General features: G+C 41.0%; 2 protein-coding genes across 3 annotated transcripts in view; both read left to right on the forward strand.

The window, feature by feature from the left end:
- The first annotated feature begins 7841 nt into the window (after window positions 1–7841).
- Window positions 7842–42209, forward strand: SAMSN1 (SAM domain, SH3 domain and nuclear localization signals 1). Of its 2 annotated transcripts, none has more exons than XM_041414779.1 (8): window positions 7842–7968; window positions 24084–24155; window positions 24724–24879; window positions 26849–26969; window positions 28345–28496; window positions 30527–30733; window positions 32261–32411; window positions 41002–42209. In XM_041414779.1, the coding sequence occupies exons 1-8, from the start codon at window positions 7912–7914 to the stop codon at window positions 41205–41207; spliced, it is 1122 nt and encodes a 373-aa protein (XP_041270713.1). In that variant the 5' UTR covers window positions 7842–7911; the 3' UTR covers window positions 41208–42209. The 2 variants fall into 2 exon arrangements, with proteins under 2 accessions (XP_041270713.1, XP_041270714.1); XM_041414780.1 differs by lacking the exon at window positions 7842–7968 and adding an exon at window positions 19109–19157.
- A 28225-nt stretch (window positions 42210–70434) lies between these two features.
- The window catches only part of HSPA13 (heat shock protein family A (Hsp70) member 13), an 8782-nt gene continuing 7127 nt past the window's right edge, over window positions 70435–72089 (forward strand). The window contains exons 1-2 of the mRNA XM_041414790.1: window positions 70435–70489; window positions 71990–72089. The exon at window positions 71990–72089 is cut by the window's right edge and continues 241 nt beyond it. Of these exons, the coding sequence (XP_041270724.1) occupies window positions 70465–70489; window positions 71990–72089 (125 nt within the window). The 5' untranslated portion in view covers window positions 70435–70464. The remainder of the gene's footprint in view (window positions 70490–71989) is intronic.

The following is a 72089-nucleotide window of genomic DNA, read 5'->3' on the forward strand; positions in this document are numbered from 1 at the left end:
GTAGGAAAATCAGGAGTTCAGATAGTTTAAGATCATGAGACAGAAACTTTTTGCAGCTATCTTGAGGGTTTCTATATTTAGTTCTAGATTGTGTAAGTGGTTTAATACCTAGATTTCCTTCTTCACATTTATGCTTCTACATAATTCCCCTAAGAATTATGGCAGGATAGTATTCAGATTTTCCATTCTGAAAGACTGAAATCAAACTCCCCAAACTTTGCTTGCAGCTATATTTGCTCAAATTTTCTGCACACCTAACCACAGGGTCACACCCTGAGAATTACATGCAGTCAATGATTAATTGCAAAGTAAATAACTTTTAACACAAATTTCTTAGTCCTCCCGTGAACTAGAAGACCAAAATAAATTCTTACTCCACCTCCTTATAGCAGCATAGGTTATTTAAACTAATGAATCATGATCCAGTGATTAAGGCTGTAGATAATGCAGATTCAACTCCCTGCACTACTACAGACCTCTTGTGTGAAATTAGACAAATCTCTTCACTTGTCTGCCTCAGGCTTCATTTGCAAAATGAGGATGGTGTGTTCTTGTAGACATCACTTGGTTGTTGCATGAGCAAGGATATACATTCCAGCCTCTGCCCCAGCAGGGCAGCAATTCAAACAGTTTATTTGCAGGTCCTGACACCATCATTCAGATTCACAGTTTACACTAAATTAGATAGACATTCAGTAGTAGCACTAATTCTGCCCTTCCTTGCCTTCAAAAGTTTGTTTTCTTCCTCTAATGAGTTTGAGTGTGTATTGTGCATAAGGGTGCTGATTTTTTAGGGGTTTAGGTATTATTGTTTCCACCTCTAGGGGTGTTTGAACCCAAAGATATTTCAAAGGTTCTTGTGAAATATCTACACATAATTAAAAAAAAAAAAAAAAAAAATCTGTAAACTAGGAGGCCTAAATCCAGCTTTCAGTTTCCTCCTGGAGTGAGGATCCTCTCCAGCTTGCTGTCTGTAGCTTAGTAAAACATTTAGCAGATCATGGAGCTGTTTGCAGGAAAGGTTTTGCTGCCTTTTTGTCAGCTTTTGCTTTCTGTAGCAGCAGTAAGGCAAAGGAAACAGAAACCATACAAAATAATACATGTGATAGAACAAAGTATCCCATAAATGAGAAGAGATGGTGAAAAAAGGTTCTCTATAGGAGAGGTGTGCAAGGTGTGAGTCAAAAGCTCATATATCGTGGGAAGTGAGAGGGGAAGGAGTTGGATGATAGAATGGAAAAGGGTAAAGATTGGTGGAAGGAATATGGAAGGGGGGTGTTTGTGAAGAGGCAAAGCATTACTCTCTTTCTAAAAAGCACAGCTTTAGAGACAGCTTTCCATTTCCATTCCCTTGTCTCCCCAAAGACAAGTTACTGACACATAAGTAATTGCCTTAAACATACTGAGCACTGTGACTGTTCCTTTGAGTGCCTTTAGCCTACAGCCCAAGATAAAGCATGTTATCTAAAACCCTTAATGAAATAAATTTATGTGACTGTGCTTCACTTCATCTCATTGATGGGCTAAGAGCAAGTCCCCACCCTGTTAGTGAGGCTCAGCTGACCTGGGGCAGCTTAGTCAGTTGTGACCATGCAGCCACAGCCTGAAGCATCCCATGAAATCCTGAGTGAGGCAAGAGGAGCACTGGCCATGACCAGCACAGGGTGCAGCAATCACCTTGCCAGTTCTCAGTGCCAAAATCCAGCAGGAAAAGCATCTCCTCTCATTTGTCAGGGGGCTCAGCATGGCTGTAGCTTACCCACCCTCCCTCACTCCTGGCCTGGAGCAGGCAGCTGAGGGATCCAGGTAACCTCCTACCCCTGCCAGACCAGCAGAGAGCATGAGCCAAGCCGCTTTACACTGAGGTTCAGACATGGAAGTAAGAGAAAATCAGCCTCTCAAGCCTCATTCCCAGTGTGTGTGATTTGGCAGGTCTGCTGATGGAGCTATTTGGACCTACTTCCCATCAGATTTTGAAGGTATTGCCATTAATGTTAGCACCTGAATTAAATTTTGCTATGGTAAGCCCACAGCTCTGGTACAGAGTGTGAGGAGGAGAGGAGGGAAGGGATGATGAAGGTTGCAAATGATCAGCTTTTCTCAATGATGAAGACTCTGTCTCTGCTGGCTATCAGTCAGGTATCACATCATTTAAATAGGCAGAAATAGATTTTTAAAACCAATTACAAATAAAACTGTCTTGTCCCTCTCTGTCACTTCCAAATTAGGATTTTCACCCACTTTTAAACCATGTTAAAGGAGGAAGGGAGAACATAATTTTTCTCTAGAATCAGTATGAAATCCAAGCCTTGTAATGGATGTGCAGTGTGCTGTGTTATTCCTTTTCCTGTTAGCCTTTGCATAGCAGTCCCTAACACTGTGATGGCACAGCAATGTGACACTCTGACACCAGTGAAGAAATTCAGCAGGAGATGTTTACTGGGAAAAGATGGTTTCAACTGCAGAGTGTTCTGACAGCAGGCTGGCATTAGAGTTAATCAGAACTTACTTCTGTTGATCTTGATTCTAATCAGAGATAGGCCGGCAGACGTCATGTACATACCTTGAAAAAATCCCCTGCTGCACTGTCAGTGCTCCTGTGTTAAGCTGGTCTTCTAAATACCAAACGAAGCATGTCATGTTTTGTGTATGAGATTAAAACAGAGAGCCTAAATTTATTTTTATATCAGTTCAAAGTTTATATCAGTTTCCTTTATTGAAAATCTCATATCTGAGCTTTTTTAAATAGATCTACAAGGCAACCATCACTATTTATGTGTAAACGCGTTTCTGGGACGCTGAGGTTCAGCTGGATGACTATAAAACAAGTCATCCAAACCCACAAATTCCATGGGATAAAATGCCCTTGTAGCTGATTAGTAATCACAACGTTCACCAATGGAATCCACTGAGATGTTCTAGGTATGAACACTGCAGTGTATTTTAACATTGATTTTAACATTCACTCTGAGAAACAGTGTGGCTGCTTCCCTGCATGTCTGAACTCGCAGCAGCAGCATCCTGCCCATTGCTTTCTGCTGTTCATCACAAACTGGAAAGTGCACTCTGCTTGCAGAGTACAGGAATTGCACAGGAAAACCACCAGTGACGCACATTTCTGCAGCAGATTTTACACAGATGCTGGATAAGTCTGTGGCTTCTGCTTTACAAGACATCAACCTTGCTGACTTTGAATTTTCTCAATAGGAACACCTAGAAGATATAGACACAACTTTGGCTCTTACTCTTCAAGCTAATAAGAAAGGGATTTGTTCAATAGGTGAAAGGCGATCTCCTTGAGAATCCTTATGTCACAGTAGTATAGATTTTTATTAGTGTTAGGGCTAACCTGACATAGTGTAGGTATGACTGATCTGTTCATCTACTGCTAATGCAAGAGAATGTGTTGGGATTAAAGCTTGAGATAAGTTCCTGGTACTTCAATTTCCCTTTAGGCCAGGTGGTGTTGGGAACATGCCAAGGACACAGGACCTGGCAATGAGACACTTTTTCTTACTCACACAGCATCAACCACTCTTTTGGACCAGACACCTCTTTAAACTCTGGTAGTGGTGTTCTATAGTCTGTCCCTGCCATAATTCTTTATGACTCCATTGACCTTAAAGGCAAAGGGTTAGCATAAAAGAAGGAAAAATCACAGTAACACCTTTGTCAGAAAGAGAAGGAAGCCCAATAGTCTGGGAGGCTGAAATCCGATTTCCTGGGACCTGGCATGTTGAGGGTATTCCTGCTGTTCTGCACCCTGGAGGTCGTTCAAACAAGCTTTGACTCCCACTCTTTGTGGTGTCTTATGTCTTTTCATTTTATGTATGTTGTTAAAAAGCCACTCAATGTAAATTATTTAACAATAATTTTTTGAAGCAAAAATTAAAATTTTAAATTTAGGTGTTAGTTATTCCCTTGGCTGCATAGCCATGTTTTGTAAGTATCATACTTTGTATGGGATAGGAGTCTTCTTGATGTAGGGTCAACACAGCCACAAATCAAAACTGTAAGCTTAAAATATTCTTTAACCATGACCTGTCTCTCTAAGACTCTGAGGCTCTGTAGCTTCTTCATTTTCTATTCCTGATAAGAAAAGCACATGGGAGCCTATGCAATAGGAAATCATGCACCTTGTTGCGTGAAGTCCCTAAATATTTTGGACCAATTTTCAATACTAAGTTCTGGATGAGTTTTCAGAGCATGTGGGAATCTTAAAGATGGGGCTTTAAGTATCCAGTTCCATACCCCAGCAATCCAGTGGAAAATCACAGCCTCAATCTTTGGCATTAAAATTGAAGTATGTTGTTTAAAGCGTTACAGCCCAGGCCTCAACCTCTGTCTTCTTTCATGAGTTGCCAGTGGAGAGGGGGCTTGATTTCACTTTTCACACTTTTTCCTTTTAGTTTCTGAGGAGTCTTTGCTGTGGTAGTTTATGGAGAGAGCTCTGCTGAGGATTAGCAGCGACTGTAGCTGTGGATGGCTGAAATCAGACCAGGAGAGGGAAGTATCTAGCTAAATTCTGGCCCATAATTAATACATTTGAGGAAATTGTGTTCTGCTCACGAACATTCCTTGAGGAAATAAAGATTAAATTTGTTGAGTAAATTATTCACTGCAAATTATTCACTCAGCTTCGCTTGCTATTCTGAGATTCCTGCAATATCTAAGCAAGTTAGATAGCAGAGGGAGGTGCACGGCCATAAAATCACAGGCTGAAGGCAGGATTCCTTTCTTGTTCAAAGCATGTCTTTTAATTAAAATAAACAGACTAAGACACTCTGGGCTTGTTTAGTATTAGGGAAAGCAATGTAGAGCCCCATAGGTATCTTTGAGCCTCCAGTTAAACTTGGACCCGTTTTGTCTGACAGACAATGAAAAACGAGTTGCTAACACAGAGAAAGTCTCATTTCATTTGCATTTTGACAGGTGGCCAGAGTGCTAAACACTTCAACCTACTTCACACCCTACTTTCTGGTTTTATCAATATAATCAAGTATTGAAAGGATAAGTTTACTTTTGCAGTTTGGTCTGGAAGTGATCTCTCCTGTCAGGGAAGGTAACTGGATGGAGCCCCTGAGGGAATATGATACCATGTGGGAGGGAGGCACATAAAGCACTTGAACATCCAGGATCATTCATCACAGTCCATTCATTAAAAGTGAGTAATGATAATAATAAGCTGTAAGGGATGTTGCCTTTTATAAATATAATGACAGTGAGAATCATTCTCATGGGGTCATCTTAATTATTTTTAAGTGGATAGCCTTTTTGCCTGTAAGACTTTCCAGATAAAAGAGTGACATTGCCTGGTTGAGGATAGAGGAGTCAGTCCAAGCCCCATAAAATTACCTGAAAAACTTCTATTGATTTCACTGGGATTTGGATCAGATTCAAAGTCCAGCAAGGAAATGGAATAAGTTATATGCAGTCCTGTCCAACAGAATATTAAGTATAAGAATTTTTCTTTAAATTTTACACAGGTACTCATTCCCCTTTAAAAAATTAGCTTCAAATACAGAGGATATAAGCACTAAGCTTATTATTAATTTTTAATTCAAATGTGCTCCTTTTGAAACCTAATGGTTAACTAATTTAAATGAACTTAATGTTATATATATTTGATTTTCTTCACTTTGTTACTTTTTAAAAGTGGTGGGTCAACCTTCCAAGGGCAAGAACATAATCAGGTCAGCCTTCAAGCTGCTATAATTTTTCTGATATGTGGATGAGGAAAGGAAATAGATATGGGTGGGTACTATATCTCTTGAAATAGCCTCTTTCTTCCTGTTTAACAATAAATATTCTACAGAAAGGAAGCTCATATATTACTCTTCAGCTGAGTTCCCATTTTATTAATCATGAAGATTTTAACAGTGGCCTGAGACAGGAAATCACAGTCTAATGATCAGCAGAGTCTGATTTAATCCTCACATTTGGATCAAATGAAAAAGAAAACCAATATACTGCAATGTAAATCTATGGTGATCATAATCAAGTTGAATTACTATTAAACATACATGCAGCTTTTGTAACAACTTATGGCCCTACTGAATTACTGAGGCTGATTAAATATCCATGGTAAAACCTCCTTCTGCTTAGAAACTTAAACTGATGTTTCAGGTGGTCTTTTCAAATAAAGGGAAAAAAATATCTCTGAGTTCATAATTATTATAAATTAATTAATAATAATATCAATAATTAGGAACTCTAAGGGATATATTCTTTTCAATAATAAAACCCTCATATTTAACTTTGATTTAAATTAGTATTGTTCTGATTAAAATGTGAAGTGAAGCTTCATGGGCTGAGGTTCAAAACTTAGTCCACTGCAGCCCACTAACCGAGAGAGTTTTGGGTCTGTATTTGACAGAATTTTGGTATCTTAACCCCAGTTCCTCCTCCCCTTCTTACCAACCCAAATTTTAGAAAGCCTGGAAAGGAAAACCTCATAATACCATTAGTGTATAACAATTATTCCTTCATCAGTCAGTCTCAGTCCATCCAGCTGCCCATCCCTTAGAGCCCAAAAACCCTCCAAAACTTCTTTTAAACATTTAAAGAGAAGTCCAAATAGCAAGCCAAAATGGGAATTCATCTGATGAGTATGTCTTATCCCTCCTTGGAATGTTCATATGGTAGAAGAGAAAAAAGAGTATTTTAAAAAGAGCTTTTATTTATGCCAAAATTATGAGTTAAGGCTTAGAAAAGAATAATTTTGAAAAAATAACAAAATTTTGAAAAAAGAAGAAAAAATTGCCAAGTTTTTTTTTTTTTCTTGACAGTTAATCCTGAACCCTTTTCTTGCAACTTACTAAGATAATTCTTTTACATATGCAGTAATCTTAAATTAAGATTTAATTGAAGCTCTGTGAGGACCCTGAAAATTTGGGGTTTGAAACTGAGAATTTGGTTCCATTGTTCAGTAATATGTTGGGAATATTTCACAGTTTCAAGGTTTGTGGCCTATGATTCACAACAAATAAGGATGCTCAAGACTTTTGAGTTTTTGTCTAAGATAAAAAGTGTCAGGAAAAATGAAGCAGGATTTTCAGCTCTTTTAATAGTTTCACTTTCTTTTAGCTTTTGGGGTGCTTTTCAAGAGGTTGTAGAGGACCTCTGCCATTTCCCTCAGCCTTTGTTTAAAGTCTTCTGTAAGACTTGCCTTTTCTCCCAGTGACTTTTTCAGCAAATCAAGGAAAATGGAGGACTGAAAAAGGCTGGTTTAGGGAGTCACAGTTCTGTGATGAATGGTAAAAAAAATTATTCCGCCATGCAAAAGAAAAAGATGGCTTTACATAATTCCCTTCTCTACCAAACAGCAACCTTCAATCTCATTGCTTTTATTGCACTGCTGGAGAGCCAAGAGAGGAATGGAGGACTTAAGGGCCAATTACACCCACAGTGTAGCTCACATCTGATATCAATAATAGTTCTTGGTCCTCTGAATATCAGCACACCTTCTTCACACACAAGTTCCAGCACTGGTGGAAATAAAGATGCATTTAGTGCCATAAAACTAGGGAGAGAAAAATCGAGAGAGGAAAAGAGAATTATTTTCTTGAGGTTGTCCAAAATCTTACTAAGGGCTGATGGTAACATAGCAGCAGATAAGTTTTAAAGCATTTCTGCTTTGACCCCTGCCCTAATTTTCAACTCATCTCCTTGGTGCACCTCTCTCTTTCTTGTCCCCCGTCACTTCCTTCCTTCCTTCCTTCCTTCTTCACCCCCTCCCCAAAGGAAGAATTCAGTTTGCTCCCCCATGCCACAAAGCAGCCATGTGAAGTCACATCCTGGTAGAAAAAGGAACTGCATAACCAATGCACACATCCGGAGTGCCTTCCCTTGCACTTAGTTTGGTTACAAATTCATAGCAGTAGCACGTCCAGTGGATTAACTGAGTTAAACATGCTGAAGAGAAAACCATCTAATGCGTCTGATAAGGAGAAAAGCCAAAAGCCGAAGGTAAGAATGTCTTGTTTTTGTCGCCAATTAATAATAATAGCAGGAATTCTTAGCAATTTTTAATATGAGGGTTTCCTCTTAAATCCTAGCTTCAGGATTTTTTTATGTGCTTGGAAGTACCTCGGTTCTATATCTCAGGAATCTGTTTGCATATACTCACTTTATAATAGTAAAGATCCAGTTCAAGGGATCATCATTGTGAAGCTGGTATAGCTGTGCTAAAGAATTCTGGTGCTGGACTTTGTTGTTTTATACTCTGCATCAGTCTTTTAGCAGATGGGCACTTAAAATCCCCTTTCTCCATGTCATCTATGATAAACCAATGATGTCCCAGAAAGGAGTGTGAGAATCAGTGAAAAATTAGAAAAACTATTAAATTGGTTCCTTATTTTAATAAATTTGCTTTTGCATCACCAGAATCACAGGAGAAGAGGGTACTTTGCAATCAGTGCTTGTCGTCTTAATTTCTCCAGGAATCATTAAAATATCAGTCTGAAAGGAATACTCTAAGCAAAATGACTATGTGCTACACTGGACACTTTCCCCAATTTGGAATTGTAAGAAAGGAAGTGAGAGTTTTGCAAGATGCATAAGGATGTGTCTGATGCTCAAAATTTATTTTCAGTCCCTGCCCTGGATTGAGTGTAAAATGACCTCTGTGCATTGTATTGTACAAGTATTGTAGAGTATTGTAAGGCTGCAGTGCAACAGCTACTGCTCAACCTGAGTACTTCAGCCTCCATTTCTGCTTCAGTTTATCAGTGCTGAAAATTTAACAAAGAGATTAGAAAAGCCTTTTATTATTTTTCTGCTCTCAACAACTAGTGTTTCCCAATTTACAGATCCACCTTCTCATTGTTTGGGAATAGACCTCCTTTAGTGACTTCTGTGTCCTAAGAGATTACTGCAGACATTGTTTCAGCAAGGAGGTCTTCTGGTTTCACACAGCATTGGCTTTTGTAGACTGTGCTTGCAATTTTAGACCATGACTCATTAAAAGTTCAAATTAATGGCTTTTTCCATGGATTTGAAGTGATTTTGATACTATTTTCCCCCACATTTTAAATTTTTTTAAGCATTGCACTGGTTGGCTTGGTATGCATTTTTTTTTTTTTTGTGCTCATTCATAATACTGTGTTTTAATGGCAGGGAAGAATTATAATTAGTACCTAATTATATTATAGATTAAACAAGAAATGACCATGAAAGACTCTGGGAATGGGCTTTGTTTCCCTGTCTTTAAAATATTTTCAAAAGCCAGTTTTGGCTGCTCTCATCTTCCAAAATAAGGCATTCCTTAACAATAGTCTGATTTTTATTTTTAAAGGCCCACTTTTGTACAGAACTGTGTAAACTTTCCACAAGGGGAATGCCTTTGCTGAATGTGCTGCTCACAATCAGGGCAGGGGAACAGACAGCCCCACATTGCGTAGAACAGGAATCTTGGCTTGTTGTAGCACATTTCAAAACTTGTCCCAGGGAAGCAACGTAAATACTCAAGTTGCTTAATGCTGAGTTGGGTAAGATGGGACACAAGGCCTCACCTCTTGGAGAAGTTACAGGATTTCACAAGTGACCTCTGTAGGTCACGTCCTGGTTGGCCCTGCTCTGTGCCTGCCACATTTGGTACCTCCTCATGCTCACATGGCATGATACCTTCACCACTGGGCAGGTCTTGGGCTACCTCATTTTGCCTTTAGGCCTCTTAGACATCCCAGTGTCTCCAACGCATCCACACAGACCTGTGAGAGAGCCATAAGGCCTGTTTTTAATTTCAAATTAAAATAAAAATCAGTTTTGCAGCCTTAGACCCTCAAAGGGAACACTAAAAAGATCTTTTTAGGTAGTTGAATCTTAACCATGGTGACTACTTGTCTTTACCACAACTGTATGAATTTCTGTATGTTAATTAGAGTGTTTCACCAGTATTTTCTTTTTAATCCTTTTGGTTTTATTACTTTCTAATGTGAAGAATACTGGCATGAATTGATGTCTTTTGATAAAGATGAATGAATATTCCAGAAGGCTGGTGTTAAAGCCTTTCTCAAGGCAACTTGCTGTCCCTGTATAAAGCCCCTCATGGATGTGGGCGATTCAATGACCAATGCAAGAGTAATACAGGTTCAGTATCTCACTGTTCACTATGTGCAACGCATTTACCTTATTTATTATTGTGGTGCTTAAGGGACTTCTGCAGATGTGTTAGATGCTGCATAGACAAAAATCTATTTTAACACTCTCAGTGTACACTATGATAAAGTTAATTTATGCCACAAAATAGTTTTGCAGGGGTTTTTTTGTCATTCAGCAAGATTTCAGTGGTGCTGCAGCCATGCTAATAACTTCTTTCAATGTCTGGCAATTCTTGCGTATTCATGGATATGCATATAACTACTGAATGCATTTATATAAATAAATATTCATTGTTAGTCAAAAAGACATCTAAACCAGGTGTCATTCCAGAGAAAACTGGGAGAGAAATGATACAGAAATGCATTTGAAAGAGATACTGGAAGGATTCTTTGCAAATGTTTATCATCGTAGCTGTTCATACTATTGCACATTTACACCTTGTATAACAACTTAGGAAGCTGAATTTTAAAGGAAAAGTCTTAAGGGTTAAAAATACCCTGCTTAATGTTGAAGTAATTCAACCAATTGAAGGGTTGAAGCTCTCTATTCCAAGCCTATCTGATCTAACCTATCTATCTGTCCAGGACCTTAAATGACTTTGTACCACAGCAGAACATGTGCATCTCCCGTCCCTCCCTTTAGGGAGTCCTTACCTGCCCTCCTTTCATTTCTGCCAGATGAGACACAGCTTGGTTTACACGATGCAGCTGCTCAGAGCTGCAGAATTATTTGTGGGCAGGTGAGGTCAGACAAAGTAGGTCTTGCACAAAGCCCTGAGGTCCATGGTCACGCTGATGGCTGGAGTGGCTCACTGCAGGGACAGCATGTGGATCATGGCAGAGTGGGAAAGCAAGTGGGGAAAGGACACATATCCTAGATGTGCTTCAGCTATGGGTCTGTGCAGTCTGTCCCAGCACCCCTCAGAGAGCTGAGGAGGAGGAGAGCAGTGGACTTGGAGGATGAAGGATTTCAGCCTCTCTGAGCCTCTACGATGTTACAGATGTCAGTGCATCTGGGGAGTGGAATGAAGCAGATTTAGAATGACGGTAAGGAAAAAACAAACGAATTATACAGGTTCTAGTCTTCTCTTTTGTACACCCTTCAGGCAGCACCATACACATAAAACCCCATTAAAGCACTTCACAGCTATTCTGCATTCCACTTCACACTGTTTTGCACATGTATCCAGGTGCAAATAATCTGTAAAGCATCCCTGCATTGTCTTGCCCACTTGCCAGCACATGTAATGTGCTGGGCAGAACCTACTCCTTTCTCTCTCTCTTCCCTATTCCTCCGGACACAGCAAACTTGAGAACTGCCTGACGATTCTTGGCTTTACTTCAACGTGAAGCAAAGACGACTTTGTGCCATTTTTTCTGGCTTGACTGAAGAAAGTCTTGTGTCATTATTCTACATGACAGTTGATCTGTGTTTATGCTAAAGGTTTGAGACGTTTTTGTCTCCTTATTCTGCTTCCAAATGCACTTGGTGCTTTAAACTCAGCTTACTTCTGGGGTGTAAGACAATTCAGGGTCAATGCCTCTGCATTTTGTTTAGGCAAAAAGATATCCAAGCCTCTAATTAAATCAATAGTCGCTTACTTAGGTGACTAAACCATTATTTGTTTTCAGGGTTGTGAGAAAAGAGTGGCAAATCCAATGGGAGGAAACATTTTAATTTGCAAATTTGTTCCCTAGTACAATTTCATACCAGTAATTTTACTTTTTATAAGCTTAAAATGAAACCCTGACATTGCAGAAATCAATGCACATTTTTGCCATAGACTTGAGGCCAGAATTTCACCTTTTTATATTTTCTTCACAAAAGGCCTGATCCTGATTCTGACTTAAATGAATAAATTAGCTGTGATCCCATTGATTTCAGCAGGATTATCTGAGTAAAGTTTATTGCTTGCCTAAGTGTTTGGAGCCTGTAATGCAGACAGATGCTATAAGCAAGTCTTTTGGCGCTGCAGTTTTCTCGGACCATGGCTCGTGCCTCTCCAGTGGGGAATATTTATTAAAGAAAAGAAAATAGAAAATAGGTACAGCAAACCTAAACACCAAAAATAATTTGAGACATAATTAGAACTTCTGTAGGACAAGATCTGCAGTGAAGAGATTGCTCAGTGTTAATGAATATTAACTAGGATTTATCCTTGAGTGGGGAAAGCTGAAGGTTTTAATTTTATTTCAAAGGTAAAGACTGGTAGAGTTATGAAGTTTTATATTCTTTTCTTTCCCCCTGAAATTTTGAGTGCATAATAAATGAGCCACTGCTAATGTCACAGATGCTGATTTTCACAACCATGACTGAAGTGATGTTCGTTTCCATTTGCATTTCATTCTAACAATGATGAGAGGTGATGAGTTGATGATAAGCTGTTTTCACCATACTGCCCGCTGTGCAAATTTATGCTTATAGGCAGAGATGACACATAGTTCTGTCATTAAAGGGCTTTACTGCATTGCCTCTTGAGCAAAGACTGTTTGTCAACATCCATTTGAGCTCTGGTAAATAAGCAGGAACAGATGACAACATCTGGGAAGTATTTTTAAGAACCTAGTTTGTGGTGTAAATACCTGTGGGCCTTTAGTGGGGGGTTTAAGAGAAAAATAATGATACTTGTAAAAACCATGTGTGTGTGGATGGGGAAAGGAGGGATTGCAGGTGACATTTCAGAAGGTGTTTTCTGTCTCCCCTAGGCTTCATAAAATACTGGAACAAGGTTAGAGTGAACCTTGGGTTATTTCCTTTTTGTGAGTGGGTGGTTCTACAACCATATTACTGCTTCTCTTACTTCTGCTATTTTTTCTTTATTTATGTTATCATCATGCTTCTCGGTCATCAGCTAACTATTCTTTATTTTCATGAGCAGCTACAGAAAGTTGTGTCTTAACATATATATTAACATATCTCTTCTAGAAAGCTATTGAAATTTGAGGAATTTTGTTTGCTCAGCAGGAAGTAAAGGTCCAGAGTGTTTGTGGGGAAAGAACAGCCACCTGTCACCTGGCCCTTGGCGGGAGGCTGATTAGGACAACCAGACTCCCCATTTTGATGCTCACATCAAGACATAGTCTCATTAAGGACTCTCACAACTCTTGGCTAGCTTTTGCTACAAAGGAAAAAATTATATATGTGACCTGTTCCAGTACTGATGTATTTTGTGTTTTCCGTTGATTAAAGCATCTTTTGGCATTTTTGTCAACTTTGCACAATACTCATTTAGTTTCTTGTTTCTTCCCTGTCTTGGTTTCCTTCACTAGCCAGGCTTAAGTCCTTAAGAGCAAAATATTTTAAAACAAGTGAGTGCAACCTTCTGAAGGGAATATTTACACATTAATATTCATTTTGCTTACAGTAACAAATCCAGGGTTTTGTTTGTTTTCTTAAGCAAGTAGGAGCATTTCAAAAAGTCTGCCTGAACCACCTTATCCAGGCATTTTTAGAAACCAGACTATCAGCCACAGCATTTATAATTCTGCTCTCTGATACGTAACACAGCACAACTACCAAGGTGACATAAATCAGCATTAGCTGACTCCTAATTCTTTAAGAGTGGCTTAAGAGCAGTTGATTTACTTGCTGTGTTTCTAGGAAAACCAAAGTACCCCAAAGTAAACATTGGTCAGGATACCTGTCATTGCTGGTAAAAAAGTGACAATATATGGGCAGGACTGGCAGAGGATGTGGCCTACAGTTTCCTGTACTTCCATATTCATCTAGTAATCTATGTCAGCGTAAATTCAGACAAAAGCAGTCATAAAGCCATCACTTGGCAGCTGTAAAGGCATTTTCTGGGTGGCCACAAACACTTCCGCCAGAAGAATCAATCCCTTGCTATGTGGGTAGAACCTGCTGGGAATACCCACTCCTGAGAAGGGGAAAAAAAGTCTTCTGGGTCTCTGTAATCACAATATGCCTTAAGCTTTCTCTTCTGAAAGGCTGCAACAAAGACAGCAGAGTTACTCCAGTTGTTAGAAACAATTATATTCTGTTCCACAAATTGGCAGTGTCAGTGGTTTTGCTCAACATTTGCTGCTTGGCACCAGGCTACAGATTATATATGTTCTGAATATTTAGCATAACGTATATCCTTGAAACCATCCTAATGGAAAACTTTGTTTCATGAATCAGAGGTGTGTTGTATCCTTGTTGTTATTCCACAGGAAGATGAATGACCACTTATCTTTTTTTTTTTGTAACTGAAATCTCTTCTGTAGTATGCTTACTCTAACCCCTGTAGCTTTTTAAAAAATTTTATTCCACTTACAGTGCACCCAAGAGCATGTTCTTACTATTTTTCTTCTTAAACCTGAGAGTGAAATTCCAGCCTGTGGAAAAGTTTGGAGACTTCTTCAGGGAAGCTGCTTCTTTGACTATGCACAATATAAACCTTTCTGCCACTTTTCCTCTCCATACTTTCTTTAGTTTATTTCATGGATATACAGAAATTTGGATAAAGACTTCACCTGTACAGAGTCTTCAGGCTGCTTAATTGCCAGCCATAACATGTTCTGGAAAGCTGAAATTCAAGAGCAAAAGTTCTTCTATCTCATCACCCAGCACTGCAGCTGGCAAGTGTTCTCTGGCAAGAAGCTCTAGTGACCTGATGGTTTGCACCATTATGTTTTCTGGGAGGAGTTTTAGTCCTTTTCCTACCCTTCTTTGTTTTAATCTCTTTTGTCATCTTCACAAGAACAGCCATGTAACCTAACACTGCTGAACTTGATTTCCTTGAGGTGCTGAATGGTCACTTCCTTGAGAACTCTAGTAAGTGAGAGTTCCTTTACTTGTCCATGCTGGCCTCATCAGAAGTTGTGGTAGGTTTGCTGTTCTTCCAGGTATGTTGAAGGACAAGTGGGACATGAGTCCCTGAATAATTGAGTACTTGGCTTTAGTTTTTTCTGCAGTGTTCCTCCTGGCTTCTTCAGGGAGAGGATAAACACCAGAGGAGTTCTGCTCAACCAGAAAACACGCTGCAGTTTCATGTCTTCCCTCTACCATTATGTTTGAGACAGAGATGGAGATGTGTCACTGACAGGCTGCAGCCATGAGACAAAGAAATCAGCTTCACTTAGCAACAAAGCAGATGTGTGAGGAGGGGACAACAGCGGCTGAGCCAACTGAGCAAGCTCATGTGGCTTTCTCTGCTGCCTGCACCTGTGCAAAGGGGATGCTGGGCTACTGCTCCTGAAGGGTTTCACTAGCCACAGCTGTGCTGTTTTGCTCTTACACTTCTGTCTCTCTGCCTCCTTCTTTAAGATAGATGTAATGTTCAAAAACCACGTCAAAAAGCTGGAAAGGGGACGTGGTTCACTGATGGTTAAGCAGCTCAGAACCTGTGGAGAGGTTGCATGAAATGACTGATGACGGTAGAGCCGGCATTCAGCTCTAGCACAAGCATGTGGCAGAGCTCTTCTGATGTTGATTACTGGCATGTTTACATTATTTTCTTCTTGCTTCTGTAATGGAATTTGCATTTGCTTGACTAATATATCTTGCTAATTGTGGTAAAATGTTTGAAAATGTCTTTGTGTTTGCAATTTTAGCCAGTATCTGAAGGAACGGGAAGAGGCAACATCTTCCTACCCCTTGAAGACAGCTTAAAATAATGTAGTTGGTAGAGTTCCCTTTGCAGTGATAGGGCTGATTTCAGTAGGATTTGGAGTCTGTCCTTAAATCTGGAGTTCAAAGAACAGCGCAAAGCCCTCACTGGTATCACTGCCTCAGGAGCAGCACCTCACTGGTGAGCATCTCTCCACCACGTGTTGTTCCTGTGGAGGCTGCTGGAGCAGGGGAGGGGGAAAATGTTCAGTCTCATTCTTCTCATGTGTCAGAATGAAAACACACTTCAGGCACCTGGTACACTTGTTTTTCATGTAATGAAGTTGTAATTTTCCACTGAGCTGTGGTCACAACAACTCATGCCACAGAGATAATCAAATGGAGAGAGGGGAATTGATGTGCCTTTACTGGTACCCTGCTTAGTTGTTGATTGTATTAATTCCTTTTCTGGAGTGACCTGAACAGGATCAGAATGATATCTTCAGATTCCTAGATTTTTTTTCCCTAGGATTGCAATTACAGAGCTTGCACTACAAAGCAAACATGGATTTTAATACATTATAACTTGTGCACTAAGAAGGATTCTTACACACTCCCAAATCATATGGAAACCCTGAGCTGGCAACCTTCTTTCAGCTTCTATACAAAACCAAAAATTTGCTGAACTTATGAGTTCAAAATTCCCAGGAGCATATTTAGGATTCCCAGGCATAAATTGTGTGAGTGTGTCCAGTTTTTGAAGCCTGAGAATCTACAATTAAATGCCACGTGTGCTTTCTTCAACTGGACAATAAGGATAACTTTGGCCTGTGGATGACAACAAGCCAACATTGGAACATAGCCATTTGACAGGGGAGGGCACAAGAAAGAGCAAAAATGGAGACCCTAGTCTACATTTCACAGGAGTCAAAAGTTAACCCGCTCTAATGAACCTAATATTTTATTTCTTTGTTGTTTTTTTTTTTTTTTTTCTTTTTTTTCCAATATAAAAATGATTTAAATAAATGGACAGATAGATCTGATGGAGCACTCAAATTCACAGTGACTGATGACAGATACTGCACTGAATTTTGCTTCTCTACTGTAGTGCATCTCCATTAAGGCAATTTCAGCTAATCTCACTATGGATTCATTAATCAAGTGTAGTCAGGATGTCTGAAGGGAGATAATGAGGGGGAAAAATGGCCTATTGTTTGGATCTTATTCTTCAGCTAGTTATTTTGTTTATTATGTTCCATAATATTTGTACCCCAATAAATAAGTTCAAGTTGCAATTAGTTATCACAGCAGATGACTAGGACATCATACAAATTCAAAATCATTCCATAATAGATCAATTAAATTTGGACTCTCTTTACATCACATGCCTATAAGTATCAGTTAGCAGTGACATGGAAACCAGGTGGACTGATGCATTTTAAAATTTCCTCCCTTTATCCAAAGATGCAAGCATCCAGAGAGATAAAATGTCCCTAACCCCACATCTTTTTCTCTAAGCACTAACATCCTGCAGTATCAGCAGTCCTTAGTGTCTTCCAAAATTTCTCCTCTAAAATGCCCAAGAAAAGATTTGTTCATTTTTTACTTACTTTTTACTCATTTAGGATTACATACTGTATATCTGCCCTGCATAAAGCTGTCACTATATTACTTAAAAAAAAAAAAAAAAAAAAAAAAAAAAAAAAAAAAAAAAAAAAAAGTTGAGGTTCTAAGAGCCCGGTGGGTTTGGAGACTGCTGAAGATGGGAATGTTTATAAGCTCTGTGATATTAACTGCAGCACTCAACCTCAGGTGACATAAAGCATGCAAAAAAGAACTTTCTGTCAGTTTTATTATTTCTAAAAAGGTTCCCCTTGAAAGAGAAGAGTGACCTTGCTCTGCTGAGCTGACATATGCCACTGAATTAATGGCTGGGCTTTGCTGTAGGGAAGCTTGCAGAAACATTACCACTCCAATGGCTGAGTTTGCTGAGAACATTAATCAGAGGAACCAAGATGATGTATCAAACACTCATTTAAAAGTAATAAAAACTAACTCTCTTTCTGGCCCCCTCCCCCAAGTTTCTTAGAATTAGCTTATTGTTGGTCATTACCTGTTGTCAAGGGTAAGACTGCAGTAGGGCAGTGAGACTCGTGTAAGGGCTTTCTGAAGTTTGCTTACTCTTCAGAAAAAGAACAAACGAGCTTTTGGGACGGTCAGGCTTGACCGTGGCTTAAAGGTTATTTTTTTAATCTTGTTTTCATCTGGAAGGTCGTTTGAAGGAACGCCTTCCACTGAACAGCCACATTCCCACCTCCTCGGCCAGCGCATGCTGGTTGCCCCACTTGTGGGAATGCTGGCCAGTCCTGGGGGTCCCTGTAAAACTGAATTTTTGGGGCTGAATTCTTCTCAGTTCCTCTTCAGGCATATGTATTTTTGTCTTCACTTGAGGCAAACATGCTTGTGAGTAATTTCTCTCACACAGGAAATCCAGCAAAACCCTGCAAGGTCAGGACCTAGAGAACACACGGCATTATTAAAATCATGCTGTTTAAGTAAGCAGGGAAAGGACTTTAATTGAAGCCGCTAGGTGATTTGGTTTTAAAATGTGAGAATTCGTCTGTGAATTCTGCGGGTTTGAAGAGGAGGAGGTTTCAGGAGAGGAAAGATGTTGGTATTTAAGGGATTAAAGATCAAAGCCTGCAATGCTTATGTAGTGTTTAACCAGCCTTTACTCAGACAGCGCTCCCCTCTACTGCAGTGATGGTTTTGTGGAGGGTGGATTTCAAGGCTCATCCCTCGGTGTTTCTGCCCATGTGTAAATGAAGGGTAGAAAAAGGATAGCAGGGAGGTGGAAGTGCACATCATGCCAAATCCTTAACTGTCATTTTCATAGCTCCTCTGAGTTTGTCACACATCCTTAACCTTCTTTTAAAGTAATTTTCTTTTCATGGTTTTGTGTGCCACTGAAAGTCAGTTTTAATTAAATGTCATATAAATAATAAAGTCTTAATTACATAATTATTGCAAATACCTGTGTGCACATTCCCAGAATTGGACAGACTGCAGAACAGCACTTGGAGTGACTTTTCTCACTGGGAACTGAGAGTGCTCTGCAGAAACTGGGTAGGAATGATGGTGCTCAAAACTCAGGGTCAATGTGCATTTAAAGAAAGTGGAGTCAGGTCCCTTCCCCGCCTTGCACATTTTGCAATACTCCCTTGCACAAAACTTTCCAAGTGTTAAGGCTGGCGTTTCCTAAATTGCTTCCTTATTTAGTCCTTCATAAAGTTGTTTAATCAACACAGCACTTTTTTTTTTTTTTTTGCCAGACCAGACTGCCTCTTTGCTCAGATGTCCTACATGGCTGCCCCTTCCAGAAGACTTACAGACCTTGCAAAAAAGCCCCGCCCTCGTTTAACTTCAAGAACAGCAGCTCTGCCCTTCTCTCAGCTGCCCTAGTGCCTGCCCAGGGCAAGGTGTCCCTGGAAAGCACTGGAGACTGGGTATCTAGTGCTGACCCTAACTGGGTTATTGGGAACTACGTGCCCTGTGTCAGCAGGGATTTAGGGCTGAGACACCGAGGCTGGTACCACTTAGAGGCACTGATAAAACAGCTGCTCAGTGTTTACTTTGGAGAGTGCGGTTTGTTCACCTGGAGGAGTGTTAGTTATGATTAACTCTTTTTTTAAATTCAGCTTTGCTTTTCCAGTCCTTTTCCACTGTTAAAATTAGGGTGTTTGACCTGAGGCTTCGTGGTGGCAATTCTGTTCGAAGTCCACTTTGCTCCCCTCTTCCCCCACCTCCATGCAGCTATGGAACACCAGGCCGTGATAACAACCAGTCTTTTACAGAGTCATTTTTAAGCCAGTTAAAAATGCCATTTCAGTAGATTGCTCTATTTGAGTTAGCAGGAACAAGCTGTATCTTTTTTATTGCTTTTGACTGGTGAAGTGCAAGGTTTAGGCTGCGTTTCATGTGGGCTATAAAGTTATATTAATGTGTCGGTTAGTGGTCAGAAGTTCTGTATGTGTAACTAATGTGTAAATAGGAAAAATTCCCTGTGGTACAGAGGTCATGATGTTTTCTCTTTTGTTGCTTCCCTTACCCTTTGGAGAGTTGCTTAATCTTTTATGCAAATTCTCATTCTTTATACAGAAGTGAGGATTTTTTTGGTGTGTTTGGTTTGTGGGGTTTTTTTCCACAGAACATCCAAAAAAGCTATAAATTGCTATCTTGCCATCTGGGAAAGTAGGAGACAATTCTTTTGATTATCTATGCAAGAAGATAAGCTAGCAGAGTGGAAATATTCTTCCCTACTTGGTAACTCTTTCATTCTCAGAGTGGTCTCCTCCTTCTGAAGGGACTAGAACCATCAGGGAATAGAACAGATGAATCAAATCCTGATCTCCAGTTATCTCCATCAATCAGAGCAGCAAGAACAGGCTGTTCTCTTGAGGGCTGCTGTGTCTGCACTCAAAAAAGAGGGAAGAAGACAAGTGTCTGTGGCAGGCAAGGAAATTGAGCAACATGCTGAGCTCCCTTTTTATTACTTCCAGTGTCCACATTTGCCCCTGTACAACTTATATGGTTTGGGTAGTCTAAGGATGAATGGAAGCTAAAAATTAAAATGCATGGAGGAATTTGAAGAGATTTACTTGTGTGAGACGGTCAGTACAAAGCCTTTGACACAGGATTTAAAAGATATTTTGAATAGGACTTGAAGCAAAATATAATGGGCCAGAATTTATGACAGCAGGCAACCACATTGCTGAGCAGTGTGAATGTCTAAAGAAAAATATGGGATGGATATCTCCCATAATGATTATTTATCGGGATAACTGCAGTCAGTTTTGGCTCAAAGGTTGTTTTTAGACTCAGGGAATCTCTGACTAGTTTGTCACAGACAAGAACTTACTTATCCTCTGATATGTCCTACAAGGGAAGGATGTTTCATAACAGAAAGACATGGATTGCAGAACCTGTTGTTGTCCTACTATTTGCATACCATACCATATTATTTTCTAGGGAAAATGATAGGTTATTTACAGTCAAACCAGACAATCAACTGCAGACTGTCCAAATTAAAATAAACAACAATTACATAGCACTTATCCCTTTAAAGGGATTATTTAAAATTCCTGGATTTCAGGGAATAAATGATATAGGAGAAGGAAGAAGGTTTTCAAATACTAAAAAATATATTTGATATTTTCTATTATGCTAGTTTGGAATACTGAATGGGAAGAGATGAAAGTTAATGCGTTGATTTATAGAAATTATTTGATCAGTCCTTGTGCGGGAAAACACAGTTGTTTCTCCCTCTGCCCACGCCTCCATTAGATTTGACTGAGCAAATTTGTATTTGCTTAACATATCCCTGGGTAGCTCTTGCATGAATTGAGCCAGAAAAACCACTTAACTTTATAGGATGCTGAATCCTGGTATCAAAAGTCAATAGCGTATTTTCTCTTAGTAGCTTTGCATTTACTTTAAAAGCTTCCCTTCACCTGGAAATAAGGCCTGTCCATATCTTCACAAAGTAGGTGTTCCCTGACACTAATGCAGTGACTGACACTACTGAAAGTAATAGTCCCATTCCCTTTGCAGCCAGGAGCTCCTAAATCTGCTTTTCGTTATCAGTATAATGGGGTTGGATACGTTTTTAAATGGTGGTGCCTATTGATTACTTAATGGAAAAAGTTAGTATAGAGAACTGCTGAAGCAGCCCTATTCAGTGCTCTCCAGCGCAGCAACACCATTATCTAGAACAGTGGAAATCATCCTGTAACCCTTATTAATATTTAATAAGGATGAAGCAGCATTGAAGTATACTACTAAATAGCCCCAGGCTCCTGCACGTGTAGGATATAAGGTTGTTTCGAGGGTCAAAAAAGAATAACTGTGCCCAAGCTGTTTATAGGTAAGACCAACACTAAACGATGTTTTCCCTCTTGTTCCTTTTAAACTATTTCCAGCACATCTGCACTTTAATATACACTTATTCCTACTAGACATATTGAAGTGTTGGAATGCAACAGAAAGGTCAGTGTATGTTTAGAGATTGCTGAGACAATTTTATACTTTCCCTTCCCAGTGTTTCTGTGAATCCCAGGCTCCCTTCTCCCTCCTGCTCTGTGCTGCAGGGCACATTTGGCTGGACTGACAAGCTAGTCAAAGGTATTAATCCTGTCTAATAGGACCATAATCCTCAGGGCTGTGTTTTTATATCATACTATTGAGCTAACCTCTTGTCGCAGGATGTTCTTCATCTACTTAATAGCAGAGCTCTTTATGGGAATTTTAGATAAAATTAAATGTACAATTCAAATTGTAATTTTCAGTTCCACAATGTAAAAATAAACAAATAAACCACAGTGTTTAGACAACAGAGATTCTACAATCAATTAAGAGGAGAGCTGTGTGATTTTTGTATTTTTTTTTCCCTCAGTGAATAGTAAATGTCATTATAGCTGTCCAAAAATATTCACAAATCTGGGTCAGTTTCTTCAAATAACCTTTGCCTGGAAATATTTTTCAGGTTAGATGTGCCCAGAAATAGAGGGCAGGGGGGGAAAGAGGATGTTATTCTTTTAACCTGCACTGCTTAGAATATGGAGCCAAATTATGAGTAGACTTTTCTCTTCCATCTGACTCTGCTCAGGCTCCCAATGCTATGTCCACATTCATTTTTTTGGGGGGAGGTGGCAGAACTGGTTAATAAATAAGTTTGGGAAAATGGAGAAACACATCCAGGAGGGATTCCTCCTTAACTTCTCTGGAAGCAGCTCCATGCCAGCATTAAGCATGCCTGCAGTGTGAAGGCAGGCGAAGGCACTGGCTCCCAAACCAGTCCTTTACTCCTCCTCTCCTGTTGGCCAAAGGATGTTCTACCTCTGCTGCCTCTGAGGCTGCCTCATGACAATTCTTGCCTGGTGGAGAAGATTGGAACTCTGTAACAGGAAAGCTGGGAGCTCACAAGTCTTTTGTGAAGCTCTTGGATTGACAGCAAAAGGAGGGAGCTGGAGATGCCAGGTGAAGAGTGCACAGTGGGTGCTTTAGAAATCTGGGGAAGATGCAAATATGACTCTTGTGGCTGGGGGTGGGCGAAGAAAGCAATGGAACAAGGAACTAGTTTGGCTGAAATCACATGGGCAAGGCAAAAGGATAAATAAGTACAGGAAAAGCTGTAGCCCAGATACTCTGAAATCACTTATTAAATCAGACAGAATGTATTTACTTTGTGGTTTACTATTTTGTTCAGTGTTTTTTTTTCCTCCAGAGGGGATTTTGAATACTCAAAAATAGACTGAGTTTATATTGCCTCATGTATAATAGTGAACCCTGCTCAAGAGCTCTCATACTGCATTAAAGATTTTCATTTAGTATGGAAGAGGGAAGTACTTAAAAAACCCCAAGCCATTCTAGATGTAGCTGTGAGTATTGGTGAAGACATAAAACAAGCTCTTAAAGACACTGTAGAGTGGATAGATGTCCAAATTCTGCTGTTTCTAGGGCCACACTTAAAGGGACAACCAGCTTGGCATCAATGCTGATTTTATGCATCTTGCCCCCATGGGCAGTGCAGTGTGAGGCAGCTCTGCCTGAGCATGTCTGATAGGTATTTCTGTATGACCCCACTCCTCAAAATCTGTTGTGCCACCTCCCTCCTTTCCATGCCATTTATCCACATGCAGAAAGAGTGAAAACTAGGAGAAGTCAGAGCAATCCATTCACTGTCTCGTAATGCACAGCTCAGGTGATGCAGCTTTGTTAAGCCAAGTAAAGCTGTGGCCTGGCAGAAAATTGTACCCACCTATGTTTAAAAATCAGAACTTCTCATTGGAAAATTGGGAAGAAAAGTACAAGGCCTTTCTGATTATTGTGTTACATACTCCCTTTGCAATGTGTGCATTTTGGACAAGATGTATTCATAATCCTCAACAGTCCTTGCTCATTCCTGATGGTAAAGAACCATACATTTTCTTCTCAGCCACAAAAGTACATTGTATAAATTGCCACAATTTACACCACCACAACCAAGTCTATTGCTTGTATCATATTTATGATGACACCTTTTTTTTTAAACTCATAAACAAGTCTTTCTTACCTGCAAATAGTACATGGTTATTTACATACATGAGTAATGTGAAACAGATGTAGAAGAACTCATAATCATACCCATTACCTAATTAGTATTTGAAGCAGTATTGTTTCTCTTACTTATTTTTCTACTTCTGCCTGTACAGTCATAATTTTTTTTCCCCGACAGTCACCTCATATTTTGTTTCTAGCTGGATGCAGCAGTTCATGGTCCACTGATATGGGAGGGATTTTCAACACCAACAGGTGGCTTGACAGTTTTATTTAAATCTTAATAAGAGAACAAAGCAAAACAGCACCAGTGAGTCAAGGTTTGTCTTCTTTTGCAGCGCACGAGCAGCTTTGGGAGCTTTGACCGTTTCAGGCATCACTCGATATCAAAGGCAGATGATTCAGCTGAGGTCTGTACAACATAAAGTTTAAATTTCTGCAGTTCACTTTCCTGTGGCAGTTATGCAAAAACATTGGGAAGCTGTTGTGTAAATTTTGCACTGCTGAGAACTTTACTTGTATACCTGCGTCTGTTCAGTGATTGAGGCCTTGACAAAAAAACCAAGAGAAGCCCACCTAAACTTTGTCACTTTGATGTGAAAATAGAAACAATTAAAAAAAAAAGTGCACTTCACATTGATGCATGCCCAAAGTAACCAGCACTTTACAAGTAACCCACAGATGTCTCACTTTTGTTTTCAAGACCTCTGCAAAAATTCCCTCAATTCTTACTGATATTGGGGACAATAAATAATGGGAAACAACATTACCTACCATAAAATATATTTTCTTTCTGTCATTTATACATATTGTGCTGAAAAGATGTTTAGGTACACAGCTTCCAAGGAAAATGGCCATGGCTGAATATTGTCATGCTAACTGTGTTAGTGTCCTTAATATTTCCCCGTAATTTCTGCTTCAGCTTGCTGCATTTTATTTTCATGGTGAGTTATTGCTTACTTTCTGATTTCAAAACAGATATCTGAGCTGGAGACTATAAGTGACATTGGGGAAGCAGTACAAATCAAAGCAGCAAACAATGGAGGAAGTCTGAGTAAGAAGATGAGAGCCATTTCACTTACCATGAAGAAAAAGATGGGTAAAAAATACATCAAGGCACTCTCTGAAGAGATGGTAAATACAGCCCAAGAGTCTTGTGTTTGTTGGAAATACATGTGAAGTAGTAAAAATATTATGTGCACTTTTTCTGTTCATGCTTCAACTCTCCTCAGTTGTGACAAACCATAAAACCAGGATAACAGCACATACTGAATTAAGCCAGCTTTTGGTATGTACCTGCTCTTTCATGTGCATTTTAGTGTACACACAAATCACACAGTAAGGCCCAAGAGAGTCATAAGAATTTTACTTCATTTAATTTTGCTTTTGCATCAAGGAGCACTTGTATGAGCATGTGTGTATGAGCACAAAAAAGCCCTCATCATGTGGACACAAGGGAGGTTTGGTTGAACCCCATCATCAGTCTGATGCTCAGTGTGTACAAAAAGCTTAATTAGAAGAATTTATCTTCTGATACAAGAATTATTTCTGAAGTCCACTTTGTAAAGGTCAGCCAGCATCCTAGAGAATTCCAGCTCATATGCCTTATCTCCTTTTACCTTATCTAATCTTAGTGAAACTATCTTTATTAAACATAAAAAATAATGTTTCAATGGTGCACATGTTGAAAACCCTGTTTTCTCAGTACTTTGTATCAGTAAGTTCCAAAATTTAAAACCATAAGAAAAAAACTTGTCACACTTAACAATCCTAAAAAAATCTAGCTAGTCTGCATCCTATCTCACGTGTCAATATCAGGTAAGTAAGGAAAATCAATGAGGAACGTCACAAGTAGAAAATAATTTTTCAGAGGATACCTTTAAATATCTTTTGGAGGACCAAGACAAGGATCCATATATCATTAGTTTGGTTTTCTTTTCTATTTTTTTTTCTAAAGTGCAATCAATGATCTTTATATTATATTTTTGTATTTCCTTTCTGCACATTTTAAACAACAATTCTCATGACAGAAATTCAATGGATTATCTGGTTGGACACACATGTAGCATGATCTTTGTTCCTGCAGGAGATGATGACAATCAATACCAGCCTCCTGATTAATCTGTTGTGCTGCTGGCTGCTGTAACAAGCACAGTTCTTGTTAAAAACCAGTATAGTTCTTCATTTCAGTGCTCTCTACCTGATATATATCTGTATGGGTCTCTAATTCATACATGCACTGCCAACTTTGCTTCATCATCTAGCTGGTGAATAACTAATTTTTACCCAAATATCATGTGCTGAAGGCAGTTTCAGTTGCATCAGGATATCACATGCACTGGCAACATGATGAATACTACTGAAAAATCCCTCCCTTTGAAAGATAATCCCTGTTTTATTTATCTTTTACATCATCTCTAACTTAACTGTGACTGAAATATGGATCTTATTGTTTTGAACAGGCTGTGATTCCTGAGGTGTGATTTATTGGGATAAACTCAAGGGGCCAATTTCATAGACCATTAGACTTTGTGAGAGAAACTTGTACCTGTTAATTCTGAAATGCCCTGGATTTTGAGGACAGGGTGAATGCTGGGCAGTGTGGTGAGCACGGTGCTAGAACACACCAGTGCCCTATGTGTGTGCAAGCTGTCCCCAGCCTGCCACCAAGCAACCACCATCTTCAGTGCAAAACACAGCTGTGGCAGCCAGCTCTTCACCACCTGCTTTCAGAACTGAGCTTTATATTTTCTTTCTCTGAGACAAGCAGACAAAATCTTATCAGGCTGCCCACAAATTTCCCTTTACAAGTTTTCAGCTCTGACATGGTGTGTTGCAGTCTTCCTAGCTTAGCTGTTTGAGCAGGGAGGGGATGAAGTGAGGGGGGCAAAAACAAGAGGGCATTTCTCCAGGATCATAAAATACTAGGGGTGATTGTTGGGCATGGTTAGTACCAGGCATCCACTTCTAAAATGCTTTCTCTCACAAAAGAGTTATTAATAAAGTGCAATGATGAGCTGATCTCCAATGATGCTTTAAAACAAATAAAAAATTCTCTAAAACATATTTCTTGGGGGTTCACATTTGATTTTCTGTGTTAAAGAATGAAGAGGGAAAAGAAGACAGTGATCCTGGTGGTGGAACACACACTGAGAAGGTCTCCCTAAAAACCAGTGATTCTCTGGAAAGTCTCTATAGTCTGAACAGTGGCCAGAGCTCATCTAGTAAGTACAAGACACCGATACTTCTTATTCAGTCACTGGATCAATATAGTTATTGCTTATGTCTGGGCAATCAGAGCTGGTGATCAAAAATGTGATGGTAGAGAGCTCTTCATTCTGGCAGACAAGTGTAATTTGGTTAAATGGGTAGAACCTAGGGTAGATATACATCTATCCAGAAATAGGTTGAGTGTTTTTAATAGTGGAAATACTAACTGAAGAAAAAAAATGACATGAATTATAGGGCATAGTGCTGGTACACATACACCATACATTTTTGTGGGGTTATCACTGCCTTGGTGCTGGGTTTGCAATTACTGGGTGCAGCCACACAAGTGTCCTCTCCTGGCTGGCTGTGAGTTCATCCTTTGCCCTGGAGATGTGAGTCTGACAAAGTTTCCCTGAGATGGTGGGAGATGTGGGTCTCAGCCTACAACTCTGGGACATGATGCAGAGAGACACAGCCCACCTGAAACCCAGTGAAAACCCTCCCCAGCAGAGTAGCCTTGGTCAGAGGAGTCTGATCAGAAATGTGCCTCCACCTCTCTCTGTGTTGCCCTGCTGTGAATATCTGCTGGGTGGCAGGCCACAGCTATCCCTGCTGTGCCGCTCTGCAGGCGCTGCCTGAGCCCTAAGTGCAGACTGGAGCTGCAGTCCAGACCATTTGCACTTAGAGTTAATCTGGCCCTGAGATGGAGCTGTGCACTTAAGCAATCACCTCAAACAAAACCATTTTTATGATCATTTTCTGTGACGTGATTTGTGAAAATCGTATATGGGAGTTTACTTCCAATACACTGCTGCTCTTATCTAAAAACATATTTGGATGGGATATTGCAGAGCTTGCTCAAATTTGCTTGAATTACTCTGCTGATATTTTATTGCTCAACTTGGATAAAATGACAGGCAGAAATGTTGATAAGATTAAAATTTCCCTCTGCAATGCAGGTTCCTTTGATGTTTCAGCTAGCTCTGGAATGAAATAAAATAACTTCTACAGTACTTGTTTTCATTTCTCTGAATAAACAGGAGAAGTTCAGCAGAATTAATTCCTTAAATTGCACTTTTAGGGTACATTTTATTAATCTGCAGAGGTAATATTTCAGAAAGTCTGTAAATAAAATGTGTAGTCTATTAGTATCATCACCAGAAAAAGATTACTTTAGGGAAGATATTAATGAAAGATCTCCTACCCATTTTGTTCTGTCTCTTGTAGCATGATTTTTATTGAATGTAGTTATCCTGGAACGTGTCAAACCCACACAGAATACGCTCTGTCTCTGATTCTGTGGTTTTGACCCCCCTCCTTTGGGCTGCTGTGCAGGGTTGCATGTCTGGGTGTTTGGTGCAGGGGTCTCTCAAGCTGCCTCTCTCCCAGGTGGGGTGACCAGCTGCTCTGACGGCACGAGCAACAGGGACAGCCTCCGCTTTGACGACGAGGTCCCCTACAACGGCCCCTTCTGCGGCCGAGCCAAAGTCCACACCGACTTCACACCCAGTCCTTATGACACCGACTCGCTGAAAATCAAGGTAAGACAACCACCAGGACTCCTTCTCTCCCACTAGCAATGCCAGGAGGACCATTTTTTACGTGTAAATAATACATTTAATAATGAATTTTTAACTGCTTAAGCACGTGGAACACTCTAAAAGCAAGGCTGATCTGGTTTCCAGTGCTTCTGTAAGGACTTAGTTCAGACAAGGCTGCAAAGCCAAGTGCTGCTGAAGGCTTTTTAAAGCACAGATTCCAGGTAGAAACCTCTTCATGATATCTCCCTACCTATGCCAGCCTTCCTCAGAGTAAAATACGTGTTGCTTCCCACATACATGGTCTGGAGTAAGAAAGAGTAAAGTCTCATGGGATGTGAAGTTGTCTCCCCAAGCTTTCCCAGTCACAACTAGGATATTTCCAAAGCTCAGTGGCACCCATTGCCTTTAATAAAAACAGTTTGCCTTTCCATTAAACTTTTCTCTAAGCCTATGTTTGAGCTGTGAGCATTCCTCAGCTCAGACATGGCAAGGGGTGTCTGGGCTGTGTGAGTGAGGAACATAACTTAAAACCAGCTGAACATTACTTAAAAACCCAGCCCTTCAGACTCTTTTCTTCTTCACAGCTTCTTTATTTTGCCAAATCCTGTATCTCACACAGACTCCCTCTCCTCCTCTCCAGCCTACATGAGAGCTGTTGCTCTGCTGGTACTTGCAGACTTCAGCACTTGCCCTTCATTTCCACCCACATCTAGGGCATTTCTTTTAATACAGTTTAACAGTTTTAACTATTTAACTGGTCATGAAATAGCAAATATCTGGTGGTTCATATAGATATCTTTTTTAGTAATTAGGGTGGTGTATTTTGGAATTATAAGCTAATACTTAGGGTTGAAATCCCCTGTATTTATCACACAAAATTTCAGTACCCTGAATCTGAATTCAAAGTGTATCTGCAGCTTGGCTTGGAGACACTGCCTAATCTTGACCTGCATCCACATCTGAAGCTCCTGAGCCTGCGCGAGTTTGTAGAATAACATGTGCTTATAGAGCTTTAAGTAAATGTTTGTTTAGTTTCCATTTCAAATGTGCTTACAGCTCTGAGCCCCACGTTCTAACTAAACCAGGTCACCAGCTCACAGTCAATTCTGTACTTGGGTTTGTACCAAAACTATGGTGACCACTTGACCTGCTGTTCCTTAACCAGACCAGAAAAGATGTACATCATGGAGCTGTGGACACATCTTAACCAACTGAGTTTGATTTCTAACTTTGTAACAGAATCCCAAATGACGCAGGTATTTGTTGGATAACTCTTCAAAGGCTTTCAACATTTTTCTGTGATACATGCCAAGAAGAGAGGGCTCATTTTTGAGGTCCTTGGGGGCAAGTTGTGTAGGGTGCATGACTTTGTGAGAGCCTTTTTACTACGAGAATTACTCAGAATGAGTGTTTTCCTGTCCTGAGACCTTGGTTCCCACAGTGTGTCTGTGAACACCTTCACCAAAAAACCCTCTTGAAATAGCTGTGTTGTCATCCTTTTAAGCACTCATATTTGTTAAGGGAGTTAAATGTTCTTTATTATCTTTGAGAAATGCAGACAGTGATTTTTCCTGTAAAATGGGTAGGAGTCCACCTTTCACATAGATCGGCTATCTGTTTTTGAAGACCCTTGAGAGGGTAGATAATAAGATTATTCTGTAAATGCTATGGCATATATTTTGAAAATAACCTTACAGTAATCCCTTGCTTTTGCCCAAACTATGCCCACTGCCCATGATAAAAGTTAATTGCTGATGCAACCCTGTCCCTTTTCAGGGACCAAGTGGAGCACAAAAATAGTGAGAGGGCTGCTTATGCTCACCTCTCCTTCGCAAAGGTTTGGAGATAAGGACTAGCTCCGCTGTCTGTAATTCTTTCCCTGGGATTTTATAAAAGCAAAGGCACTAAATCTAGGTAATTAAAAAAAGTTACTTCACACTGACTAGTGCTAGTTTTGGTCCATAGAGGAAAAGCTACAAATAACAAACCAGAGGTGTAAGCAGTGGTGTGCTTTTTTTTTACTGTTCTAGAAAGGAGACATCATAGATATCATCTGCAAAACTCCCATGGGTATATGGACAGGTATGCTGAACAATAAAGTAGGAAATTTCAAGTTCATTTATGTGGATATTATCTTGGAAGAAGAAGCTGCACCCAGAAAGATCAACCCACACAGAGGAAGCAAAAGGACCAAGCCTAAAACATTGCAAGAGCTCCTGGAATGTGTCCACCTGCAGGTCAGCCAAGGCATTTCCCAGCTCTATTTGAAACGTTCCCTTTCTTGCACTCGGGTTTGAATGTCATTTACAGGCAGGAGGAGAAAGGCAGGTTTCAGCAGTTTTGATGTCAGCAAAGCAAAGCAAAGCAAAGCAACCTTGTGTCTGTCTTTTATCTGATGTGAGTGATGCCAAGATGATTTTTTGCCTTTTCTTTTATACACCTTTTATATAACTTCTATGTAACCTCAGTATTCTTAGCATGCATACATGTAATTCCTTAAGTCTGATAACAGCATAGTCCTAGTATTTTGTTAGGCCAGGAGACCAAACATCCTAAAGACCTTGTAGTAGGAGGCCAGAAAACCCTACACTGTCTTGGGAAACCAAGGTCCTCTCTAGAAAATATCCTGTAAACTGGAGATTTGGCCCATCTGCGGGGGAATCCCATGGATGGGGGAATATCACACCATTCATCCAGGCCTCCCATTGGGGCATCCTTGTTAGATATGCTAATTTGTAAGGTCTATAAATTGTATACACAATCAATGGTGTGTGTGCATTGCAGCACATTCCACCCTGGTGAAGTGGTGCACCAATAAGGATCCTTATTAAATACTGAGATAAAACCCCCTTTATCCCTTAACTGTGTCTGGTTCTCAGTTTTTAAGACCAGGAAAGGCAGCATGAGAGGCTTATAGAACTGCATTTTACCTCATCATGTGTCTGGGCTAGGAGGGAAGACTTCTAGCCCTGTCCCACTTAGAGACGGACACTGGAACAGGTCAGCCTGACTGCAGTTGTGTGGCTAAGTACAGATGTGTGGCTGTGGATGTTTCAGGGGCAGGGCTGCAGTCTGACTCCAGTGCCAAAATTGAGAATTTGTGGTTTTAATTTCTTATGATCTTTAGGGAGCAATAGTATTTTTGCACCATGCTCATGTTGTGCCTCTCTCCCTCTCTGCAACCCTAGATCTTGACTGAGTGTCAAAGTGTAATGAGGTCATGATTTACAAGTAACACTTTTAATAAGGGTAATTGCTTTGCTGCTGATGCAAACACTCCTTTCCCTGGAGCATGCACAGAGTTTTGTACTGAGTCGACACACAGCTCAAGGGGGACCTTGTGTGACACAGCAGGGCCAAGGGCTCCCTCTGCTTCTCCCCTTGCTTGTATCGAGGGGTTCCTCCTGTGAAAAGGCAGAGCACTCCTTGCCTCAGAGGCCCTCCTGGCCTCAGCATGGGAGACATTCATGGAATGACCCACAAAAGTCCAGACATTGAGCAAATTAAATAATTTCTGACAGAGCTCTGCCCTGGTCCTGTTTGCTGCTGGGCTGTGCTAGGGAGCTCAGATGCTGGCATGACCAGGAGGACTCCCAGGCATCTCTGCCTCTGTTCCCTCTTGCTCTCCACCCCTGCCAAATGTAAGTCAATTGGACTGGAGAGCGGAGCCCCTTTCAACCTGGCCAAAAAGTGAAATTGTGCCTATTTCTCTACTAAACATGGTGCTTGTTTCCATGAGAGGATTTGCTTGTTTCCTTTTGTAGGAATATGCCTCAACCCTCCTGCTGAATGGCTATGAAACTCTAGAGGACTTAAAGGATCTACATGAAAGCCACCTCATTGAATTAAATATTTCTAACCCAGAAGATAGGGCAAGATTGTTATCAGCAATTGAAAATCTCCAGGACTGTGACAGTAAGTGTTTAAGATTTGTCAAGAGTATATGCACTATTATCTTAAGCAAAAGAGAGCTCAGGTCAAACAGCTCCAATAAAAAATTTTCTTTAATTTTTCAACAACATTCTGCAGAAAATTACAATTTTTTTTCTTCTCTCGCTTCATCCCACGCTTAAATCCTTATCCAAATTAGCTTTTCTTGTAAGAAAGTATTGTAAAAAAATATATATATTATATATATATATATTTTATATATATATAATATATATATATATATACACATATATATATATAAAATATGATAGCTGATTTGCATTATTCTCTCAAAATTAATCTAACTTCTGTTTCTGGTGAGCTTCCAAGAGTTGAACATATAGGGTGTGTATATGCACATGTATTGGTCACCATTTTGTGTATTGATCACCAAAATGGTGTGTTGATCACCATTTTGTTTTCTTCACTTGTTTCTTTTGTGGGGAGTGGAAAAGCTAGGATACGGAACAGGAAAAACTTTTCTTATGATATCTTAATGATATTTCCAGTCTGACTTTGAATTGTAAATAATTTTTGTCAATTTTGTAGGAACTACAGCTAACCACCTACTTAATTAGACACTCAGCCAAAACAGGAGGGGTTTTCATCTTCATTAATATTTGTGCATACTCCCCCTATGCTGAGCAGTCATGTCATCAAATGTGCACTTCCAATTGAGACGCATAGAAAAAAGAGAAAGAGGGATAAACAGTGTCTTCCTGGGATAGTTTAATAGCAATTTTTCAGGCATCCACTTATTATCTTCTCAGTTTGTAGACAGCTTTCCGTTTTTTTCAGAATGTTTGGGCTTTTTTTGGAACCCCATTTGTACATTAAGTTGTTCCTGTTCTTATTCAGCTTCCAGTGAAAGGCTCTTGCAAATATGCTGGAGTGCCATTAGAAAGGTTTTCTTTGCCCTCCAGGTTCAGAAGTTCTTTCTGGTCTATAGCTTTGTGAGATGACAGGTTTGAAAAGAACTCTTGAAGGGCTGTCTATGTAGAAGCAACGATTGAAGGAGTGAATCCAAAAAAAGAAAAGGGTTACATTTTGCACAAGTTTTATTGCAAGGATCTGCCAGTAAATCACTTGAAAATATATATACTGAGCATAGTGTGTTTGTTGTGGGAACCAGCCTTGCTGTGCTTTCTGCATGTATTACTGCAAATGTTTTTCCACATTTAACACCAGAAAATAGTAAAGAAAAATGCTAGATCGTAATTTTGCAGTTTTGCATCAGTGTGAAAGCCAAACTGAAACATAATGGTTTCTAGCAGACCACACAAGTGCTGAACTGTTCTGTAGTGGTGAGAATATGGTTTGCTCTTTGTATTTGCTGGGTAACAAAAAGCAGAGCAAGGAGCTTTCGATACTGAATGTGTCTTAACACCTAATGTTCTACATGCACCTGTGCAAGATCCAAACCTAACAAGGTCCTTATATGTCCCATATTCTCAAAATTAATATATTCGCACTTATTATCCAAATTGGGTTCTTCCTACATTAGCAGCATAGGATTTAGTCTCTTCTCCAGGCAAAACAGTGTCCCTGATGTCATCTGCATGGTTTAATAGTTCAAATTCTTGTAACAGCTCTGGGAATAATAACATTAAATCTTATAAAGGGGTCCATGCTTCAGAATCAGTGACAACACTGTAGTCTTACTTCAAGAGATGAAATGAATATTTGTTTCACATGCACTTTAGATAGTATAGCAAATCTTTCCAGTATTCAAATTCAATCAAATAATTTTCCCATAATTTATGAATGCTCGCAGGGACCAGAACAACAACATCTTTTGTGTCATACCAGCTATAAGCATTCATTTAAGTCTAGTTAAATTTGGTAAGATTTGTGTATATTTTAAAGTAAGCTATGAGTAAATGCTGTCCTAGTTTGATTCTTGAATCCTTGCCGTGTCTGGTTGCAAAGGGTCAGAGCATTTGTCACATGACTGGTGGGGACAGAACTGAACAACCTGTTCCAGAAAGGATGATACTAAAGACCAAAATGGATAGTAGCTATCTGTTAAGTTGTTATAACAAAAGACAGGGCGTCAAGATGATCTTGGGGATAAGCTCCGCATGAGTCTGACGTTGTACGAATCATTTGACCTCTTTGTCCTTCTGTCAATCACATTGGAAAATTGGGTTGAAAGAGCTGGGTGCTACTGTGAAAGTGAATTCTGCATCTGGACTGAACTTTCCTGGGTCAATATTTTTTTTTTTCCTAAATGGGCATGGTTCAGTTCAGCATAAATGATTTTTTAATTAAAATTGATTTTGTGCATTGCTTAGAAGTGAGCTGCATAATTACCCACAGCTACAACGTAATCTGTTTACTGGCCAAGAGAATTCTAGATAGAATTTCAGCACTTTCCAGGTAAAAAGCTCACTTTTTAAAAATAAGCTTTATGAAAAAGTAAGCTAAGGCCATAGACAGTTACTGTCCTAGGCCCATCTTTCTCACAGAGCTTGGAAGACTTCCATGTCTCTGCATTCCATTCATGCTTCCATGAAGCACCTGTTTGATTAATGGATGGAGAGGCAGGTATGGCCCAGAGTTGAAATACAAGGGTTTCTGAGTTTTTGTGACACTGCCATTACTCAGAACAACCAAGTGTGCTGGAACATAGCCTCATTTTACTAGACCCTCCTATAAATGCAGTAAAACAAGATTTCATATTTCTTTAATGTGAAATCTGATCTTGTGAGATGTCCAGAGGTTTTTACAAGGCTTTTAATTTCTTTCTCATTCCTTGGCTTTTTCTTGACATTTATTGTATGTTATACTAAGTAATTTCTTCATGACACATACTCGTGGTGTATAATTCATCTTGCAGAATAAACATTTATTGAGTTTTCTAACTAAAAGACCTGCAGCAGTAGTTTCCACATTATATGCTACTTAAAGCCGTGCAAAATATAGGATTTTTGACAGCAACATTTTTTTAAACTTACATTTGATTCAGACTTGAGTGAATTTGAAGGAATAAATTTTACCCATCTTATACCATTAATTGTAAAAAGTAAGTTTTATTTAGCAATTGCTACTACACAGTGTTTTTAAAGCAGTTTTTTCTTTCTATTACTGCACTATCTTCTTTCTTCCTTTCCTGAGAGTCCAGGCCCAAATTCATCATCTTCAAGTACTTCATGCAGCAAGGCTATCCTAGAACAGTGAGTGTTTGTAAGCTCCTCATGACCTTCCCCCCGTGTCAGACATTTTTTTAGATTTTCTATAAGTTGGTCAGGCCTATATATTTGGGACAAAAATCTTGGTTTCCATGAATTCATGGCTGTGAGGAAAAAAAAAAAAAGGCTTTTTCATAAAGTATTTCTTAATAGCTTTCCATTCTTCTCCCAGATGGCTTCTAGACAGGAGATGGATGTCTGCGCTTTTGTAGGATGCTATTTTTAAAGCGAAGCAGTTGCTGGATGGTTAATGAATAAAGTAATAAAAGAAGTTTGGAACTTCTTTTCTTGACCGCTTCCCAGGACACACGTTTCTGTGTGTGCAAAATAGGCTTGATTCTCTTCTCACATAGATGATTTAAATCAAGAGGTTCATCCCTGAAATCCACTGGGTTACACTAGTCCAAAGCTATTCTGAGCTAAATAAAAATTAGACTCCATTGGATATGTGCTTGCAGGTAATTTTATGGAAAAAACCCCAAAAGGTGAATATGTGCAATTTGGGGGATAATATTTTACACTTATCTCCCCAAATCTATTTCCTTAGCTTACTTTTCATATTTAAGTACAGATCATTCTTTAAATTCCACTACTAATACCATAAGTATATAAGTAAATAAGGTTTACTCTTTATTTATTGTTCTTGGACAGCAAGATAGGAGATAAATAAGAACAGTTACTTTCTGAGACTTTCAGTTCTCAGTCCATCCCTTATGTGGGAATCAGGGACCAAGAGTTCCATTTTACACTGGGCAGTGCCTTTCAATACATGGGATCATATAGCATCTTGTCAAGGTGAAACAGTGCTCAAAGACAATCTCCCCTTCTGTACTGTGGTGCAACACATTGGCCTGAACATAATATTTCCAGACTTTCCAAGGAAGCTCATCCTTGCATGAGTATTAGTATTTTTAACCTTTTTTTTTTTTTTTCAGGCACATCTGTTTGCTTCCACATTTTAGATAAAAAAAAGAAGCTTCTCATTTCTGTTTTCACCACAAATTCTTACATCAGTTCAATAACTTTTTCCTCCCACAAAAGCTGTGCCACTGATTTGAGTGGATGCAATACTTTAAGTTGCGTATCTGTACATGCCCACAAAATATTTAGTCTTTTGAATGCCCAAAGTACTGCACAAACCACTTCAGGTTTCTCTGCATCTTTTCCAAGAATTACTGCCCCAAAATGATCTTTCTGAGTTTGATGCATTGTGAGATCTCATTTCATTTTCAGTTAGATGGTCTGACTTGTACAGGTGATACATGGCCTGCGTACATACATAGCAGGTCTGGCTTCATCCTCCAAAACTGACTGTTCAGTGGGGGGCAAGGAGCAATGGCCATAAATTAAAACACAAGAAGTTTAATCTCAACATGAAGAACTTTACACTGAGGGAGGCAGAGCACTGGAGCAGCTGCCCAGAGAGGGCACAGAGTCTCCCTCTCTGGAGACATTCCAAAGCCATCTGGACACATTCCTGTGTCACCCACTCTGGGTGACCCTGCCCTGGCAGGGGGGGTGGACCAGATGATCTCCAGAGGTCTGTTCCAAATATCCTGTGATTCTGTGATTTTGAGCCTTTAGTTATTGAAAGGTGCTGCTCCGTACGGCACCACTGCACCTCCCAGGAGGGCAGGTGAGTGACTCAGCCTAAAGCACAGTGCTCCTAGCCCAGCTGACAAAACCCACAAAGACAAACTCTCAGAGAGCACCCTCATGAAGTTTGGTTTGCTCTTGGGTGACCTTCTTTTTGTCCAAGACAAAATCCAAGCCTCCTCGTCTGGTTTAAACTGACATAACTGCACAGGAGTCAGAGTGACCTCTGTGCATTCTTGAGTTGAATTCCCTTAAACCCAAGCTTAAAGTGCTTCCCTAATCAGGACTTTAACCTCATTAGAAATGGGAAAAGAGCTGGTGAAGGAAAAAAGAAATCTATCCTTGCACGTGTCATGCACATCTAAGTCATTGAATAACAAAAACTCATTTTAAAGGTCTAAGTAGTGAGGAAGATAAGGGATGCATCAGACATCTCTTACCAAGGCTAAAGGCCTCACATTTTTTTCAGAAGTGTGAATATAATCCTACTGTCTAAAAGAGTACTGGAATATATGTGTCAAAATGATGCATATCTTAGGCTCTTCTGGCCATATCATAGACAACAGTGACTGAGAGCCATTTATCTTATGTGAAACTGCTTTACTGTAGAAAAATGATAGGACTTCCATTTGTTGATAAGATAGTTATTTCTGATGATTCCGCAACATCTAACGGCAGTTTAATTTTATCAATTCCTGTTTTCTGTGCAGTGTGGCTTTCTTCTGATGTCCAAAAGATTAAGGCAGCAAACCTACCTTTCCTAATGTAGAACTTGAGTCTGTACATGTTAGAGACAGGACTTAAGTAGAATGGAATAGAAGAGCCAAAGTCTTTTAAAAAAAAAAGAAAAAGAGCAAAAGTTCCTTTGCTCTTCTCAAAAAGCAACTTCTAAAATTGCATGATATGTATTTTTTATAATACTCAGGATCCTGTTCAAATGGTTTAGTAGTTACTGCATAATATTTAAGACTGCTTTAAAGAGAAAAAGGCACCAAATTTTGCTCACGAAAGTAAAGACCAAAGTCTTTTCTTCATAAAAATGGAGAGGGAGGGGTGTTCTTCCAACTTTTTCTGCTTAGAATGAAAAATAGAAAATATAACATTTTTACTGTCTCAAACACCTGAATATTTTTGGTTTTCAGTCTTTCATTTAGGAAAATTCAACTAGTTTTACAGGAAGTTTTACATATATGTATGTCTTCTAAATAGAAATTTCTCATTTTCCTAATTGACCTAATTTCAGATTAAAAAAAAAAAAATCTCAGTTCTAGGCTTGTCTGTGCATTTTTCCCTGAAACACACTAGGGAGACATTGATAAAAAAATTAGGAACTGTTGTTCACATAGGCACTGCTCAGATTATGCAGACAAGCAGTTACAAGGCACTAATACAGTGGCTGATACGGCATTTTCCTTTTAATCCACTGGTTACTCGGTCTTCTTTCCATTGTAAAACAAACAAAGTGGATGGAGGCTCCTCTCTGACCTTGAAAATGTAAACAGGATTAACACTTTTTAGGTCAGTGCTTGCCAGGGCAGCAGACGATCTGGAGCAGCGGATGGAAGGGCAGCGAGCAGCGTTGGGCGGCCGAGGGGATTAGGGGGAGGCAGCAGGGCAGGAGGGCTCCCGGGGCTGCACAAGCCTTGGATCCCTTTGCCCTGCTGGAATGGGGCTGAGGACACACTCAGGACAAGGCTTTGCTGGGGCATCGTTGCTTTTTGTGCTGAGCTGCTCCTGTGGCTGCCAGCAGCGAGGGAATACCTTCAGCGCTGCGATGCCTTTGTAATTCCTCCCTGACTTCCATCAGAAATCAATTGGACCCTACATCATCAAATATTTTCCCTGCAAAGAGAGAGATAACATTTGACATGACAAACTGTTCTGTAAAGTGAGAAGGAGATCAAACAGTTACAGATATCAATTAAATCTGCTGCAACGTGTGCTCTTTCACGCAAGTGCAATTAACAATTAATTTATTAAAGAACAAGGTGGAACTTTTATTCCTTGGAAAATATTTAAAGTAATTTTTTTTTATTATTCTTCAAAATACATCTGGTTCTGTCTATACCCTCAGACTTTATTTAAAAAATAACTAAGTTGAGACTTTGGTTTCTTTAAAAAAATCACCTAAGTTTTTCAATTTATTAGGCAATTGGAAGTTAGAAGATACTAAGCTGATTTAATCAGGCCAAACAAATCTACAAGACTTCCATCAAGACCTCAAAATGCTTCTCAGTAAATCAAAATGCTTTGTGAAATAAGCTTGTTGAAATCACACACAATGAAAGAGGTCTCCAAAGAAACTCTCCCGCTGTTCCATTTCACTGTTAAGGAGTGAAAAATTCCAGTGTTTCATTTCTAATTTATTCTGTGTTATTCAATACAAGATAGAAAGAAAACCAAACAAATTTAAAATCTTTCCCATTTTACCAAATCTTATAATTTCCAATAATTGAAATAAAAGTCAGTATGAATGTTCTTTGTGGAAATTTTAAAACTCTAGGAACTAAAAGAGATTTAGATTTTGACACAGCATTAAATCCTTCATATCTTTGGACTTCCATTCTGCCTGAACTGGAATTGAGACAGTTTAAATATGACTAAAGATCCAGAACTGGCTGTTTAACCAAAGAGTAACAAAACAAGTGGAAGAAGGGAACTTTCTTTGCAAAAGCAAAAAGGTACCATTTTTCTGAAGGGCTAAAAATCTGGAGTGAAACCATCTGTTTCCTCTGAGATGTGTTCCCTATACTTTGTTCAGAAAGCCAAATACAGTTAGAAGTAAAACTAAAGCTACAAGTGGTTGGTAACAGCACAAGAAAAAAAGTAAGAAATGGAAAGATTTGTATTTTATATCTTATTTTCTTAAGAAATTTACTGTGAGTAAACATGTACTTCACAGCTAGAGAACAGGAAGAGGAAATTTAAAACCAGTACATAGAAGAGTCCTTATATACTTGTATGTCCTCTCTTGCTGAACTTTTCTTGAGAGGTCTGTTGATACTGCCACTGAGTTCCAGATTTTTGAATTTGAACAGATTAGTCATACAGCATCTAAACAAGGGCAAATTATTTGCAAGATAATTTGCTTCTACTTAGTTTTGGAACAGTGTTCAAAAACATACAGCAGAAATTAGGCATCTTAGCTTCCTCTGAGGTTGCTGTTTTGGAAAGCTTGGTGGAAGTTTCCATCAGCCACCCACTCCTGCTGAAAAGCTCGGTGCTTTAGAAAAGCTGGTTACCACGTCCTTGTGCCGAGCACTTCTGAAGAGCAGCACATTCTCTCTCCTGCAGAGAGCACATCAGGTGGTGGGGGCTGCACTCCAAAAACACAGATCTATAGAGAAGTCTGTTTTAAACAAGGCTCAGTGGGCCCCGTGGTTCATTCATTATCTCACTCTGCAGTACACGAGCTCGGGAGGGGGAAAGGCTCCATCTCTGCAGTGGGCACAGTGACCACGCACGGTGACTGCTGCACTCTGCACAGCCTGAAGGACCCCAGCATAAAGGATCAGGCCAAGGCCCCCAGCATTCATCTCTGAGAAACATCCAGAAGGAAAAAGACCAACCTCATTTTCAACTGAGATATTGTTACACTCGTGTAATCGTACTTTTAATTCTCTGATGCTGAGGTTTCTGTTTCTGATGGACAAAATAGATTGATGTAGTCATGTGTAGATTACCAGCTCTGCTTCCAAAGTTGTTCAAGATCAGTCATGCTGCTATCTCAGCTCTTTCCCAAGGCACTTGTATTGACAATTTTTTCTTTCCTTTTCTGTTCTTTCTAGTTGAAGAACAGCAGAAAAGCGAGGATGGTCAGGAGACACAGAACTTAAGCCCTCACCAGAGTTTTGACAAATCACAGTTAAATGACTGTCCAAGAGATTCTGGCTGTTACATCTCATCAGAGAATTCAGATAATGGTAAAGAAGAAGCAGACCCAGAAGCCCTGTCTGACATGGTGCAGTCAATAACAATCAGTGAGTCAAACTGATTCGGTCCTGCTGCTTTTCTGCAGATTTTCAGAAAAGACAATCACATTTGTCAGTATGGTGGCACAGAAGCAGAATACAAAATATTCTCAACACTGAAAATCTACTTTTTTCTGAATCATGATGCTGTAAACTGTTTCATATGTGACACTTGAGAGCTAAATGTTAGTTGATGATAAGAATTTCTCATCTTTTTCTTTTCAATGAATCCACAGGTATTTCCCTGAAAAAGTTTTTACAAAAGTATTTATAAATATTTGTACAGCAAATGCGTTTTCTATAATAGTAGAGATTTTTTCTAGGTAGTGGTTCATAATCTGGAACTGTCCAAAATGTAAATATTGTACATATTTATTTTAAAAATATATGGATTAATCACACTGTCTCTATTTTCAGCTGTGTTTTGCTGAAATGTGTACAGAATGTCTTTTCACTGAAATGTAATCATAATAAAAAGGTGGATACAGTCAAGCCCTACTTTGAAAAGTACCGATTCTCACTAATATTAAAGCTGTTTCACACAGCTCACTTTTGTCCAGAATGAGCTCTAAAGTATACTGTCATTTCCTCTACTTTTTCCTAGAAGCATGAGAGAACTGTAGGGTGAATCTGAATCCAGTGCTCTGTGGTCCTTATGTTGTGGAAGAACAGAGCCATCCAAATGGCAGTGGCAATTTTTTATGGCTCTTTTCAAACCTGTTCTCATTTATCCCAAGCATTATACAGAGAATTCAAACTCAGAGAAAAAAGCCATCAGGATCAGTGCTACGCTTTTATGATAACGTTTTGTGAAGGTGTTGACTTTTGTGTGTGGTGTGAAGTTTGTTAATAGAGTATGTGTTTGTATACAGAACTTGGAACCTAACATGGTTATTGTACCTGACTCTTTTTCATATGAGATTTTATTGTCTTTTCCCAGTATATTTCACACTGGAAAACACATTTTAACTGCCTGTCTTCTTTTAGAGTACTTCCTTCAATAATAAACAGAATCATGTGTTTAAGCTCTTGTAAAATACTTGATTTTTAATGTGGTCATTACATTTCAAAGACTGCTTTCTTCTAAGGCTAACACAGTAAATAGTAATTCCACTGATCATTTTTAGTGTGCATAAGAATCTGTGTATCAAGTCAAGAGGGAGACTTTTTGCTTGTTCATTAGTCACAAAATTTTCATAATTTAAGGAATTTTGCATTTATGCTAAAGAGTTTCCACATATTGTTGACAGCTTGAAAGAAAATCATCTTCAGAAGAGAGGAAACACAAAAAGTCCCACCCCTAAAAGAGTATTTCTGAAGAAGCTATAAACAAATGGAAAGCTTTTTCTCCCTTTCTTTTTCTTTTCCCCAATGCAAGTGTTTTCTGTATTTTCCTGACTTGTCAAAAGACTACTGCTGTCAGACTCCTAACACACAAGTCTGCTTTGAAGGCTGTAGTATAAAATTGCAATTCTAGAAAATTGCATTAATAAGATTTCAAAGGTTTGGAGTAAACAAACTCTCTTTAGGAAAAAAAAAAAAAAAAAAAAACCCAAAACCAAACCAAAACCTCCACCAAATATAAGAAAGGGAGCTACTATGATTTGTTTCTGGTTTCAACTTACTTTTCATACCAGTAACCAATGTCATCATTTAGCAGCAATGACCCCGTACTGCCAGGTGTGGTGGGGATGGAGAACCCTTGGTGGATGAAGAATGTGAGAGCTTGTATCAAGCAGCTGTATTTGTTTCTTAAAGCTTTTCCAGCCAGTAGTGCATCATGACATGCAGTACTGACATTACTTAATATTACTTAACTTCTGAAATAATGGGTTTCAATTGGCTTCTATCATCTCCTCATTGTAGAGAATGACTAAATTCAGCTTGAACTCCTCTCAGAGGGAGCTTATCTTTTGGCTTTTGTGGCAGATGGACTTAGTCTTCAGGTTCTGAAGACATCTGCAAAATTGCTGAACCTATAAAAAGTATGTTGAGGTGAGCTTAAATATGATTGTGACTGTCAAGAAGCAGTTACGTTAGCTGGGTCAAGAACTACCAGCCACAGAGACCAGAGCTGTGCCCTGATATAAATACTCTGACAAATGTTAATTTGCACAGGCTTGCAAATGAAAATAGGCCTCACTAACCAGTTGCAGTGAGACAGGCAAAGATTTCAACAGAGCAAAATACCCAACAGCTGCTATATTTTACAGGAATTAAACTCTGCCTGTTGGGCTGATGGCAAGGGGATACAGGTGTAAGGTTAAGTAGCTGGGAACGAAGGGCATGAGTTGTAACTGCTCTGATCTCTAATCAGTAAGGCTTTGTTCAAAGGGCTTCTTATTTAGAAAAATATATCAACTGAAAGCTTGTTTGAGACTTTTGTAGCTTCCTGCGAAGGCAGAGCAGATTAGATCTCAAACTGAGACACTTCCGCTCTCTCACACTGTTCTGAGAAAAAGAATGAGGAAATTTTGAACCACAAAGAAAAAATTGTGTCTCCTACAAGCAGCAGACCCAACTTGCTTGCCTCTCTCAGTAGTCTCGTTAATCACACTGATCATGGATTAAATTGTTTGGAACAGCAGAAGCATTTCTCCAACTGGTTTAATTGCTGGGTAATCTGAATAAAAAGTTATTCTAGGAGTTCTTGGAAAGTCTGGTGGAGATCTGAGTGACTTTCAAGTTATCCTTAAAATGTACCTGAGATAGGGAAGAGAAGAAAGCAGTAGAGGTTTTGTTCCTGTCACTTGCTCAAGAGTGTCATGTCATTTTTATGTCATTTTCATTTTTATTAGCCTTCATCTACATTTAAGGAGGACTAAGACATTTGCAATTCTCTTATTTGGAGCCTGTTCCCTGCAGTTACAAAGAGATGCAAAGCCAGTCAGTAACAGCAGAGGCAAAGCTGAGGAGGGCAGCCCTTGTAGCCTTTAGGCAGTGGGGATTTCCTGGCTGCACAGGGCTGTGCTGCAGACTCCCCCAGAGCTGGCTACTGACACACGTGCTGCTGCTGCCCACAGCAGAAAGCCACAACTCAGAAAGACTTGGGTGACCCCCACAAAAATTCAGGTGGTGGCAGGCCTCCTCCTTCCCAAAGCAAAACCCTCTCTGGTCAAGGTTAGCAGTGTTTACCAGTGCTGCCCCATGCTCAGCCCCACGTGCCTGCCATCCACAGCTGGCCCCACATGAAAGGAGGGCTGCTCTACCATCAAAAAGAGGAGCTGAGTGCCAGGCCGTGCATGATCCATGTGAACTAGCCTGCAGGTCCCAGGAGGCAGCATCCTGCTTTCCAGAATTTGTAACAGCACCTCTGAAAGTCAGAGTGCATGAATGCAGCAGCATAGGGACTACCAGCAAGGAAGGGCTTGCTTTCATTTTGCTGGGGTGCCCATCAGCACAGGAAGCACAAAGAAGAATTTGGGCAGCTCTGTGGAAATTCTGGAGAAGATTCATCTCTGAGGAACTCAACTAACTAGAGGCTGCCAGCTGGACTCCACAGCACTCACACAACCCAATTGGCCCAGCCAATTTTCCACCCACCTTACCACTCAGTTTTCCATCCCGTAGTTCCCCAGTTCTACCCCTGACTGTCTGGTCTGTGATGTGCAGGACCCCACAGCTCATCAGCTGTGATATAAAGGGTGCCTTTGTACCACAGCACTTTCTCCCACATAGCGGCAATTGAAATAATTTCTGGCATTGCCATGGAGCTGCATCACACTGGTAGACCCATTTGTAAAGAAGGCTGGTGCACAGATAACAAGGCAATATTGAAAGAATAAATAGGTGCTATGAAACAGACAGGCCAGTTTGTAGATGTCACAGTGTTCACAGGATGAGTACAACCTGGTACAACCTGCCCCTTGCCTGCAAATCAGCTTTTCCATCAAGTCAAGGCCAGTACAGTTCTTTCTGCCCACACAAACACGCACAGATCTGTGGACAACACGTAAGGGAAGATGTGCCACAGGCTGCCCCAGTGCCTTGGGTCACGGTGGCAGCTTGGTACATGTCCTAAGACAGCTGTGACAGCAGTCGTGCAACTGAGCCACAGTGGCACAGATGCCTGAGCCTTTTGTCAGTCAGAGAGAAGCAGTTCTCAACATGTCTAGTAACAGCATGGCAAACACTCTGCCTTTTTCACAGCTCAGAGATGAGGTTTTGGCTATGTCAGCTTTTGAATAGATTATTTGCATCATGCTCTGTCTTCTGGCTGTGTATGTTGTGGTACTGCTTTGTGCAATGACACTCCTTTTGCTGGTCCAGGAACAGGTGACGTAGGAGGGCACAGTATATCCCTTTGGTTTAAGAGTTCCTGCATGAGATGTTCATTTGTGTCCCTGATTCTCAGTTCCTGGGAGGCAATGAGCAGATGTTTGCCTACAACTGAGGAGCATGTGGAACAGTCTATAATATGGCTGTATGGAGCATTCAGTTTGTATGTATTACTCAGTATCACCTGGTGAACCCACCAGCCTGCAGCTCCTCATCTGCCTGTGGTTTCCTGAGGACTGGCCAGAGGACTGACACAGGCAGGAATCCTTGCTACAGGCACAGGCTGGAATCCTTGCTGCAGGTTGCCAACCCTTAAACTGAACCCAGTTTTGGGATTCTCAGCACAGGAAGGACCTGTTGGAGCCAGGCCAGAGGAGGCACCAAGGTGATCAGAGGGATGGAGCAGCTCTGCTGTGAGGAAAGGCTGAGAGACCTGGGATTGTTCATCCTGGAGAATAAAAGGCTTTGGGGTGACCTAACTGTGGCCTTTCAGTACCTCAAGGGAGCACACAGGAAAAATGCAGAGGGACTATTTACAAGAGCTTGGTGTGACAGGTCAAGGGTGAATGGCTTCAAACTGACAGAAAGCAGGTCTGGGTAAGAGATTAGGAAAAATATTATTTGTGGTGAGGGTGGCAAGGCACTGGCACAGGTCGCTCAGAGGAGTTGGGGATGCCCCATCCCTGGAAGTGTTTAAAGCCAGGTTGGATGGAGCTCTGAGCAACCTGGTCCTCTGAAAAGTGTCCCTGCCCATGGTAGGGGGTTGGAATAGATGATCTGTAAGGTTACTTGCAAAGCATTCTTTGGCTCTATAATTCTGTGATTTTATGATTAACTGATCCTAGAGGAAGGGCTGGTCTGTTCACTGCAAAACCAATAGAAGTGGTTACAAACCTATTTTCTCCTGGCTAGGAAAGGCCAACAAATGCCACCACAGACCCATAGGCAAAAGGGGCTGGAGAACAGTAACAAATTCAGGGAAACACAGATGTTGAATCTACAGAGTTGCATCATGTATGCATAAACAGCAGTCATTGAACTAGGCATTCAGGGAAATACATATTCTCTAGAAGGAGGACACGGTGGGAGGACATCCATGATAGGCTTGGAGGATCTGAGAGGGTCATTTTATTTTTTATAGCTAGGCAGAATTAGTTCTCTGCTAGGCATGAGAACTGTCTGCTGACAGCAAGAGCGCAGAAAATCTGCCTGTGCCAAGAAGTCACACACCAATGAGGGACAAGAGGGCTGGAGGGCAGGTGGTGTTCCTTAACAGTTCACATACCTTGGCTGCTTAATTTAAGCCTGGCCAGTGTCCCACAAAGTGCATGTCTCCTGGGCAAAGCACACATGTCCTCCCTCCTAGGGCCCTTTCCCCATACCAATCCAGAATATTTCTCTGGAGGACCTCTCGTGCTGCATGCCACACACAGGTTTCTAAGTTGGAACATCAACGGTGTAGCCATGTTGTGCAACTCAGCATTAGGACATGGAGACAGGTCAGGACTGCGCAGGGCCATCAGGTAATTTTGGCAGACTGTGGCCAAGCTGGTGACACCTTTTGGCTACCAGTTATGTCCATATGGCTGAGGGAGGGAGGGCATGGGAGGGCTTCAACCTGAATCGTTCCCAAGCCTCAGCTTTCCTACAGATGGAACCAAACTGTGTGAATTGTAGATACCCTGAATGCAAACAAACAAAAGTGTTGAGGGTTCCTCAGTGACTTGGATGCAGTGTACGCTCTGCCACCAGGACAGACAGCCTGTGCTGCCTCTATTCCCTCCTCCTGAAGCACTCATCCAGACACTACTGACCTGCTTTGCTCTGATGCCCAGCACCCAGTGCAGGTCTCAGCGACTGCTCCTGCAGCTGGTTAGCTCAGCCAGAGCTGAAAATCAGGCCCCAGCCTTTTGCCACTTTTCTTTGAAAAGAAACAAGGTCTTTATGCCGGTGATGCCCATTATATCACAAATCTCTCTAAAATGTTCACCATCATATTTGAGAGCAGTCCCTTGCTGCCTATCAAAAAAGAATCCTCCAGGGAAGGCACTTCTCAAAATACTGTTGGCAATAACCTTAGACTTTAGAGAGTGCAAATGTAAAAGAAGTGGAAATAGAAAGCCACTCATGTGGGGAAAAAACACTTTAGAGAAAAATGAATACAGCAAACCCGAGGAACTTGATTCTTTTAAAGAAATCTCTCTGTACATTATTACCTAACTACTTTGCCTCCTAAGTTTGCTCTCATCTCCAACATAGGAGGTGAATGACTATCATTATTTACCCCAGCATATTAAAATAAAATGTAACTTACTCAAGAACAGCTATTTCTCTTTAAATGTCTCTTTGGTAAAAATATACAGCAAATACTTCCTTATTGATGTTTTGAGCTACAAGGATATTTAAAGAGAATGCTGAAGCATCAGAAGGAGCTAAGAGATCATAACAGCTAACTAATAGCTGTGCACCACTCCATTGTATGTACATGCCCACAGGACATCTACCTGTCTGAGTTCTGCTTTACTTTTCAGCCAAAATGTAATAGCAGTCTTTTCTTATTTTAACTTGGTTAAGAAAAGCATGCTTTGTGACCTAGAAAAGACTTTGGAGGGGCTGCTTTTTCATTTTGCTGGCAGCGTGGAGGCAAAGCCATCATCAGTGGAAGGGGCTGTGTGACCAGTGACTTTGCCAGCTACAGTTTCATTTTGTTAGAGAAAAAAAATGGGAAAATTGACTGGTTTGGACTGAATTTGTAGATCTATTTAACACATAGCTAAGGTATGAAAAACTTTGTGTGTTGTGAAAAGCATGAAGTCTGTAGATAAATGGGTCAGCCCTACAGCTGTTTAGAGAGGTCTGTGAACAGAAAACAATGGCTGAGTGTCCAGTAAAATAGGAGTTGTGCATCAGCGTATGCAGACCAGTCACCTCTACTTCTTGCATAAATTCAGTCCTTCCAACACTGTAGTTTTGTTGTTTCCTCTGGCAAAAGACCTAAATCTTGCCCAACTGGCAGAAAAATTAGGAATTATTTGACAAAAAATAAACAAATTTGTGTGAGACATGATTCAACAATATAAGACCCTAGATAAGAGGTTTAGGTACATACTGTACAGTACTTCATAGTTTCAAAATTGAATACAGGGGATCATTTAATTAAAACCTATTCAACTGAAAATCCTATTTATCTGAAACAAATGTTTGCCCTATCTATAATATCAACAAACTATTCACATGAGTAACTAGCAATAAACAAAAGAAAGATGCACAATGAATGTCAATTAACACAATTTGCTATCAAATAAACTTGTGGTTTATGTGTACAGCTTTAGCACTGTCCTGTGTATCCATTATAAAGGTCAATTAACCTCAATTGCAGCTAGTCAGCTTGTTCTAAAACAAAATCAACAAAAGATACCTTTCTTTTTTTTTTTTAAATTAGCATCTCAGCAATTCGGTTGCCTGGCACTAAAGAACTTCTAAATTGCTAAAAGTCTTTGTAAAAAAGTTTTATGTTAGCAAATGTCAAAAAAAAAAAAAAAGAGAGAGAGTCAGATTGGCTGAAATTGTCAAGGTATCACAGTGTGGCTGCATAAGGCTTTTAAAAATATTCATTATTCAGCACATAATCATGGATTCAAAACAACAAAGAGCTTTGGTATGTGTGTGCCTCAAAGGATGCAAATCTTCCTAAGTAAAGCTTTCGATGCATACACTAATCCAAGACTACACTAACAAATCTCTTGAAATGGAAATCCTTGCTGAAAATGGCCTGTGTGCTTTAAACACTATCAAAAGGGTTTTTTCCCCCCTCTTCTCCCCTTTGGCTGCAGAATGTCAGCATTTATGGCAAAAGTCAATCAGGTGCTCACTTGTTCTGCTTAATCAGGAAGAAGTGGCACCACGTGAGCACTGGGAGCTCTCATCTGGAATTGCACAAGCATCACTAGCTCAAAGGGCCATCAATGTTGTAGAAAGCAAAGGCAAGTGGTTAGAAGACTGACATATTGGTCTGTAAAAGAGGCATTAAATATTTGAAATCACACTTGAAAATACAGGTGAATCCCTGCACTTAGAGAAATGCTGGTTTTCTCAAAGTTAACAATTACACTGTTAATTAAAAAACAAACAAACAAACAAAAAAAACCCCCGACAAACAAACAAACAAAAAATACACAAGAAAAAAAAAACCAAACTAACTAACAAATAAAAACACCCAACATCCAAAAAAAACCCCCAAACCCAAATGAAACAAACAAACCTGAAAATCAACACACAAAAATAAACCCCAAAGCAAACCCCAAAAAACTGCTATGGATTATTGATGACTTTGCAGGACATTCTCCAGTGGCTGTTCCATCCACCAGCCATTGAGTTAGGCTTCTATCCAACCTGTCAGTGTTTGAGACGCTGCTTAAGTCAATTCTTAAAAAATAATGGGCAAGGTGGTGGCTGACATGATGAATCACAGTTCTGGCCCTGCCAGATGCTTCTACAGTCTTTTTAAAGCTGATCATAGTTACAAAATTACTACAGTGGTGTCTTCTCTCTTTAGAAGGAAATCATAGGAGACTGTACAAAGACCTAAGGCAAAAAAAGATTGCTTTCTTTGCAATACAAACACACCTTCCTTCTCAGAAGGTTAACAGGGACTCTGTGCTTTCTGTGCCCTTTATGAACTTTGCCTTTGCTGTAGGCAGACTGTGTTCAGCCCTACAGAGCAATTTTTCCAGTGCTACTGCTACTGAGCCTCACAGAATATTAAAAAAAATAAATAAAAACCCAGAACTTTAGAACATAATTATACCAGACATAAACCTGTGGGAAAAGGCTTTGTTTTCTGGGTAAAATTCACCTGTGTCCCTAAGGTCTACACAATACTTGCCTACAATTGTAGTCTAAAAACTACAGTCTCTTAACTACTTTAGTGTATCCTGACTCACTTCTTCATTCTACTTCAGTGCTTAATTCTTCCTAGAGGTGATTTTTACTTACCCCTTCATTACTACAGCAAACATCAAACTGCATTACACTGGCCAACTCATCAGGATTACAGCAGTAAAAAGAACAACTAGCATTCATAAAAAAAGTAAGAGTCACTTCCCTGGCCGATGGGTGCACACTTTCAAAGCTCAGCTACAAACATGAACACAGCTCATGACTGCAGAAGCAGCAAGAAGTTTTCTTTGCATTTTTTCACATTGCTAAAAGATAGGCCTCCTAAAAACAAGTCAGTTTCTGAATCTTAGCATTGTGGTTTCAGCGTGAGATAGAGTGAAAACAGATGCTTGGCTTGTCTAGCTAAAGATGAATGGGTGATCTCTACAGACCTGGCAGAAATCTTCAGGTAATCCTTAAATTTCATGTAAAAACAGAAAATGTTCAGTTATTGATCCAGGATATGCGGGGATGTTGCAGTTCCTTCAACTCAAAAAAAAATCATATTTACTATGATTTCTTTCTAGCTGATAAACTTTTAAATCAAAGTGTTCTGCACCCTTGTAGGAACTTGCTAGAGGAAAGCATGCCTCATTAATCATGGGGCTTGGTCCAGTAACATTATAAGAAAAAGACCATCTGCGTCAGCCAGCTTGGTGTAAGGTAATACCTCCTAAAAGGCATCCTAAACATCATCAGGGTCTTGTGAAACAACATTTTGATTAGCTAAGTGAAAATGAATCACAAGTGTTGGCATACAGCTATGCTATCATTTTATTCAAAGAATGATCAATCGGTGGCAGAGCGATGAAACATTAAACAGAGAGATCAATTCAAGACATTATATTCTTACAAGTCTCCTAGATCCTCTACTCAAGATCTGATAGTTTCCACAAGACTTATCAGACAGGGATGATAATTACAAAGATATGGTAATTGAGGGCATTTTATCAAGCGTGTGAGCTGGATCTGCTGTCACAGCAAGAACTTCTCCACCGAGAACTGGCAGGGAAGGATTTTCTTCCCCTGTGATAGCACAGTGGGATCCTCATCCAGCCACTGGCACAGTAACAGGTTCCACTTTAAATCTATCCTATCTACACCCTGTTGAAGTAATTCAGTTAATTGTGTGCATCAGTCTGGGGAGAAATCTTTCATATTGCTAGTTATGTCCTTGGATGAGTAGGGGAGCAATCAAACACTGAGGGGGCACTGCTGCCTGCTAGACCTGGAGCTGCTGCCTCAGAGCCAAGAGTCCACTTAAGCACCAAGGAGCCCAGCAGCCCACAAGATCAACTAGCTTTTAAATGCTATAAATTACTCAAGAAGGGACGTGGTGTAAGCATAAATGTTCACTGTGGTGCACAGCATGGGGGAAAAGCTAGCCAGAGTATGACTTGGCAATTTAGAGAATTTGATGCTAATGTTAGTTTATTAAATTTCTTTTTTTAGCATTAGGAGAAAAAAAAAAAGTAAAAGGAAAGAAAGACTGAGTAAAACTAAAAGAATTGCAATGAATGCCAGACAAAACATTCAACCTGACAGCTGAGACAGAGTTCTTCTCCAGACTGTGCCAATATTGACTTCCACATAAAGTCCTATTTTTTTATAGAAGAGGTTAACCTTTCACAATTTACTTACTCATGAAATATAAGGTGAACAGAGACACTAATGCAAATGATCCAGTATATTAAAAAATGCATTGAGCCAGGAAACATTCAAAGTTCTGTTATAAATTATCTTTTAAGGTCTGGAATAGTAGACATAGTGGCTGTGCCAAGCCCTATTAACTGGAATAGATGGATTTAGAAGGAATCTTCTTTTAGGGCTGGTCTCTAAAAGATGTGGGGGCTTTCTGTCCCACTCATCCTTCAAAGATTATTTTTTAAAAGGGGTTATAGATAGCCCATCATGTTGTTAGGACCTGAGTAGCAAAGTATATATGGGCAACTAGAAGTATATATTTCAAAGGAGCAAGGTATAATAACAACAGTTTGATCCCTTCCTATCCTATCCCATAAAAGTTATCATTACCATTTATAAGAGTGGGGGAGAAAGAGGCTTCTTTGGCTTGGTCAGCTTTTGATACGAGCTGCAAGTGATAGGTTGTGCTGTTCTCCTTCCCCTACTGCCCTCAGACTGCAGTCAGAGCAGTAACCAAAGACAAGCAGCTGATCTGAATAACAAAGTTTTCCTGCTTCTCTCTCCAGCCTGGGACACCAGAGAGATAAGCTCACACACCACTACTTTACTTTCACTACAATTCCATGGACACAGAGAGTTTTTTGGTAATGCTGGGAGTTTGAAAGAACAGGAGACTACGAGGAAGTTCCTCTAATTTTCCTGCTGCTTGAGGAGCTGAAAGGCCTGTAGGTGTTACCTAAATCTTGATTGCATGAAATGGCAAATATGGGGTAGCAATACTGTGCCAGGTCTCAGTGCAACTTTATTTGGCTGTAGTAGTTCTTTCCTCTTTATGAAGAAACTGGGAAACTGGGGTTTTAGGGGAAGTTTTTGTACAGATCAGTTCCAATTAAACCCCAGCTACAAACCCCTTAGACATATTTCTTGGTGGAGGCAAATTTTTACCAAGAGAAAATTGCTAAATCCCAGAATCAGAGAGCTTGGAGATGGGATGAATCTTTTTCCCTCTGGGTCTGTCCTTTAGTAGTCAGGTTTACAACTTGCCAGCATCTGCTGAGATGAATGGAAAGGTCTTCATACAGACTGGGACAGGACAGTCTTTAAAATGAATTATACTTTTTCTTTAAGTATGACTAACATGCTAGCTGGTGAGAAGTAAAAGGGAACAAAAATAGAAAGATGAAAAAAACCCCATTTCCTTGGGTGCAAGATTTAATACAGAGATTTTTGCTATGTAGTCTGTGCTGAAAACCCTCTAACACTTTGGAGGGACCATTCTGGTTTAGTTTAGTGGGGTTAGTGTTGAGACAGCAAGAGAAAAGGATTTCCTCTGGCAGGTGTTCTGCTGTGAACGAGACAGAAGAGGGTTAGTGTTGAGACAGCAAGAGAAAAGGATTTCCTCTGGCAGGTGTATTGACCTAGCTAACAGGAAATGCCAAAGAGATGCTGGATGTGATAAGAGATTCCAGGATACCTTGCTCCTGTGTCCCCAGCTTCAGTCAGTTGATGTGAATCCAGTGTTGCATACCTTAGCAAAGCCAAAAGAGACAGCAGACTGTGCATTCAGCTGGGGCTGGGTTTCACAGTTCTTTGCTCAATATGTGATGCTTTTGTGAGGGCCATTCAAGTTCAGCAGTCAAGCATGGAGCAATCCAGACACCACGTCCTCACATGTTCAGGTACTCTTTACAAGCTGCAGTGTTGTAGTACTGCATGAAGTGCTACTCAGAGCCAAAACTGGTTCCTACCCCTGCCAGAAGGTAAATTAGCAATAGTGTTTTTTTACAAGTACAGTTTCTCAGTTGTTCTAAAGTCAGTCAGTAACTTATGTGGTTACTTTCTTAGCAAGAAAAGTGCTTGTGCAGTATTTGCCCAAGATGCTTGAACTATCTGTCATTTAATCATTCTTTTTAATTTAACAGAGAAAGATAACTCCTCTTGTGTCTAGTCTCGTCAGGTGACTTACTTCCTGTGTAATTTCCCTTTGTGCAGCATGAAAAACAGCTATGCTGTTCATCTCTTCCTGTCTCCTCATTTTTAGCTCTAAGGTACAGAGCTGGGTACTGTTGCACATTATGCCAGAGGTCTATTAACAGCATACTGGTGCACCGAGGTGGAAAAATGTAGCAGGCAGTGATGCTGACTGCATTCAGCACGAGCCTCGTAAATCCTGGGCACATTCCCTGCCTCGTCTAAGAGGTGCTGAGGTAAAAGAGAAAAGCTGTGCTACCTGCATGCATGATTGATTGCCAGCACTGAAACGTTCCCTTACACTGTATTGCTGCTCCTCTGCCACCTCCTCTCCAAGGCCCACGGCAGCAGGGGAGGCAGAGACAAGAAAGGGAAGGAAGGGCCCAGGTTATACCATCCGTATGCATCGGAACTAAGGCCTTGGACGTGCTGCTAAATGCCACACAGGAACAACTCCACAACTCCTCCCTGGTGTGGGCTGGCAGCCAGACGCAGAGTTAGGAAGTCATTAGCAGTTCCTCACTCTGCTTCAACAAACGAGGACTCAGCAAAGCCGAAGCTCTGGCCCAGCGCCTTTGCTGAGCACGGAGCCTGAGGTGTGGGTGGATTTTTACCACTCACATTCTCTCTTGAAGTCTGACTGGGACATTTATGCAGAATTCATTAGCTGGGTTTTTAATTCTTTGCAGGCAAAACAATGTGTCAGAAGGTGTTGTCTTGCTCTCTGAGAGAAGTAATCATCTTCAGCAGCACCTCCAGTCAGAGGGTCTCCCCGGTCGACTCCAAACTCTGCAAAGTCAAGGGGGATGTTTGAAAGAGAGGGCTCTGGATTTAGCTCCAAAGCCTGTCAAACAGTTTAAGTGTCACTCGGCACTCCTGGAAGTATCGCTGTCCCTATGTTTTGGGTGTAAATTGCAACATAAAGTGACACAAGGTTTGCTACAGGCTCCTACAAAGTGGTGCTGGCCGATATTAAGAGTGATGTCCCATGTTTGTCCATGCTCTCCTTGGATGATGCGCCTCTGAGAGTACCAGCACCTCAGCCCTCACAGGTGTGAGCGAGCACAGAATTGGAAATAACCTCTTAGCTTCTGTCTGCAAGGGACCTTTGAGTCAGTGCCTGCCTGTCACCAGCACTGAGCCACCCCTGTGAGGCCTTGCTGCCCCTGCAGCTCCCATGCTGCTGGACAGCCTCACCCCTCCAGCCTTAAACACCAAGCGCCCAAACAAATATCAGAAATGATGCTCCAGCAAATTGTTCCTGCTATGGGCATGAAAACAAAATAAAACCCCTTGCTTTGATAACTTGTTTTGAAGTTATTCTCCACTCACTGAATGGGACTGAAAAAATTAAGGTGCTCTTCCTGCTCTGACCCTGCTGTTTCTGGTGGCAGCCACCCCCCAGCCCCCAGACCTGTCCTTCCCACCTACACAAGGCTCCTGTGCAGGCCTCCAGAGCTAGAGTGGACTGGGAAAATGCAATGGATGAGTCACAAGGCTTGGCCAAGAGGTTAACAATGCACCCACACTAAAACTGCTGGAGTGCATCTCAGCCAAAGGTGAGCCCTGGGTCAGCACTGCTCACACACAGCTCTGTGCCTGCAGCTGCCACCATTCAGTGCTTGGGTTATCCAAGAGCCAGCATGGAACTGAGGGGAGACAGCAGAGACACTGCCAGCCCCTCCATGCTGCGAGCAGATGAAGAGGGGAGCACCTCCCATTTGGAACAGGGAATAATTAAGACATCAGGATTTCATTTATTTATTTTTGTCCTAAAAACGTTGCTTTAGAAAGCTCCTGTTTTCTGCACGGTTGCAGAGGATAACAAATGGGCAGGGAGGCCAGGGGACAGAGCCCTGGCAGCTGAGGCAAGAACCATGCTGAGGAATACCTCATGTTAAACAAGCAGGATAATTATTCTGCTCTACTTAGCACCAGCTAGGCCTCATTCGGAGAACAACGCTCATTTTGGGGCACTGCATTTTAAAACAGACAGAGACACTGGAGAGAGTTCAGATGAGAGCAACAAAAATGATTTAAGAGTTAGTAAATAAGACCTCTGAGAAAAGGTTATGAGAGCAGGGGCTGCTCAGTCTGGAGGAAAGAGGACTGAGGGGAAGCATTACTGTCTACAGATATGCAAAGGGCTGTTACAGAGACGACATAGACCAATTATTCTCATTAGAGAACAAGAACAGAACAGGAAGCAATGGATTTAAGATGCAGCAAGGGGGAATTTAGATTAAATAATAGGCAAATGTTATAACTGTTGGAAAAGTTAGGTTACGGAACAAGTTTACAGTAAGGTTTGCAGAATCACCTTTACTGGAGAAATATGTGGCTGAGATGAGAGACCTGTCTGTCAGGGCTAGGCTAAGACTAAAGACATACAGAGCTCTCCTCCACTGCACAGAGGTGATCCTGAGCCCTTCACAGGCAGACAAGGATGGCTCCTAATAAACAGAAAGGAAAATGAGGGGTTTGTGTACATGCACATGAATGCACATGTTTATGAATACTGCTGCAATTAACATTATACAACAAAATAAATGCTATCAGTAGTCACAGTCTTTATTGTTATTCCATGTTTTGCCCCAAAACACCCTCTCTCCACATCATTCTTTCTCCAGCACTAGGGAAGTCATGACTGGGACATCAGTAAAACCCTACATGCATACTTGGGTTCCAGTTCTACATGATTCTCACGGGATGGTGAGCTTGGCAGGAAGCTCACAGAGCTTGATTTACAACCAAAATAACACACGATGTGCAAGTGCCATGGATGGCCAACCATGCTAGTGCCACGGAGGCTTACAGTGACAGCTCCATCATTTCACCTCTGTGCCAGTTCAGATACAACTGCACAACTCCAGGCCCTTTGTACTCAATGGTTACCTTAACTACGAGCCAGAAATCAACAAAGGCACAGGTGGGAATCACAGATGGAAATGGGAGCACTGAGTCACTCCCACTGCTACCTGCAGTTTTAGAACAGTGCAATGCCTGAGAAATGCCACTATGAATATAGACTGCAAACAGAGAAATAGCTGTACATGAAGCTCAAATATTGCCTTGAATTCATATTATCCCTACCACTTCTGAAAAGTCCTAAATGCTTTGAAAATCACACTTGCAAGTAAGCACTGGGCTATCAATACATTTGTTTTTTTTTTTTTTTCCCCTAAAACATTAACTTCACCTTTTGCCATTAAAAGAATGTCCAGCCCAAACTAAAAAGGTTCCCACACTAGGTCCATTCTGAGTCTTCAAAAGCTAATCTGAGAATTTTGAAAATTTTGGACTAAATAATATGATTAATGTTGATGTACCATTTAACCTGGAGTGAGGCTTTATGCTGAAGTTTTATAAATATATTTGAAACAGAAAAAAAAAAAAAAAGTGGGCACAGGCACAGTGTTAGTCCAAATGTGAACACTGAACAGAGAAGAGTGACAGTGTAGCCAAGTACAAACCACTTATTTGCTACTATACTATGGCTGCTGAGAAACACTCCTCTCCTTGCTGTAGGTCACTGCTTTGGAGAGGTTATCACCACTGACCAGGCTCTTTGCAACATTTTTTTGAGGCTATCGTAAAGGCAAGCAAGAAGCATGTGCTGATAACGAACTGATTTGAAATGTCAGCCTTATGGGAGGAGGTGCCACTACAGCTGGCTGGCTTTTTTTTTTTTCTCAAGTACAAGAGGATTAAAACCTTCCTGGTCAGGAAGAAAACCCAGAGGAAAGGAAGCCAAAAGTCTAACAGGGCTATGAACCTCATAGCTATAGCAATAATTTTGCAAATGACTAATAATAAGGAGTCGATAATCCAAAGGATGATCTCTGAAGTGAAGAGCACCAAATTACTTTGGGGAGAAAATCAATTATCTCCTTTTGCGGCTGCACAGCCTACAATATGCAAATGCACAGAAGTTACCATAGTCACAGAAACCTGAATATCAACTTAGAAGTGAAAAAAACCCAAGGAATTTTACAAGAATTGCTCAAAAATATCCTCTTCATGAATGGATGCGTATCTGCTTTATTGACACAGCTGCAATGCTATTCTGATATTCTCCATCATAAAGGCTGACAGCCGTCTAGAGATGTCAGCATCTACGAAAGAGATGCTGCACTATGGTGAAAGCAGAATGGGGCAACTAGGTCTGGAAGGCAGTAGAGAAATCAAATTATCATCAAATATTGTGGACAGATTTTTAACATCTCTTCTCTTGCTGAGTGGTGTCTTAATCCATAACTGGGTCACTGAAATTAATGGAACTACTTGCAAGTAAAACAGTACTCAATGTGCCTTAGAGCATCAGAGTCTGACCCACAGCACGTATTCAAATGTCACCTTGTATTTTAATGTATCTATCTTAGACTTGAGAGGGTTTAAAAATATTATTAATTTAGAACTAGACTCCTTATTGGGATCAGGGGTTTTTTTGGGTTTTTTTTTTTTTCACTAGAAGCACAAATGTCTTTAGAGGAGATGTTTGAACATTTGGCCACTTGTTACTAAAAATCCCATTTCCATGCCTGTGTAATCCACATTCCCTGAAGGTTTTGAGACCAAGGAGCTTATTGTTGATGAAAAGGGAGAAGTGCAGCCTAAGGGCTGCTTGGGAACTCCAGATGGATGGAGGTCTCCAAGGGGAGGGGTGCATTCCTCGAGCATCTGCTGGTGAGCCAGGAAGACTGAATGGGACAGACCTCATACACATTGCAGTTAAGCATCGGGTTTAGGGACTCTGGTTAAAATGCATTTAACCTCTGGATTTAAGGATAAAATACTATTATCCCTATTGGGGGATAACTGACAAAAGCACTGTATCAATTGTGCTTGGAATGATGAGTTTCCCTAATTACAAGCACCGCCTTTACAACCACACGAGGGAAGCCTCTGAAAAGACTCAGAAATGAGACAAGGAAAGTTTTATCCGGAACAGCTTATTTAGGAGCAAGGATTTTTCTCAGCCTCAGCGTATCCCTGGTATTTTCTAAAAATGGGAACAGAACGGTGTCACTTCTGAGATGCTGAAAAGAGCTGAAAGTACTTGGACTCAAGCCACAGAGAGAGAGAGCAACCCAACTGAGGGACATGGATAAGGACCTCCTAGCCTTATTACATGATTTGAGAGAAGGCACAGACACTTCACTCAGTGTTGAAAAAAGGAAAGCAAAGCAGTGAGAGATCTTTGTGCCCCACAAGTGAATTTCCCCTGTTCTGAACAAAAAATTCTTAGACTTAACACAGAATATGGAAAATGTATTTGTGAATTGCCTCACTACTTATGTCTCTGAGAGACAGACTGGGGTTACAACTTCACTAGGAGGGGAAAGTCTCACCTAATACCATTTCACTGTTCTTCAAGCTTATTCTGTGACCCTTTTATATCTGCTTGAATATCTGCTCTTCAGAGACACATGGAGTGATTAACACCATACAGACAACTTCATTTAGTATCGCAAGCTACTGGGATAAGGAACTAAGCTGGAGCTTCTTTTTTTTTTTTTTTTATTAAGGTAACTGCTAAAGCCTGAATACAGAATTTATTAATACCTGTAGTGTTTCACTGAAAACACGATGAGGTCAAGAAGCTGCAAACTTGTCCAGTCCAAGGTCCACTGGAATATTTGTACTCCACAGGCCACCTGCCATGAAACCAAAGGTTGCCTCCAAGGATGGTTTAGGTCAGGCCATGAAGCTCTGGGCTTTCAACCTCCCTCTCTGCTGGGGTGATGCTGCTGAGTTGATTTTCAGTCCTGAAGTAAACTGACACTGCACCTGTATAAGAACTAAACCTTCAGTTAGGGAACCATTCTTTTTACATTGGGTGAAAACTACAGTTTTTGAGTGGCCCACAAAATCAACCTTTATGGCAAAAAACAAAAAGTCAGTCATAGCTGAGAAAGCTGGGAAAGATCTACTGTGCATGTGGTGCCTCAACTATACTCGTCACTCTTTTGGAACAGTGCTGAATTATGACCTCTTGCCAGCTGTAGGACATGATGCACTCTAATATCAAAAATATGTATTTGGAAATAAATAGTAACAGCAAAATGTACAGGCTGCACACCACCTTCATGCCAATGGGCATTGCTTTGCTTAGGCTCATTCCTTACAGGAATTACCATAGAAATAAATTGGTTGTCTAACACAGCAAGTAACAACAGCTGTCTCAGAAGAAAGTGCTATGAAATATTCACACACATTAATTCTCTGGAATCACTTATGGTATGCATAGGTCTAGTTTTGTCCTACCACCACTTTGTACAAGTTGGTCATAACTCTGAAACTTGAAAATCATTACCCTCTCCATCAGCTTCTGTTCTTGTTCTTATTGTCAACCTGAAAGTCCAGTCTGAGGCACCCACAACATTTAGCCTGTTATAAGACAAACCTCATCAAGAATTCAGTTCAGCAAATCTTAACAAGAATTTTTTCTTTGCAAGTAGCAGACAGACTATGTATATATATTTAAGGATAACATGGGGGTTGGTTGCCTTAGTAACAGGATCTTTCAGCCATTGCATTTAGTATTTACTCAGCACTGGAAATGTACACTGTATTGAGAAAAAATACAGTATTTTTATTCGTCTGCCCCTGTGTATATGCCCATTAGCAGCAAATACACACTGTGTAGTTTGACTTTCCATTTCTGAGTTATGTGAAACCTCTGAGAAGGGAGCATGCAGAAATGAAACCAGGGCACCTGGTGCAATGTATTTTTGTTACAAGTGTTTTGAGAGAGAAAAAAAACCAAAAACTGTTGTGAGAGTTTAAAGCTCATCACTAAAGATATTCCTTGTTTCTCAATAATACATCCAGAAGCAGAAAACTATAAAAGCATTTCTATCCCACAGTTTCATACTCTGATGAAAACAAATATGCAGAAAATAGTTATGAACGAGGATATTTGTAAAGGGGCAGTTTCCACAACTGCATTAATGTGCAGTACCAGTTAACAAGATGTGTTAAAAGGCTGTTTTACTTGGCATTTGGGGGGATGGAGGGTAGTGTACATAAATTTAAAGTGCTGTTTCAAATCCTGCTTCACTCTGGGTGAAACAAGGCACCAGTTATAGCTGTATCAATTAAAATGCAGGAGAAATTAAACAGAATTGAGCCATTGAATTTTGGGACCAGCCAGGATGCCAAAAAGTTTATATCTTTTCCTATGCAAACATGGCATGGGATTTTTCATCCTCCCAGCAAGACAAAGTTGCCTTTAGGTACTAAGCACAAACCCACCACCTCCAGCTGCCCAGTGCCTCCTGTGAGGGCACAGGCCTGCCTGGGAACAGAGTGGATGTACCATGGCACAGAGTCCCCCCTCCTCGGGGAAGTGCAGAGCTGGGAATTGCTTTGCTCCAAACCAACAGGCAAAGACCCACTGGGTTTTCACAGGTTTTATTTCAACACCCAAGAACAGAACGAGGCTCTTCTGCTTGGAAGTATGAGAGCAGGTCACCCAGGACCTTATGGTTCCAAATGTTCAGGGCTCAGGCTGGAGAAGGTTTAAGCACGTGAGCCAACCTGGCAGACTGTTTCTTCTAATAGTCTGTGCATTACCTCTTGCTCTTATGGTAACCCAGCTCTTGCACTGATAAGAAATCCACTCCTGCACTGCTCTTTCTCATTATAATTTAAGAAAGTGTAAAACACTTCTGTATTATAGCAATTTAATATCTGATATGGCCTCTGTCACAGTGTTATATCACACCCTTACGGTATGATGGACTCCAGTCTAATATGGCTTTTCCTTCTCTAACTACTGCAATCTTATATCCATTTTGCAATTCAGATGGAACAGACCCTGGTCAGACAGGAAAGCAGAATGTTATAATCTCATAGAATAACTTAAATGTAATTACAGACAAAACATTTATTCTATATTAAAAAAATAAGAGCTGGAAAATAGATGTGGAAAAGGCCTAACAGTGGAGAGAGCAGGCTGAACCAGATAGTTCTGCTGGTTTAAAGCACTGCCCAACAAATGCAGGCTTTTTTCTTCTATCACAGTTTTCTCCCCAGTCCTGATTTTCTCAGGTTTTTTTTTTTAGCACAAAATATTGTTGCATAGATAGATTTGCAATGAACTTTTGGGTTAACTGCAGAAAAGGAGACCTGAAGACTCTGCTAGCAGACAGCATTACTGGGCTTTGCACTCCCCCCAGAGGGGCAGGAGTGTGCGTCACTGTGTTCACGTGTAGGGCTCTGCTGATGCTCCACCAGCTGGAAAAGCCAGTGGTGCCACACAATGTCAGTGCAAGGGAGGCTGCAAAGCACCCAGCTCGACGGGGATCAGCAGCAGGAGGAGCAGAGAGGTGGATCCATGACCCAAGAGAAATCACGTCCCCCAGGTCGATTAAAATGTTTGTGTTTAAAAAGAAAAGTGCTTTTTTGTCCCATTTCTGTTGCCATCCTTCAGTGTACTATAGAGAAAGCTTAGTATTTCTTTAAAAAGTAGAGGGGGAAAAAGTAGATTATACACATTGTTTAAAAATGGCATAGAGATGGCAAGGTGCTTTTCCTGACAGGCCCTCCATGAGTTACCTCATTATCACAGGCTGCAAACTAAGCTGCATTTTCTCTGGACTGTCGTTTACAGGAAGAGCTCTGCTGCTGTTTATCACACACTTGAACTAAAATCTATCAATTTGCATTACAAAAAAAAAAAAAGGAGTTCTGAGAATTGGGAAAAGGTTTCAGCCAGTTTCAGGTTTTTCAGGTTATTCAGCAGGTTTCAGCTTTTTGTCTAATTAAAAAAAAAAAATCTTTGCTTGTCCTGCTCAGGTTTTAGGGCTATGGAATTTGAAACAAAAGTACGTAAAAGTCACACAGAGGCTCACCTGCAGAATTCTTACCCACACAATAATCAAAAAGGAGAAATAAAATGGCAGTGAATTACTAACCCTCAGTGACTGCAGATAACAAACAACTCAATATTATTTTACAGGAGATCCCATGTACAAAATCAAATTACCAAAGAGTTTTAAATATTTAGCTCCCAATCCCATACATTTTGGAACTATCCAGACATGCCATATTTTCCATATATTTACCAGAATGTGCAATCCAGCTTCAAAAAGCTGTGTATTAGTAGCTATGACCATAAAGAGCATGATATGCAACTATGGTTTTGCTTTCAATTAATGTAGTAGCAACAAGGATGCAGACACATCTTGCAATTTGGGTTATTCTACTACTGAAATTGCAACACCTTTTGTTTTCATTTGTTTGATTTTTCTGATAAGCATATTGCAGATTTTTTAACTTTTTTTTTTCTTTTTTTTTTTTGACTGGCACAGCACTGTATATCTGTGTCTATCCTAAAGAGCTTCTGTCATACCTAACTGCTTCTGAAATGAAAGCACAGATGATGGTGACTGCAATAAACAGCAGAAAGAAAATGACAGGTAGTTTGTTGCATTGTTCCTTGGATCCTTTTCAGCAAAGTGAGTGCAAAGTATTGATGCTGCATGATGTGAACTGAATCTACATCTCCTCAAGAGAGAGAGAGGACAGCTACAGTGGGAGTAAACAGGTAAGGAGAAAAAAAAAAGGGTAAGTTTTTTGTTCAGCAGCTGAAGCTGTCAAGGTCCTTAGGAAAGGGAAAATCTGAGAGAATCGACATCTGTCAGCTCTGCTCACTTTGGGACTGACTGACAGCGAGAGAAGAGCATTATACTGAGATGGAAAACATTTAGGACTGCTGCAAACCATAAGAAGAGATGCATTCTCTGTCCCAACAATTCAACAGAAATTGATATACTTCTACTACCTCTTCCTGAGCTTGTAAAATCCCTCCCTCACACTGTTTAATTGCAGCTGTGGGCGCTGTGGGAGCACCTTAGTGTGATCACAGCCACAGAGCCCTCTGTGCTATGTACTGCAAACAGAAAAAAAAAAAAAAAAAAAGGCAGGCAGTCCAGCCCAATGAGGCTGTTTGCACACAGTCAGAAATTTTTCTTAGTACCATGACATAAACATACTGTTGCATTTTTATCAGTATTTTGTACTTGGTAAAAATATTCTGAAGCTTAAGGGCTCAGCGCCCACAAATATGCTGGCACACAGATTTTGTATATCTTGTAAAGTCTCTGCCTGTGCTTGGGTGTGCATAAGCAGTGGCTGATTTTTCAAACTTCATATCTGAGCTGCAGGACCGAGCCAAAAGCAGGGCAATGAATTATGGGCTGCACAAAGGTGTTGGTGCAGTCCAGCAGACCTACACACAGTGCAATCATTCAAGAAAGAGAGAGGAAACTGGCATGGGACTTTTATTTTACTCTGATTGCACAGAAAGGCTAATCTCTGCTTCTGTGGATGGATTGTTTTCCCTAGCTGCACACACTTCTTCTGGAATGGCTCTAACTTTACAGTATCTGCTTCCAACAAACTTCTCTCCAGGCTAAACAGACACTTGCTACTCACACGACAGTGCAAGGGGAGTGATGCTGAAAAAAGAAGACATGGTGTGGCTGACATCTTTGCTTGTCTTGTAAGAGTAATCTGAGTAACGTCGGAACGATTCCATCAATACTGTCAGAAACAGGTTTAAGAGCCCTCCAGGTAGGTTGCAAGCCTTGGCACAGGGAACAACTAATGCAAAGTGGTTGCCAATTGACCAGAGGTTCTGGGAAGGTACAAAGCAGCACTAAGGACCTTGACTTAGGCTGATGACACAGTTTTCTTCCTCTGTGTTCTCAACATTTCAACTCTTATTTCAGAGGGTATGAAAGAAGCATGGTGGGCTATGCTGTCAAGTGCTATTGGTTTTACATATGGCACCCAGGAATGAGTGACACCAAAACTGAGTTTGTATAATGCTGGATGAGCTTGCTCACATCTCAGTTGTATCTAAACCATATGGAAATGACACTACCACCTTGCCCAAAGAGCAGCCAAGGAGAGGACACTTCTCTCCCATCAAATCTTGGATGATACTGCTTAATAGAGATTCCTAAAATTAATGGAAGAAGGTTGATGCTGTTATGAGATCTCTGGAATGGTGTTTGAGACATCTTTTCTCAAACTGTATTGGCCCTCCAGGCTTGTTATTTATTCTTGAGTCACTGACCTTCAGTGTTCCTTTGCTTCACACAGTGTAAAGAGGAATACATGCTCTTACCTATTATTTCTTCCTGGATTCGAAACAATATGGGCCAGGGAGCTAGGTCTTCTAGGAAAACAGGCAGAGCATAGTTCCTCCTGGAGTACCATAACGCTACTTCTAAGTGATGACTGAAATAGATCTTCTGTGCCAGTCAAAAGATTCACAGTGAAGGCCCAGAAGTTCTCATCCAGTGTACAAACCCACTGAGGTACTGTAGGTGATGCCTCCAGGAAAAGAACAAATGTAAAACAGATACCCTGATATTTCTGCCTCAGTACTCCACAAAAAAACCAAAAAACCAAACCAAACCAAACACAACAAAAAAACAAACAACAAAACAGAACAGAACTTTTCTCTATCCACACATACTGCAAAACTCCTCTGCCTGGGGAGTTCACTGTTCAGGCAGCTATATTTGAGTGCATTCTTGTGTTTATCCTTTTGTTGTCATTTACAATAGACCAAATTGACAAGCCTGACTGATATCTGTATGGATTTCATATACACAGCAACAACATGAATGAGGTAAAGTGGCCTCTTGGGAGACTGCTGGAACTCTTATTCATTATCATCATCACATGATGATTGGTGCAGAGGATGAGGCTCCCAGCCATCGCATCCTTGAGCTCTGCAGCCCTTCACACAGTGAGGTGCTGCAAACACTGCTATGAGTGATCTCTTTTCCTGTCACTCCGTGCAGCCCCACTCTCCCTGCTCCCACACAGGACACCCAAGCTGAGCACAAGGTGGATGATGTGTTCCAGGCTCCAGCATGAGTCCAAGCCAAGCTACAATTCAGGCCCACTACCCCAGGCTGCTGTGGTGGGGAGAATTCAAGGCCTTGTAACACTGGCCTTGCAACACTGGCCCACTTCATCATGGTCAAGCAGAAGAGAAACTCTCAGTTACCAGACCAGTAAGTGCCAAAATGCCTTCTCTCTTCAATAAAATGTCTCTGGTTTTTATTTTTCACACCACAGAAAGCTGCATCGGCATTCAGACCAAATGAAATTCAAGAAGAAAAGTGGGACAGATAAAAAATCTGTGAAAATCTCTTTTCTCTTCCAAATTGTTTTTCCTAGACACCTACTGGGTTACATTATATTGGTATCACTGCAACTGTATTCATGAAAGGGGAAACAGTAACATTGTTAACCTCAAAATTATATCATGAGGGTTTGGTGAAATGGGTATGTTAAAGCAATTAAAGAAACTGCAATGAAAATGTGGCACCGTTTTCATGACTTATGCCTTTACAAGACTTTGGATAACTACTGCTAAAGGTTAATATGCTTTATATGAATCTGCAGGTATCTGTCAGACACCAAAAGCAATCTGGGGAAGGAATGCTGCATGGCAGAGACATCTGCTGGGTGCTTCTTGCACTCCTCCCACGCCTCGTGGTTCAACTTTCCGGGGTTGTGGATCCTGGAGAAGCCCCGAGCCGCTGCCTCCAGCTGGGAAGTGAGTTTATGACTAATGGAGAATGCAGCACACCCCTGCCCAGCCAGTCAGCCACTCAACAGGAGCGAAAAATCCTCAGACTGTGTGCTGGAATTTTAATGGAAACTTCTGCATCTAAATTGAAGGCTGTGCTCCTCTATCCAGCTGCCTGACACTGAACTGTCAGAGGAAGGCTGGTGAAATTCATCCCTTTCCCAAGCATATACAGCAGGAGAAGATCAGTGTTTTAATTAGGGAAAGGAGCTATCAGGAACCTCTGCAATTTTGACAACGTGCTCGCACTAAGGCACTGTTATCTAAGTTAAAAACTGAAAATGAGGTTTCAGATTCTAGCATCTCTTAAATACCTTGCATCAACCACCTCCCTTCTCAGAGAGACAGTGATGCTACTCTCCACCTAAAAAGTGATCTCAATCCTTCTCCCCCTTCCTCCTTCATAGTGGGAAAACACAGATTGATCATCCTGGGTTGACGGGATCACACTGTGCTTTGACCACATCCCAGCATTGTGTGTTTCAGTTTTAGACACTGGCTGACACAATGCAGAAAGCACTCACCGAGTACACCCTAGAAAGTTGAAATCCTGTTTTACACAACAGCAGAAAAGAGGATGCTTTGCAAACTCAATTCCCTTTTCTCCAAATGCAAGGATACAGCTGATGCAAAGCATCCTGCAAATGAAAACAAGCTGTATTTGATTCCACGCGCACCGAATGCTTGAACTGTGTTTAGCACATCACAGGTGTAGGGTTTGAGTGATAATCCCCAGTGCAGCAGGATTTTTCCTGCAGACACCAGTTCACATCTGATGGGAGACTGTTTTAAAACCAGCCTCTGCTCTTACATTGTAAGAACAATTCCCTCCCTCAAGCTACTTGCAGACAAAAACATGTTTACCTCCACCTATCAAAGCACCAGGGGAAAAGAACAGCCCCTTGAAGGAAATTAATCCCCGAAAAGCGTTTGAAATGTCATAAACAGCTTACTACCAGAGTGAACAGAGGCACCAAGAAGGATAAACAAGCATTTGCCCAGCCCCTCAGAGGGAGTTGGCTGCACACCCCCTTTATAGGCAGAGGCAGGTGCTGGGGTCCCAGGGTGTGGTGGCCAAAGGCCACTTGGTGTGGCCCAGCCCAGGTGTCCAAGGCAAGCAGCTCAGGACTAGCAGCCCCTGGCACTGCAGCACCTCACTCAGGGGCACACTGAGAAGCTTTATCACAGCTTTTGCAAAGCAGCTGTGCAGGACTGAACTTGCACTGCCCACCCTCAGGTGAGGGTGCTCACCACGGAGTACGTGCCCTGCCTGCTGCTGCAGGGCAGTGGCAAAAGCACAGCATTCCAGGAAAACAAAGACCAGCCTTCCAGTGTCTGCCCCAAACACATTTGTGCTATCCCCATGAGGCACTCTGTGGGGCAGAGGCACCATAGCTTTCTCTCCCAGTCAAATAAGCCTCTCCCTCTATTGCCCAATGAATATTGAATTATTCTGTGCAAAATTAAGCCATTTTCTCATTCAGAAACACTGAATGTTCCCTTGTGTTCCTGAACAATCCATTCCTGAGTGTAGCACTCCCTCAGATAATGGAGGCAAATCAAGACAGGCCTCGCTCTCACAAACAAGAGTAGGTTAAAAAAGGTGATACAGAAGACACAGTGGTAATGCCCAAAACCACAAGGGCAAGGTCACTAGGATTAATTCTGCCTATTTTGGAGATGCAAGACAAGTCTGCCATCACTGTGCACAGTCCAGGAGTCTCCATGAGCAGGTCCTAATTAGGTCATGGAGAAGACGTGGAGGGAAATAATTAGGCACTTGTGGACTTCTTTTAAGCACATCTGCTGAAGAGCATGTGCTCAATGAACTACAGAATACTTGTGGTGGACCGAGCCCTCAAACTCTGCAGCAGCCCAAAGCAGCTACAGGGGAGTCAGTGGCTTCTGCAGAAGCTTCTGGCACGGCAGAGCTCTGCTGCAGGGCAGAAAGCCTGCTGAGATGCTCCCCTTGACTTGACTCCAAGGCAGGTGGCCTGTGCTGTGTAATCCTGCAGGAACAGCCAGGCCTCCAGGGAGCCAGTCAGCTGGGGAGGCCTTGACTGACACACTGAATTCATTAAGCTGCTTTGCTAAAGAGAAATAGAACGGAAATTATACAGAAAAAAAAAAAAAAAAAAAAAAAAAAAAGGTATTTGAGTTCTGTCCTTGGTCAGGTGTGGTAACAAGTGATCCCAAAGTCTTTTAGAGGACAAAAACCAAAGCCCAGCCTCTGCTCTAGAAAAGGAAAGAATCTCTGAAATGAGGGGCTTGTATTTTTTTGAACACATCCTTACATATCTGCACTCTGCAGCATCATATTTCAGATGCTCCCTATGTATTAAAAAAAAGCTGCTATTAAATATCAAAATCCTGAGAGGTTTGATTGTGTTTGATTAGCCCTGTTTGTGCTAAACCTTTTTTTCTGCTCCACTGACAGTGGCACAAAACACAAAGTGCCCGCTCATGAGTTACATGGATGAAGAAATACTGTAAACAACTATTATGAGTTTTCCCCCACTTAAGAATGAGCACAATTACAATGATCCCACTTCAAGAAAAATTATGAAAGTATGCAAAAGAAATTAAGAAAATAAATTAAATTACCTAAGTAATTAGGAAACAGGCAGATCATGAGTCATTAAAGAGGCTGAATGGTTTAACCTTTCCTTCCCTTTCCATAGAGTTTCCACTTTCTCATGCTGAGAATGAAGCACATCACTATATGTTAACCATAAGTGGAGGATGAATGCATTTTTTACTATTTAGTTAAAGCAGTGCCACTTTCTTTGCACATAGAAGATGCTTTTAAGAAGTGAGCTCCTGGGAATTACTTTTGGATTATGTGTCTTTCCATCACTTAGGAGAAACAAAGATGCTGGAGATGGTAACTGCAATAAGACTTAGTCTAACCTTTCTTCCACTATGCTTTTTGCTACTATTTTCTGAATATTTTTCAATTTAAAAAGCTTCTAACTTATACTTCTGCCTAAAACAGAAACCTGCTCTACAAGAAGCTGAATCCATTACTCCTTGAGAGGGGAGCAGAGGAGAGGGGAGGGACAAGGGATGAGAAGCAAACCCAGAGTAGTTCAGACTGCATTTCTGGGGGCGGCTGCCAATCCCGCCCCTCCAGGCTGCATTTGAGGGGCAGGTTCCACCTGCACTCTCCTTGCTTCTCTGAATGCCAGGAGGGCAAGAAGGAAGTCTCCCCTCACCATTAACAAGAGAACTGGGTAACTTTTAGCCAGCGAACTGTGATTTGTTTGCTGAACTGCATATATTTATTGTAAAGTTTTGACAGTCGGTGTGCTTGATTTGTGGAAAGCTTCTACCTTGCACCCCGTGCAGAATAAACAAGGTCTCCTTTCCGAACCTGGCTCTTGGCCGTGTGAAAGACACCACGGCCAGGCTCTGTCGAAACCCTTGCCGAGGGGGTTTCGGTACTTTGTAGTTCAAAACCGAGGGGGATAAAGGAAGATGTCCTGCTCCAACCTCCGCCACAGCCGCGGTCTCTAACGCCTCACGCTGGCGGGAGGCCGCAGAGCACCATGGCGCCAGGGCCCGGGACTACCGCTCCCAGCAGCCACCACAACTCCGCCTGCGCATGCGCCTCTGAGAGGGCACACACCGCCTCCCCTGCTCACCGGTAACGCGCCTCCCCGCCATTGGCTGGTACCCGCCGGAACCGGCTGCGCCGCGATGCAGATTGGGAGTTGTGGTTTTTGGGTCCATAGCAGCAGCGGGGCGGGCGGGATATGTGTACTACCGTTCCCTGCGTGCCCCGCGCGGCCCGGAAAGAGCCGTCAGCGGCAGAGTCACGGGCAGACATGGCGGGGCAGATGGCAGTGCTGGGTGAGGTGGCGGCGCGGCTGGGCTGCGGGGTTTTGGGATTTTGCTTCCTCTCTCGCGTCTTTCTGCCACCGATGTCGCCTCGGCTGGCTCACCAGGGTGGCACGAGCGTCCCGTACTCGGTGTGTTATGCTGTGTCCAATTCTGGGCTCCTCTGAACAGCAGAGACACGGCACTCCTCTAGCGGGTCCAGCGGAGGGCAACAGAGGTGATGAGGGACTGGACCTTTCAGAAGCAAAGGCTAAGGGGACTGGGGCTGTTGAGCCTCGAGAAAAGACGACTGGGAGGGAACTTTATCAATGTATTCTTCCCAGTTCCTGCAGGGAGGGGTCAGAGCAGGGACCAGGCTCTGCTCACTGGTGCCCAGCAATGGGACAAGAGGCAATGGGCAGGAATTGATGCACGGGAAGTTTCACCTGAACATGAGGAAGAAATTCTTCAGTGTGCAGTGACCAAACACTGGAACACATCCCCCAGAGAGGGTGTGGAATCTCCAACACTGGAGATATTCCAGAACCATCTGGATGCAATCGTGTGCCGTGTACTCTGGGATGGCCCTGCTTGAGCCGGGGTGTGGGACCAGATGACCCCTGTGGTCCCTTCCAGCCTGACCCATTGTGGGATTCTGTGAAAGCCTGAGTGCTCAGTGGCACATTGCTCAGAAGTGCCTGCGAAGATTTGCAGCCCAGAGCAAGCCAGAGGTTTCCAACCAGTCTGTTTGAAGCACTTTTATGACCACCCTTCCCTGATGGGAAAAAGAAAAAAAAAATGAAGAGGTCATGTTGAAATTTAACTTATTTTCATTTCTTGTTGAGATTTTGTTTGTTGACGCCTTTTTTTGGTAATTGTCTGAGCTATTACTTGATGCTAGACTTTTGTGTTTCCTGTGTCTGTTGATTATAAGTAAAATTAAAAGAAAATTAACTAAACAAACAAACTCTTCTGCACATAAACTGGTCTTCCCTTGGGTTTCAAGGTACAGGAAGGATTCAGAGGTGTGGGAATATGCTTTTTTGGGAGCTATGGCTGAAACAGAACGAGGTGCTATGGGTTTCTCTCCCCTTATTTTTAGCCTTCCGGTGAAGCTGGAGGTGTTAGAATTGTGAGTTCGTACTTTCACTGTGATTTTGGGTGGCCCCATTAACTCGATGTCCTTTTAGGATCATTCATATGCAACTCTTTCAGAAGTACTAATTAGCCTGCATTATTGCAGAAACATACAGAGAGAAATAGAATTATTACAGTGTGGTTATATTTTTGGCTTGGCTGTCTCTTGGGCTTTTTTTCCTTAATCAGTTTAATACTTAATGCCTTAAATTCATGACTTCTAGCCACTCTCTGTTGAGCAGGAAATTAAAAACTAATTAGGTAGCTACCCAGCTATTTCACACCCAGGGGTGTGAAATAAAGCTGCAGGAGGTGCAGCGTGTCACACCGTGTCATCGACTTGTGGGTTTGCAGAGTTGGTGCCCTAACCCTGCTGTTCCCAACTCCGTGTTTCAGGCTCTGCTGTGCTGGCCCTGCTCTTAGCCAGCTACCTGGCACAGCAGTATCTGCCCATGCCCACCCCCAGGGTGATCGGGATCGACCTGGGCACCACCTA

Source organism: Onychostruthus taczanowskii, unplaced genomic scaffold, assembly GCF_017590055.1.
Source record: "Onychostruthus taczanowskii isolate IOZ18803 unplaced genomic scaffold, ASM1759005v1 scaffold47, whole genome shotgun sequence".
Lineage (NCBI taxonomy): Eukaryota > Metazoa > Chordata > Aves > Passeriformes > Passeridae > Onychostruthus > Onychostruthus taczanowskii.

What these genes read in the sequence shown, in the direction of transcription:
- SAMSN1 (XM_041414779.1), top strand. Translation starts at nt 7,912, where the DNA reads ATGCTGAAGAGAAAACCATCTAATGCGTCTGATAAGGAGAAAAGCCAA. An exon ending in AGAAAAGCCAAAAGCCGAAG is followed by an intron (nt 7,969 to 24,083) that starts GTAAGAATGTCT and finishes CTTCTTTTGCAG; the next exon opens with CGCACGAGCAGCTTTGGGAG. An exon ending in AAATCTCCAGGACTGTGACA is followed by an intron (nt 32,412 to 41,001) that starts GTAAGTGTTTAA and finishes TGTTCTTTCTAG; the next exon opens with TTGAAGAACAGCAGAAAAGC.